At 37.1% G+C, this 72,089-nt stretch overlaps 4 protein-coding genes and 1 pseudogene across 4 annotated transcripts; 3 read left to right on the forward strand and 2 right to left on the reverse strand.

Moving 5' to 3' along the window:
* Positions 1-1,934: 1,934 nt before the first annotated feature.
* LOC134750327 (gustatory receptor for sugar taste 43a-like) lies at positions 1,935-9,937 on the forward strand (annotated as a pseudogene).
* A 138-nt stretch (positions 9,938-10,075) lies between these two features.
* Positions 10,076-15,547, reverse strand: LOC134749899 (aldo-keto reductase AKR2E4-like). The gene is made up of 6 exons (XM_063684902.1): positions 15,296-15,547; positions 14,414-14,587; positions 13,730-13,846; positions 13,091-13,258; positions 12,170-12,373; positions 10,076-11,698 (listed from the first exon to the last, which is right to left on the reverse strand). The coding sequence occupies exons 1-6, from the start codon at positions 15,368-15,370 to the stop codon at positions 11,519-11,521; spliced, it is 918 nt and encodes a 305-aa protein (XP_063540972.1). The 5' UTR covers positions 15,371-15,547; the 3' UTR covers positions 10,076-11,518.
* A 285-nt stretch (positions 15,548-15,832) lies between these two features.
* On the forward strand, positions 15,833-20,836 carry LOC134749844 (zinc finger protein 583-like). The gene is made up of 3 exons (XM_063684843.1): positions 15,833-16,238; positions 17,596-17,757; positions 19,906-20,836. Exons 1-3 carry the CDS (start codon positions 16,115-16,117, stop codon positions 20,781-20,783), a joined length of 1,164 nt encoding a protein of 387 aa, XP_063540913.1. The 5' UTR covers positions 15,833-16,114; the 3' UTR covers positions 20,784-20,836.
* Positions 20,837-26,201: 5,365 nt separating this feature from the next.
* On the reverse strand, positions 26,202-45,975 carry LOC134750328 (gustatory receptor for sugar taste 43a-like). The gene is made up of 12 exons (XM_063685491.1): positions 45,790-45,975; positions 45,526-45,744; positions 45,313-45,427; positions 39,084-39,166; positions 37,524-37,634; positions 36,440-36,587; positions 33,331-33,486; positions 29,476-29,622; positions 28,460-28,645; positions 27,934-28,043; positions 27,048-27,209; positions 26,202-26,687 (listed from the first exon to the last, which is right to left on the reverse strand). The coding sequence occupies exons 1-12, from the start codon at positions 45,973-45,975 to the stop codon at positions 26,625-26,627; spliced, it is 1,686 nt and encodes a 561-aa protein (XP_063541561.1). The 3' UTR covers positions 26,202-26,624.
* Positions 45,976-48,751: 2,776 nt separating this feature from the next.
* LOC134750186 (cytochrome P450 6B2-like) lies at positions 48,752-51,358 on the forward strand. Its single transcript, XM_063685313.1, has 2 exons — positions 48,752-50,175; positions 51,149-51,358. The coding sequence occupies exons 1-2, from the start codon at positions 48,792-48,794 to the stop codon at positions 51,334-51,336; spliced, it is 1,572 nt and encodes a 523-aa protein (XP_063541383.1). The 5' UTR covers positions 48,752-48,791; the 3' UTR covers positions 51,337-51,358.
* The last annotated feature ends 20,731 nt before the right edge of the window (positions 51,359-72,089 follow it).

A 72,089-nucleotide genomic window follows, 5' to 3' on the forward strand; every position in this document is an offset into this window, starting at 1 on the left:
GGCAATATTTTCTCTTTCCTCTTATAGGAATCGCAATAAGACTATCTTTCTCTATCAAAGAGTGTGAGTGCCCTTGGGTATAAACGATAAACGTGTGCGCGTATCCGACCCTACAACCGATCATAACTTTGTTAAATTCATTAAATTGTAATAGATAAAGTATTTTAAAGTATAGTGGACTGTATTGTATCTTAACCGTATTGTAACCGTGTTCTTTAAGTTTAATAAAATGTTTAACTTTAGTGCCGGTTTATTATTAGCTATTAGACTACACCCGCTATAGTTGTCTTTTTTTTGTTGCGGCATCCTATTGTTGATAATTTTAATGATAAACGTTTTATTTAATTTAATGATTGTAGTTTTAATTTTTATTGACATTTTGGAGGAAAAGACATATAAGTAAGTAAGGAAATTCTAAGGTCAAGCACCGACCAATCGATGTCGAAAACATCTTCTGAATCATTTATTTGTATTCACCGTTTATTGCGCATTTCAAGAGTTCAATTCGAACTTCATTCTGATATTTCATATTTCAGAATGGTGTCATTTTGTTATCATTCGCCCGAGCGTCTCGCTCGCGCCAATGTACGAACAAGTGAGAGAGAAATGCACGCGCTAGTGACAAAATGACATTTTCACCACACCAGCTGGTAAAGGCTCTCTTGATTGTTCAAAAATTTATATGAAAGATGCATTTTATTCACATGTGAGGCAGTGATCAAATGCAAATTTTGAGTTGCTCTTATGTTTGCTGGTAGAATTGACTTAATGATGATTTTGAATGATGAATATTTAATAACATTCATTTTGAATGGATTTGCTTTGATTTCGTTTGATATTTTACAATTCGTATTTTCTTTGTGTTGGTGTGGTGGAAAATGTTGTGTTTCATTCACTCGGTGGCAAAATTTGTTTCACCCTCGTGCCTTGAAACTTGTATCAATATTATTTGCACGAGAGGTTAAACAGGAACTTTGGCCCCTTGTAAAACAATAGTAGATTGTGAGCAAAATGACATATTTACGGCGAGGGAGTACAATTGAATCCTAAACGAAGCGAAGGATTCTAAAACAGAATCCCGAGAGTAGCGAGGGATTCTAAAGTAGAATCCTGAGCGTAGTGAGGGTTTCAAGTATGTAACGCCCAAGATGGAAATAATTTTGCTACCATGTGACACATATTGCTTTTCACATTGGTAGGACAAATATAATAAAAATAGGATAATTTTTATAAAGTTATATAGTCTTGGTCTCCTAGTCCCAGTCTACCCGGACACGCCTTCACTTCAACCGTTCTAATTTCTCGAGTACATGCATCTTTGAAGGACTAAGTATATATTACTTCAAAACTATTTGAATTTTTTTGATTTGTTTCCTAAGTTTGTTTTTCTGCGTGTCTATGACCGATATATATAGGTATAGTTAACCGAACCTATGTGAATCAAAACAACGAAAAATGATGCATAATTAAAACTATAATGTCAATAGTACAATCATCCACCAGGGATAAGATTCATTAATGTTACAATTCCGATGGACGGTACTAGCGATGCGCCGTTGCCAATGTTCCCAGCACCGGCAATATTCCCATGGGAAATAGAATCTTATGTTGCCAGTAACAAAATGATAAATTAGTTCAGTATTTTTATAAAACCACCTGATATACATATATAATATATGTCTGAACCTACTGCGAGGAGAAGTGAATACATATAATATGTTTCACAAAAATGCATGGGTAGCGTTGCTACATTAAGAATAAGGAAATATTGACAGCGACGATACATCACTTGTCGTTAGGCAGGTACTAAAATATTCCGTCAAAAGCTTAACCGTGTCAAGACAGCCTATTATTGTAGGCGCGGCGCGGTTCGTCATTTGTTTCCATTGCTTGAGTGTAAACAAACATGAAAATTTTCCGGAAATATAGGCACTATGGCTGGATGTGACAAGGAACATTACGGGGCGCTTTTTTTAACACTTCTGATAAAGCTAAGAAGCCGATATTAGCTTTTATAATATATGCCATGGTATGGGTATAATACAGATTTCTGCAGGTAGCAAGTATTTGGTTAAAAATCATCAAAAAAGTCCGAATGATGGACCACTAGTACACCCTGAGACGAAGATCGTCTTATAGAAAAGTTAATTTTTTTCTGGATGACATGGGTTTAGATGTAAAGCTTTGATTGGAAATAATAGACAAGATACTAAATTACAATTATAGTACACAATTGTATTTTTTTTCGTAGGTTATTACGTTTTTATAAGAATTTCCGCCAGGTAGTAATACTTACAACATTATTTAAGTAAAGGTTACAGTTAATTTTGAATCAATGTTAAGTAATGCAGAATTATAAAAAAAAGATCTTAATTGATCTAAAGTTATAGTTTTCCCCTAATTTTCATTTTCCTATTGACTGCTATTTTATTGCACACAACTGTACCTATTGCTGTTGAGCCCCAATTTAATTGATAAGAAAGGAAGTTAAAAAAAATTGGAGAAGCTCTCAGACATTCCAGGCAATATTACATAGGATATTAAGGAAAATTTATTTTTGAGAAAGGAAAACGCGGATCTCTGTACCATATATATTAGGAAGTTTCAGAAATATTTCAATGTGGCAATTTTGTAAACTTACCGACATCATATCAGTCCCAAATAAATAAGATAAACCAACTACATAAGGTAAGGTCGGGTAAGTCTATCACTGGGGAAAGACAAACATTTGAATGGAATCCTTATACTGTTTGTCTTGCCTCTAGGCTGACAGGAAAACTATTAGAAATGTGCAGTCAAGCGTGAGTCGGACTTAATTACTTGTATTTGATCCGACCCCTACGGGTTTTTTAGACGTTTCACTCACGTTTCACATAAAAAATACATTGTTTAAATTGTGTAATGTACGGAACCCTTGGAACGCGAGTCCGACTCGCACTTGGCCGGTTTTTCCTATGCGTTTTCTTTCTTGCCAGGGTGCACCCCCCTGCCGGCGCCCATGCCTCAAGCAAAATAAACTATGTTTGTCTTACCCCACCTTACCTACTCAATGAAGGTGTTCTTAAAAGCGTAGCTACCATATATTGCAAAGACGAGACATATCTAGGTTCCCTAATCCCGTAAAACTAGTACCGTTGGTATAAATCGGTAAGACAGACCGCTCGTCGTTGGCTATACTTGATCAGTGATCACGTATTTACGGTGATTTAGCTATTTAAATTAATATTATGAAAAATAATATTTCATGTAACGAATACGCTGTACAAATGAACCGTCTTAATTTATACCTAAATACTTGCTAGTACAGACTGTAGAGGTGCTATGAAATCCACGCAGTTTACGTATCATTCTCTAAAAATTAAAAAACGTAATAATTATGGTGAGTGCTATATACCTACATACAACATTTCTTTGGATTATACATAGATAACTAATGCTTTTCTTTGTTATTGTAAAGATAAATCCCATCAGTCATAAAATAAATGTAAAAATGGAAGCAGTTTAATATTATTCCACTAGAAAATTTATTGAGATCTTAATCTTAGGCTTAGGCTGACTTAGACCTCATGAACCGGTTTATTTTTTACTTCTGTTGACATGACTGAGTGTTTATAACATGAAAAATAGGAAATAAGCGTTTAAGTAGGTACCAAAGCTAAACCACCAAGCTATAGTTTTTGTTTATCTTTAATTTCAATAAGTGGAGGATGAAGGGTTGTACGCGGAAGGAGCGCTGGCGCTACTACTGCGGATATGCTGTTGGGCCAAAGTTGCGCCGCTGCGGGCGACTCGCGTGCGTACACACTGTGGCTGGCGCTTCGAAACATCCGCATCACTTGCGTCGCTGCAGGCCTTCGGAATGACATTACTCAGTTCGTATTAATTGCTGAGTTAATGTTTCAATTTGAGGTGTTTGGTATTATTTAAACTGGGTCTCGATGACACCCTTTTTTAAAAATAGATAATTTAAAAGAAGTCCAAAAGTATTGTGACAATAAGTACGTATTTACATTTTATTTTCTTGGCATTTTAATATATTAGCTCATTAAAAAAATCTGAACTCCCTATAGTTTTCCTTTACATTATATATTATTTCTTCAGACGCGGCAATTATAACTAGTATAATCCTAGACTTCTACCAAGAGCCAGAAAAGCGACTCCGAGTCGGCGCCGCTTTATTGAAGACGATCATTTGGCTCACTGAGATAGCGTTGGTTATGGGTATTGCCAGCCTCGCTGTATACACAGGACCCGCCCAAATGGAGTGCTTGAAGAGAGTACTGAAGCAGTTACAAAAGGTACAATAATTTTAGATATCCATTATTAATTCATAAATAGAAAAAAAAAAAATGTTATGGGGTTACTGGTTGTGATGTGCCGCTGGAAATTTCCCTTTCTCGGAAATATTCCCGTTGAGTAAATTACCGGGAAAATTACTTGTTTCATTTGGACATGGAATTGCAATGGATTGAGAGCGTTTGTGTCAAGGTAAAACCGTTTGTGTTAAGGTGTTCCTGTTTGTGGGAGTAACATTTGAATTTAAATTGAGTAGGTATCACAAGAAAAAACAGGGGCTACCTAATCTTACCAAGCGTTATAATATTCTAAATTTTCTTACACAATCTAACAATTTTAAGGCAGGCCATAAGTTTTCTAAACGTTTCCAGATCAAATCGGACCTGAATCTAAACAAACCATCCGCCAAAACTGAAAAAATAAAAAGTATCATAATGGTTATCTTGCTGATGTGGGTAGTCTTCATTATGATTATGGATGTTGTATTTTATTATCCACGAAGTTTAGAGGATGGCACGATTTGTAAGTATCATATGTACCTATTAAAAAAATCTTGCAAAATCCGAGGCATACCTGTAGTCCTGTACCTTACTTGCTATATATTGCCTATATAGCAATAAACAGGGAACGTGATTAAGTGAAAAAGAAAATTATGCCTAAATCGCGGGCCAGGTACAAACTTTCTTAATCATCTCTTCCCGGGCGATAATTGAATTATGTTGCTCTGCCAACATCAGCTCTTGACCTGTTCCTGGGTTGTAAAACATGTTTCATCTAAGGATTTAGAAATATTTTAGTCATTTCCTATCCGGTTGAGAATTTTTATATCATAAACTACCTAGAAGCTATCTTGAAGAAGGCATGAAAAGAAAAGTCAGTGGAATACGTCAGCTGGGCTTGGGGATAGATATTTTTATCTCTGCGCCTGATAGGTATATTTTTGTCACAGTCATCAAATTTTCGTCAGTGTAAGCTTACAATATATACAGAAACACTTGCAGCTATATTGTGCCTGCACCTGTCATTCTACGTCGCACACTTGTTGTGGTGGCTGGCGGTTACGCGCTGGGCTCTCACAGTGGAGGTCGTGCATGGTGCCGCTGCAGCTGTCAACCATCGCTTGCAATCGCTTCGTCTTGGTTAGTATAGATTATATTGTTAAAATAGTTTAGGTACCTTATGTAGTAACTAACATTGGCCCGCCACATCGTTAAAGGCCCTCTTCCTTTACTACTCATATCCTTCCACCCCCATTTTAACCCTTTAGGGAATGATTCTCCGGATAAAAACATAATCTAAACTACGAGTAAATTTATGCGATTGAGGCTTAAATAAGAATAAGATTAAATTTATTGAGAATAATTAAAATACAGTGGCATGCACAAAAGGGGGGTGTCCGGTAAATATTCAGACATCTAAGCATCCAGGTATAAAAACATACAAACATTAACATGTATAATATTAGTAGTATCTACGATTGGATACTAAACATCTACATCTTATCTACATATTATCTTCATTTTTCCAATTGGCTTTCCTAATCCTGGTTTATTGAATACAAACATGTAGATACCTACATGTTTTTAACTTGACGCTGACGCTGGAAGAGTTCCTGAGCAAGCCTCGCTCCATCAGCACTCTATTGCACTGCATTACGGGTCCAGCCTTGACAGTGGAGACTCATCTGGGTTTTATATTTAATACATAAAATATATTAGTATATAATAACCTAATTATTGCCTTCAACTTCAGTTAATGGCACCTATTCCATTCGTTAGAGGATAAATCCATCCAATTGTCTATATCTAGTTAACTAATATTTATTTGACCTAATAAATGAATGTTGTGCTTGGTGTAAGTAATTGAAATGTAAATTGAGCCTTGTGTTTAGCGCGATCCCTAAGGTAATTTTAGCGATACGATCACCTGTGTAACTAACCTCAGTAGGGAAATGGTGACATATATACATTACCAATAATTGTAACGTTTTCAATCAAAAGGTACCACATTGTCGCTTACCGTAATCTTGTTACCTGTCGTGATTGTTTCACCGGATGGTCTCACCGGAAGATCAGCGCTGGAAGTCGCCAGCAACATGCTGAGGTGAGACCATTTCGTGGCACTTTTTCTTTTTTATGTTTCCCTGTTTTGTATAATTTTCTATTTGTGTGTGCTAACGAATAAATTATTTTTATTCTATTTCTATTCTATTCATAAGGTTGAAAATTGCTTGTATCTTTATACGAAAAACCTGTCAGAGCGTCCTTATGACAAGCGACAATGTGGTACCTTTTGCTTGAAAACGACACAATTTATGAATACTCTTTAAAATGTAATCCTACAATATTGTTTAAGGCACAGAATCATATACCAATCGCTGTTTTACCTACCACCACAGGAATGGAAAACTTCAATTACCCAACGCAAGTAAAAACCCTGATTCGGCGTCTCGCTCTCTCACACGAGCGTATTGGCGACATCATAAGACAGATGAACGAAACCAACGGCTTAATGCTCATTATCATACTCATGACAACTTTCATGAAACTGGTTGTGACGCCATACTACATGTTGATATATGCACGTAAGTAGGTATTAGGGCGATAAACGATAACACACCTTACTTACTGCTCAAATGTCTTGTCTGGTTGCTCTTGGCATAGGCCTCTCCCATATTCCTCCACGAGTCCCTGTCCAGAGCCTGTCTTCTCGACAAGGTTCCAGCCACCTGCCTGAACTCGTCTTCCCATTTCATTTTTTGTCTTCCATCACTCCTTTTTCCGTCTCTTGGGTACCATGTTGTGATGTTTTTTGACCATTTTTCTCTTTTATCTCGGAGCATGTGCGCACTTATCGACACATATCTTTGTGATTTGCCCTAAAAGGACCGATTCTACTCGATACAAGCGGACTACGCTTTTCCTTCCTGGATTTCAAGTTTATGGAAAATATTTTACACAGCTTATTGTATATTGACCATACACTTTATTAGATTTTTGTTTTATTATAAAATGAAGGAGCAAAAACTAATTCCATGCTATTTTTTAAAGGAAGAATAAGATTGAAAAAAATAATAATTAAGGTTCTAATTCCAACAGTTGATAGCCAGTTTGTCTCCTCTATTGCCATATTAAGACCTTGATCACACTAACCGAGTACTCGGAAGAAGGTTGTAAGTTGCACATATTATGGCAGTGTCGACATTGGTGTCGTTCTCAAGTAAAAGCTACCACATTATCGCTTACCACAAGATCGCTCTGACAGGTTATTCGTATAGAGATGCAAGCAAATTTCACCCTTATGGTAAGCAACAATGTGGTACCTTTTAATTGAAAACGACATTTGGGACATTTATGTTATGATGATTTAAGTATTATGAATCTGCTCAAGATTCTTATCATTAAAAAAAATTAAGGACGACTCACTTCCGGGTCCGTACTGAGGCTTCCGATATCTTATGAGACTTCAACTAGGCCCGACGACTGTCGGAGTGATGGGCGCGTCTGGCGTGACTCATCCTTTTTATTCGGCTTCTTTTGTCCGACACTGTAGATATAAGCACTGTAAAATTTACATATAAGTACCATCGCCCACACTGTTAACTGTCCATGGGTTGACCTTATTACAAAGGCAAAAGGTCCAGCGATGGACAGTAAGGTTTGCTCCCGGTACTGGTAACTCAGTACCGGGAGCAAACCCTAATGGACAGTTAAAGAGTGTTTCTGTTTGTCATGTACATGGCCTATTTTCACAAAATTATAATGCCATATTTGTCGGCATAGTTGCTGACGAGAGAAACTTGGTGTTCGATGTGATGCTGTGCCTGAACTGGAGTCTCGCCATCAAGGCTATCCTGGTACTGACCATAGAGCCATGCCACAGAGTGCATTCACAGGTATGTATCATCATCATATCAGCCAGAGGCCGTCCACTGCTGGACATAGGCCTCCCCCAAAGAGTGCCACAATGACCGGTCTTGCGCCACCCACATCCAGCGGACTCCCGCGACCTTTACCAGGTCATCAGTTCACCTTGTGGGGGGCCTACCCACGCTGCGCCTTCCAATACGTGGTCGCCACTCGAGAACCTTTCCGCCCCAACGGCCATCGGTTCTACGTGCAGGTATGTATACTATAGGGTATTCCTCAGGCACCTGCCGCGATAGCGGAGGACGCTGGTTCGATTCCAGCCTTGGGACCTTGGATACTTTTTCTTAATATAAGACATTTATTTCAGTTTATAATTTATATATTATACTTAATAGTACCGAGTGTTGTTACTTGAAATAAAAACAAATTAAAATAGTTTCTAATACTTCTAATAGTATCAGCAACATGTTTGTTCAAATATTCTACTTTTTATATTCAGAGGGAGCGCACCGAGGTCCTACTGAGACAGCTAGCACACGTGGCTACAAGTAGCCAGCTATATAAGGAAGTGGAGCAGTTCACTAAGCTAGTTGTGCTGAACAAGCCCAGATTCACGCCGCTTGGAATCTATACCCTGGATCGGCCGCTTATGGGGATGGTATCTTTTTGTTTCTCTACTGATACAATACTTAACTAAATACTTTGCTGTGAGCTGTAGACCTCGCGAGTATAACTTCATCATCATCATCATCATCATCATGTCAGCCGATAGACGTCCACTGCTGGACATAGGCCTCCCCCAAGGCTCGCCACTCCGACCGATCCTGTGCCGCTCGCAACCACCGAATTCCCGCGACCTTCACCAGGTCGTCGCTCCATCTCGTTGGAGGCCTACCGGCAGTTCGTCTTCCGGTACGCGGACGCCACTCCAGAACCTTCCGGCCCCACCGGCCATCAGTTCTGCGAGCAATGTGCCCCGCCCACTGCCACTTAAGGTTTGCAATTCTGCGAGCTATGTCGGTGACCCTAGTTCTACTGCGGATATCATCATTTCTGACTCTATCACGCAGAGAAACCCTGAGCATAGCTCTCTCCATTGCCCTTTGCGTGACCTTGAGCCTTCTTATGAGGCCCATCGTTAGCGCCCACGTCTCAGATCAGTATGTCATCACTGGCAACACACACTGGTCAAAGACTTTTGACTTAAGAGTATAACTTAAATCGGAATAAATGTATAGCTTCGCCATTATGAAAATTTACCAAAAAATAAAACTATGAAAACGGATTATATCGCGTATATTGAATTTATAATACATCCCGACGTTTCGAACCCTTTACAGCGTTCGTGGTCAACGGGTGATAATCCGTTTTCATAGTTTTATTTCATGAGCAACTATCGCGGTAACCGAAGACAATATTAATTTACCAAAAAATTAATCGACAAAAAAAAACTATTTAATTATCTAACCTGCTCGTAAAATTTCATGAAGACATACGAAATTATTGTTGCCCAAGCTAAAACGGAGACCTTCGCTAAATAGTACATACTTATATATGTAGGTAACCGCCGGTAATCGCGACATTAAAAATAAATTTTAGTATTTTTGAAATTTCACCGATACCTCATAGATCATCATCATCATATTCATCTTGAATACAGGAGTTTTTATTTTTTATTTATTTCAGATGCTGAGCGGTATAACAACGTATTTAGTCATTGTCATACAGTTTCAAAAGCTTTCTCACAAACTTTAGAGACTAACAAGATTTTTGTATTACATGAGATAATTACAAAAAAAACTTCGTTTAATTTCCTTTTTTTACTATAAAAATAACATAGGCACATAAAGATGGCATCGTTAGTAAAATTATGCATAAATAGTTGTATATATTTCAATATTTATAAAGCAATTGCGGTAAAAATAGTGTATTACGATACAAGTGCGAAAAATAGGAAATTCGCACATGTATCGTACAACGTTTTACAGTACATATGGCCATTTAAATTTTCGACATAGTTGCGTAATGTGCTAATTATTGCACTAGTGCGGTAAAGTAGCAAAATATGTACTGTGAAATATTTTACAGTACATATGGTGCTACTTTCTCGCACTAGTGCGTAATAGAGCACTTTTCGTGCATATGTCGAAAGTTTAAAGGGCATTCGTACTGTAAAACGTTGTACGATACACGTGCGAATAGGTAATTCGCAACTCATGTCCATTTAAAACACTCCCTGCGGTAGTGTTTTAATTTATCGCCACTCGTTTCGAATTTCCTCTTTTCCGCACTTGTATCCTAAATAACTATATGAGTACCTATCTACGTATAGAATAGTGTAATTCGTGATGTTTCTTAAATACTACATGTAAAATTGTATATAGTTAAAACTAACTAAATTCTTCGCAATAGTGTTCTTAGAGAACAATTTACCTACATTCTACAGGTCTACATTGCACAGTCTAGAGGGCCTAGCCTCAGGACAATACATCGACAAACGCTAAACGAATAGAAAAACCGGCCAAGTGCGAGTCGGGACTTTTTTAAATTCTAGACCCAATAGTTTCGGAGAAAACGGGGGGGAGGGTGGGGTGGTCATTTTTGGCTCTTTTCTTAAATAACTTCTAAACTATTTATTTTTAAAATTACAATATACCTATATATATGAGATTCTCAAAATGAGCTCTTTTATTAATATGTAACAGGATATAGATTGAAAAACTTACTTAATTTTCTCATTTACCCCCCAAAAATGGCCCCCATGTTTAAAATTCATTTGTTTACCGTCTTTGGGTCACAAACTTACATATGTGTACCGAATTTCGAATTAATTGGTTCAGTACTTTTGGAGAAAATGGGCTGTGACAGACGGACAGACAGACAGACCGTTCCCTTTTTACTTTTTGAGGTACGGAACCCTAAAAAGTCGGGATGACATGATGCTACGAAAAATCACGCGATTATTTCCATACATAATTTTTGTTCGATTGTCGTCTTCTATCAACGATTGTCATCTTAGCTAGGCCCCCAGGGACCCCAGGGTCGTTGTATTATATAGCTAATCCTACTAAATTCAAGTGCATTTAAACAACTACTTACAACTAAATACAAGAAATGACAACCATGTCACCAGGCACCAGTCACAGGGCACCTGCAGTGTAGTTCTTTATGATGCTAAAAAAACGGAGTATATAAATTCGCAACTATTTCACCAGTCGCCTGAGATAAAAGTATAGTAAAACTATAGTAGATTCCCTAACAGCATTTATACGTCATTATGACGCCATAATGACGTCATTATGACGTCGCTGACGTCACTTTGCTACCTGGGTTTAAACTGTAGTTACTATAAATTAGAAAGGGTAATTCTTGAACTTAGCGAATCCCGTGGCAGGCACGCAGCGGTGGTTGATATTGTAAGAGTTGACTACGTCCATGTCGGCGGGGCTCAATTCAAAGTCGAAGATGTTCAGGTTTTCTGCTAGACGAGACTGCGTGAAAGATTTCGGGATAACGGGGATGCTGCGTTGGATCTAGAAATTATTTAAGATGATTGTGCATTTACGAACAGTATTAGGAGCATAATTAATGTTAATAAGAAGCATTAAATAGCATATATTCAAAGTTAATTTTCCTGTTTTGTTAACATTTTCCATATACGTTAGAGAATGCAAATTTATAATTTAAAAAAATGCTAACTAGGTCTCAATAGTAGGGCAACTCGATGCCCCAACTAGAGATGACACATTACAGGTTTTAAAGGTAAAACAAACATATGACGGGCCGTTACTGCTAGACAAGTAATATTTATATCATGGCCGAGTTTAAAAAACGGAAGTCCCAACGAAACACACGTCACCACCACGGCATATAGGGTGCATCAGCATTCTCTATTCCAGCATGCTCTATCATAAAAGGTCATATTATAGGTAACTAGTCCGGTTATAATTTCTGTCAAGTAGCTTATTATAATGGTCAAGTCTACATAGATGCTGTCAACTCACCAGATATCTAAGTACGACCTGTGCCCTGGTCTTCCCATGCTGTTCGGCGACACGGCCAAGTGCCGCATCCGTCTTTATAACATCCTTGTCTGCAAACTCTGGCCGAGCCTCCGATAGCAGCCCTAGCGCGGTGAACGCTACTGGGACTACGCCGTTGGCTTTGCAAAAGTCGACCAGATCGTGGTTAGTCAGCGTCGGGTTTATCTGAAATGTATCTTTCTTGTTTAAGGAGACTCGATTCAATGCAAATTAGCCTACTTAAACACGCTGCTGCGTCGCATCTGCTTTGTGATTGGTTGGCCAACAAAAACATTTTATTTTATGTTGTAGCAGAAACAATTGCTTCATAAGTCAGAAACGCGCATGTGACACCCTTCATATAGCAACATCCATACCCTACGAAAACCGCTTAGCGTTGCTTGTTAGTCTCCATAGGCTACGGTGGCCAAAATCGAAAAAAAAATGTTTAAAGTGGTTTTAAAATTGATTTTAGCACGGAGCAGGGCCTCATGAGTTACGAGGAGGTGTCGTTGACCAACCCGGGGGCGCCGGGTTTGTAAAATTGTACACCTTGACATTCACATAAGCTTTCTCTAACCCGGTTGACGTTAGGTTACCTCTATCTGGTTGATAAGATGCTTGAGTCTTGAATTGCGCGACCCGTATCAGAAGCTGTAGGTAGCTGATTGGCGTTGAAGTTAGAAACGCTGATGCCACGCGCTAAGCTAACACACACTACTCCAAGCTACCTCTAACCTGTCTGACGTCAGGTTACCTCTATCTGATTCACACGCGGCTTGATTGGCACAACCCGCGTATGAGTCGCTGTAGTTGATCGGCGCTGAACTTAGAAACGCCGATGCCACGCGCTAGGTAACACACATTACACACACCTCTCTAACCTGTCTGACGTTAGGTTACCTCTATCTGATTCACAAGAGGCTTTATCTGTGCAACCCGTATCACTCGCTGCAGCTGGTCGGCGTTGAAGTTAGATACACCGATGCCACGCGCTAATCCCCGACGCGCGGCTTCTTCCATTCCGCGCCAGGTTTCCAGGTAGTCGATACCCATGTCCTCTCCTGAAGCCTGGAGATACAATATTTTGATTTATAATAAAATAAAATAAATAAATAAAATAAGCCTTTATTGCTGTTTAACACAATAATAATATAAGTTTTGATTGGGTATCTTTACATTATATTTCTTTAATACTAAACTATATATGTATATATATTTCTTAACTAAGTGAATCGACAATCGGTTTTTGTCTCCCCCTTTTTACAGCTTGTCCTTTTAAATAGGCCTCCTCTAAAATCTCTAAATCTTTGCATTCTGTTCTGTCCTTTGTCAATCTGCTTTTTATTGATTTTCCATACACACTTTCATTCCTTTTTTCACCCCGTAAATTAAATGATAGAAGTATTGAAGAAATTATTGATTCCCTTTACAAACTTCTATCCTCTTTTTCCTTCCACTCTTAAGGGATGATTTAGGGAATAAAAACTGTTCTATAGCCTTCCCCATAATGAAACATAACTAAGCATTTAGTTTACTTACATTAACAGAGATGGGCCAGTGCACAAGATACAGGTCTACATAGTCCTGTTTCAGCCTCGCTAAGGACTTCTCCAGTGCCGAGATAACATCAGCCTCGGCGTGGCAATCATTCCACAACTGGAAAGCAGGGCCGTAGCCAAAGTTAAATTTAAGATAGGGCAGCTGTAATTACAGGTTGGGCGCAATACTTATATATAATATCAATGTCGATGGTATTTCTTAAGGTGCTGACCCATAATGCCCCCTCTAATTACACTTCTCAACCTTATTTTATAGGAGCACTGTCGACTTTCCTACTAGAAAAGGTGCCAATGATAAGTACTTTCCAGTGCTAACAGGATAGAAAGTAAAAGAAAATCTTACAGACTTTCCTGGAACAATGTAATGGCATTAAGTCTGCCTGTTGTACACATAAAAAGTGTACAAGAGGCAGACTTAATGCCATTATATTATTTTTGAAGTCCTACACAGAACTATTACAAATAGAACTATAGTTAATATTAGAAAAATAGAAGCATCAAGCAAGACAAAATGTCACACTGAAAATAAAATAATAGAGATAGGGTCATACATCTAGACTTGAATTAAGCTTCTCCAAATGCTAGGAAGCCATTCTTTTAAATTTACCTGTGCAAATCATAACTTCGCTTCCTAGCAACCCCAGAAAGACCGACTGATACTAACCTTGGTAGTGACAAACAGCTCCTGTCGAGTAACAAGTCCCTTGCTGATGGCATTCGCTATTCCCTGCCCAACCTCCTCCTCATTGTGGTAGCTGGAGGCGGTGTCTATGTGCCGGTACCCTGCCTCGATAGCCCACTCTACTGCTTGCCGGTACTGGCCTGGCTCTGCTTTACGCTGAAATTAATAAAGATTATGTATACGTCATATACTAAAGAAAAAGTGACTAAGCCCTCCAGTGGCGGAGGGTGGATTCGAAACGGCATCTTCAGCTCTTGTAGCTAACCCTATGGACCTCTAGGCCACCCCATCATGACAGGACCTGTCCCAATTTCTTTACTATAACCATGCCATATTTAGAAAGTATAGTAGTGTGACTACTTAAAAAACGTATGATTTGTTCCCAAAGTTGTATCAGCATCTTAATTTATTTCAAATTTGAACATATATTTTATACAAAGTAAATATGAAACATACATATAATAAATGATATATGTAATTTAATTAGCGGAATTTGGTTAGAAAGTTTATAAGCGCAAGTTATCAAACTAGGCCTGAATTACACTTGTAAGTCTTACTTACGTAAGTAGGGACAAAGCTATTTATTTATTTATTTATTTATAACGATATTCATATCTCATTCTGTAGTATAGCTGTGTCCCTACTTACGTAAGTAAAACTTACAAGTGTAATTCAGGCCTTATAATAAGCTGGGTTTATAAGCTTAAGGAAAATTATGAGAATATTTTATACATGCTCTAAGTACAAAGAAACCAGTCTCTCAATTAAATCGTAATAACAGTACCACAATGTACTTGCAAGTTATTGTATAAGAAATAATATTTAAAAAAGTTACAAGTTTTAAACAATTCAAAATTAACTTACCGCGTAAGTGCCAAGTCCGACAATCGGCATCGTCTGTCCATTTCCTAATTGAATTTTCGGCACTTCTACAACCATGGTGTAAATTGACTGAGTCAATTAACACAAATGAATTAATTGAAGCAATCCTGGCTTATCATTAACAAGGTTAAAAATGTGATACAGATAAGTTTTTATTGCTTGCAATGTATAAAATAAATTTATGATTTTAGCTTCGTATACAAAATAATAAGAATGGGTTCTTGCTACACTTGTGACTTGAGATTATCTCCATATAATTTTATCGAAGAAATTAATGAAAAGTTTAGTTCATTGTTATTTGTTGTGGAAACCGGAAAACTTTGAAATTTCTATTTCTTTTTTCATTTTGTATCACATGTCAAATTTTATAATTGAGACAAAGATAAAAACGCTGAGGAATGATTTTGGAAAACCGGTATCCGTCAATTTGCCTTGTCACTACCTCTATTACGACTTACGAGAGTTACCAGCGGGCCAGTGGTCCAATGTCAGCTGAGATGTCAAAGCTGTCAAATTATGTGTTATATATGTTATTTGTTATTGCTTATTGTTATCAATGTTATCCGTGTTGTCGATTTGTTTCGTTTCGTCTTCATAATCTTCGCAAACATTAAACAAAACTCAAAAGTCTCTACTTGGTGTAATAAGAATCCTCGCCATTTCATTATCTTCGGGAGACCGTATTTAAAGTATTTCGGACTCTAAATCAGCTCTGAATGTTATCGATCGCCATAGTTTCCGGTATAAAAAACCTAGTACTCTCATCTCCGTACTGAATTCATAAGGAAGGAAATCCCCAGTATGTCACTAGAAACAGTACTCTTAAAGGAGCCTGATTGCTGGGACGAAGACGAGGATCGAATGAACGCGAACATTGAGGTGAAGAACGAGACAACACAGACACAACTAGAAAGCAAGGAACAAGGTGCGTTTTGTGGTACCTATGTAACTAGTGCCACAGACAGCTCTTATAAAACACAGTTCTTAATGCTGCTTTGTTAATTATAAGATAAAAAACCGGCCAAATGCGAGTCGGACTCGCGCACGAAGGGTTCCGTACCATTCTATATAAAAAAGTATATGGCTATTACCCCTACATGTACCCAACACAGTTTTTGCTCGGCATGTTGGGCTTCAATTCGCTCGAGGTGCATAGGAGCAACACGCGGTTGATTACGTCCTGCAAGGTGCTCTGAAACTTAATTAACAGCAAGGAATGCACAACATCCTCAACCGCATCATTGTTCCGTCGAACAGATCTCACCGGCGCCCCTACCTGCAGCTTTCAAACAGCGCAGGCCCGCGTGCTACCGCGGCTCGCCGCCACTCACCCATGTGCGATATGATCAGCTCGTTGAACGGGTTTCTGAGTAACGATCTACAAGTAGATTTATTTACTGATTCCTGGTCTAAGCTAGCGTCCAGGTGCCTCGCTTACTGTGAGAATATGAACGAGTGAAAGAGCTGATGAATAATTTCTGCACTGTTACTTTTGTATAAGTGTGTTAATATTACGTAAATTGCAAGTGTAATTGGTGTAAACCGTTCTCGTAAATAAATAAAATAATAATTACGCAAAAACCGGCAAAAACATCATGTCAATCAAGTAACTCAAGCAAAATAAAAATTCTTTTAGATAAAAATACAAAAAAACTCATAAGGTCTTGACCCCTCTGAATAAAAACCCCATCAACAATTTTATAGATTTTATTTAAATTATTAGTAAATAAACTAGGCATTATTGTATGATTTGTGTATATAACTCATGAATTTTATGTAAAGACAATGCATTTTAAATATTGTTGTAAAAAAAAAAGAGATTTCACTGTAAATAAGGACTCGTCTACAAAAGACTCTTGGTCTATAACAAGTGCTTGGAAATGAACTTAAGTTTCAACTTATTTACTAGAATTTGAAAAACTAAGTCCAAGGATTCAAAGGACTAGAATGTTAACCAAAACTAGGCTACTCTAAACCTATTTTAGGGTTCTGAACCCAAAGGGTAATAACGGGACCCCTATTACTAAGACTTCGCTGTCCATCTGTCTGTCACCAGGCTGTATCTCATGAATAGTAATAGCTAAACAGTTGAAATTCTCACAGATGGTGTATTTCTGTTGCCGCTATAACAACAAATACTAAAACTACGGAACCCTCGGTGGGCACGTCCGACTCGCACTTGTCCAGTTTTTTTTAACCACTATTGCACAGTACATATAATATTGAATTAACCATTTAAACTTACAGTTCATATTTCAATTACATGTTCCTGTTCTTTACAGTGGAATATGAGATAGAAGCAGTATTTGTAAAGCAGGAGCCCGTTTGGGAAAACACAAAGGTTTTTAGCTATGATCAATCAGCCTCAAAGGTAGGGAAGGTTGAGGTGAAGACAGAGCTGTTGTGTGAAGAGCAGCAATCTGATTCCAAAGGACTTCCTCATGGTGAGTAATAAGGCAAAGGACTTCCCCATGGTGAGTAATAAGGCAAAGGACTTCGTCATGGTGAGTAATAAGGCAAAGGACTTCGTCATGGTGAGTAATAAGGCAAAGGACTTCCCCATGGTGAGTAATAAGGCAAAGGACTTCCTCATGGTGAGTAATAAGGCAAAGGACTTCCTCATGGTGAGTAATAAGGCAAAGGACTTCCTCATGGTGAGTAATAAGGCAAAGGACTTCCTCGTGGTGAGTAATAAGGCAAAGGACTTCCTCATGGTGAGTAATAAGGCAAAGGATTTCCCCATGGTGAGTAATAAGGCAAAGGACTTCCTCATGGTGAGTAATAAGGCAAAGGACCCGAGTATGTCCTTAAACTGCGTCCGGACCCGGATATGTCCTTAAACTACGTCCAAAAGAGAGGTATGGGCACTGTGAATGACATCTCGCTTTGTGTGGTAGGGCACAGGACAGCGGATGTCATTCCAGATCTAGAGCAGAGCCCAACTGGGGAAATACCTCCACCTTACAGAAAACTGCAGCCAAATAACACTATAGACCCTTCTCATGGTGTTGTGTTCCTGCTGGTAAGTAAGGTTGCCAGAGCTCAACGAGGGAGAGGAGTGTTACGGTCGGCAACGCGCGTGTAATATCTCCGGTGTTGCAGGCGTCCATAGGCTACGGTAACTGCTTACCATCAGGCGGGCCGTATGCTTGATTGCCACCGACGTGGTATAAAAAGGACTTCCTCATGGTGAGTAATAAGGCAAAGGACTTCCTCATGGTGAGTAATTGCTCGTGGTGAGTAATAAGGCAAAGGACTTCCTCATGGTGAGTAATAAGGCAAAGGACTTCCTCATGGTGAGTAATAAGGCAAAGGACTTCCTCATGGTGAGTAATAAGGCAAAGGACTTCCTCATGGTGAATAATAAGGTAAAGCATTTCCCCACGGTGAGTAATAAGGCAAAGGACTTCCTCATGGTGAGTAATAAGGCAAAGGACCCGGGTATGTCCTTAAACTACGTCCAAAAGAGAGGTATGGGCACTGTGAATGACATCTCGCTTTGTGTGGTAGGGCACAGGACAGCGGATGTCATTCCAGATCTAGAGCAGAGCCCAACTGGGGAAGTACCTCCACCTTACAGAAAACCGCAGCCAAATAACACTATAGACCCTACTCATGGTGTTGTGTTCCTGCCGGTAAGTAAGGTTGTCAGAGCTCAACGAGGGAGAGGAGTGTTACGGTCGGCAACGCGCGTGTAATATCTCCGGTGTTGCAGGCGTCCATAGGCTACGGTAACTGCTTACCATCAGGCGGGCCGTATGCTTGATTGCCACCGACGTGGTATAAAAGGGACTTCCTCATGGTGAGTAATAAGGCAAAGGACTTCCTCATGGTGAGTAATAAGGCAAAAGACTTGCTCGTGGTGATTAATATGGCAAAGGACTTTCTCATGGTGAGTAATAAGGCAAAGGACTTCCCCATGGTGAGTAATAAGGCAAAGGACTTCCTCATGGTGAGTAATAAGGCAAAGGACTTCCTCATGGTGAGTAATAAGGCAAAGGACTTCCTCATGGTGAGTAATAAGGCAAAGGACTTCCTCATGGTGAGTAATAAGGTGGACAGTTATTATAATAGCAGTTGCAATGATTGTAGAGTAGCAAGTGCTTGCTGTTAACGGGCAATATTCAGAACACTTTATTTCAGTATGGTGTTTTGTTCATGGCCGTTCAATCTACACCATTCGCATGCAGTTTCAAACTTTGTAATGTAATGTAATAAAAATTATATGTCATGAAAGATTGTTCTATACATTGTTCATAATAAATGGGGATGACTCCACCAGCTTCTAAAGTTTCGAATCCATCACACGCAGTAAGCTCTATCCCATCGGCATTTTGTCCTAAGTTTGCAAGTTTTTTTTTAATTCTTTAAATTCTTGATTTCATAGTTATTAAGTTTTGGGAGCATGTCCAATCACACAAAAAAGTCTAGAACATTTAAATCCAAAGAACTTGGGGGCCATTCATTTTTGGCAAAATATTCCAAAGATGTAAATAAGTATTAATACTTAATTGAAGACTCCTATTTCCCAAAATCTCTACTGATAATATAACTTATGAAATCAATTTTAATAATATGCATTTTGGTTTCAGTCGCATTGGAGAGAGACAAAACGAATGCCATCAAGCAGCCGATCGCCCCATCCTTGTCTACAGGACATGAGCAACCCAAGAAACAGAAGTTGCCACAAATAAAAAATGCACCACAAACAAAGAAACCTTATTCCTGCAATATATGTCATAGAGAGTTTACACTATTAAGTACTTTAAGGACGCATCAACGAACACATACTGGGGAGAAGCCGTACTCCTGCATAGTATGCAAAAAAAAGTTTACGCAAATGACTTCTATGAAACGACATGAACTCATCCATAGCGGAGACAAGCCACAAGTTTGTGAAATATGCAACAGGCAGTTCACGCAATTGAGTCATTTAATTCGTCATAAACGAATCCACACTGGAGAAAAACCATATTCTTGTGATATTTGTCATAAAAGATTTACAGAATCTGGCACTTTGAATAAACATAAATTAACTCACACTGGAGAAAAGCCCCATTCTTGTAAAATATGTAATAAGGTATTCACGCAATTGGCAAATTTAAAGACGCATGAAAAAACACATACAGATATAAAAGATTATTCGTGCGAGATATGTCATAAAAAGTTTAGGGTAATTAATCATTTACGGGTTCATATGGTAATCCATACAGGAAAAAAAGAATACTCATGTGATATATGTGAAAAGAAATTTGCTAGGTCGGCATATTTAAAGGAACATCAAAAATTTCACACGAAGGTTGATCTGTACAAATGTGACATATGTGGGAAAAACTATTCGCAAATGGGCACGTTGAATAGACATAAAAAAAATCATCAAGGTAAGAAACCATTCGCGTGCGATATATGTAGCAGGCGGTACACTGAAAAAACTACATTATTGAAACATAAGTTAAATACCCACCTCTAACCAGGTAGCAGATGCATCTTTAAAATAATGGCGGAGTGTCTTAATAATTCTTTACCCAACAATTTTACAGATGAAGGTTTATTTTTGAGAAGATGTCAATCAGTTAAAATAAATTAATATTTATTAATATTACTTACTGATGTTTTATTTAATTGAAATCATTGTAATACTTTCTCTTCTACATAAATGACACTTCTACAGAACCGAAGTTTGACAGCGATTCAGGGACGAATCATGTTGTCCCTTTCTAATGTATGGCACTATCCCTTTCGGTTATTTAGAGTTGTCAAGTTTACGCGCTGCCAACGTCATGCAACGCCACATACTACATAAGTAGACTATCTTAAGTCATTATATTATCTTATCTGTGGTTGTGACGCAAAGGAACGTCAAGTTTTATTGCTTGTTGCAACGTACAACGGACTTCCGGTTCGAGCGCCATCTTGATAGTTAGCATCGTGATTAATTACTTTGTTTTTTGCTTATTAATATTGTTTAAAGTGTAATATCGATAGCTTATTATACAGTAAACTAATGTGGTAGTGTGCAGTGAATGGAGAATTAATTTTGAAGCGCGTTTAACCACCATCTTGGAGTCAACGGCCGGTAGTCCACGTGCTTCTTGTAAAGTCTAGCTATTGATTTACAAGAGCTAACAAATCACCGTACACTGTCTTGTACAACCGTACAATTTTTGTCGTTTGTAAACCTCTCAATACCTTGATACTGGCGAAATAGTCCCACTGGGCTGAAGCCATAATTTTAAAAGAAGAAGAAGAACGTACAACGATAGTACAACGCTCGCTGAGCCGTACGGAGCCGACAGCGCCCCAAAAGGTCCAGCGTCAAGAGCAGAAATGATCAAGGCCTTACAGGAATTATAGTAAAAGACAAACAATTGTATTTCATTAGATTTTCATGTATTTAAATGTTTTTCATATCTAGGTACAGCTTTATTTATAGGTACTTATAAAATAACATAAATAAAAAAGTCTTTAATTTCTCATACATAGTTACAAAAAAGAATACACATTCGATAAAATAAATAATAAAAATAATGTATGAGAACCCATTTTTATAGGGTATAGGCCTCCAAGATTTTCTAGAGCTCTCTGTCTGAAGTAGGGCTCGCGGTCGAATCCGTGTTTCGTTTACACGTTTCGAATACCCGTTTCCGAATAATACGTAAACGGTTTTCTGGCCCGTTCCACACGTTTAATTAAGAAACGTGTAGTTAAGACCCGTGTACACGGATAAACGGGTATTCGAAGATACGTATCTTATTTATCCGTGGCTCCGGGACACGTCCTTGACGATAGTAGCGAAGGAACGAACGCCAGCTACAAATGAATAGACAAAAGATTCATGACGAGTTTCTGTCATATTTAACCTTATTCCGTGGGTCATAGAGTCGAAATTCAATAAACGGTTTAGAAACTCCTTTCTTGAGCATGTAGTTTTTGCTTGCAATAGGTATTAAGAGTATTCACGCTTCTTATCAAAGTATAGTATTTTATATAGCACTTTAAATAGCTACTTTTTTTTACGTTGCGGGTTAGCAATATAATATAAAAACCTGCTAGTACCTATTTAAAAAAAATATTAGAACCATCGAGTTCAGTATGTAGGCAGGAAGTCAAACTAATGTTCAAAATTGGCATTAAGTAAGTATTTATAAAAAAATACAATTTTAACTTGCTTCTTTATTTTAAGTTTAATTTAAGAACATGATATGAAATTGTATTTCTTGTCATATAATGTAGGTAAACCTTATAAAACAAAGTCCCCCGCCGGGTCCGTATGTCTGTCTGTATGTTCGCGATAATCAGACCTCACCTATGAATGAAGTTTTTCTTTGGGAATGTTTATGTGTAAATTTTGTTAAGGTTTTGTTTAAATTGGTAGAAATATGACGATGTTTGCTAATGAAGTTAGAAAAAATCACGCTGGCTTAATCGAAAACGCTGCCCAATCTATTTGATATCAATGTATGGTGGACTTGTCTCTCTTTCATTGGTCTACAAAAAAGTGCGCGATGGCTGTCTGTCTATATTTTAAGAATAATTAACCCATTATTAACTTTTAAAAAAACCGGACAAGTGCGAGTCGGACTCGCCCACCGAAGGTTCCGTACAAATACATCTGTAAAAATTTCAACTGTCTAGCTATCACGGTTCATGAGATACAGCCTAGTGAGTGGTGACAGATAAATGGACATTGAACTCTTAGTATGATTAGGCTTCCGAAGTCAATACTTGTTACAGAATGTATTTTATTATGCTTGACTCTCCATGCGAAGCCGGGGCGGGTCGCTTTAGTTATTAATAAACACTTTAAATCAACTTGATAAAATTGCACCTTCTCAATAAATTCTAATTGTTTTTACTTTAGGTACCTCTTACCTCAGTAAAACGCTTTTTAGTGCGGTGCAGCTACAAAACAATTGAAAACATTTTCTTGTGCAGATGTTTTGACCTTATTACAACGACATAAAGCTTGTAATTGGCGGTGACACTTGTGATAATAGTTTGGGAACCTACATGTTTTCGACGATGACAAACAAAAGGATATTGGAAAACAATGGATGGATGGACCACCGGTCGGCAACGTGCGCATTTAAGTTTATTACCTGAACGCTAGTGCGAAAGTGACCAAAGTGAATTATGAATGATTACCAATTTAAAGATCTATCTTAATGTAATTAGCAATATTATCGCAAGTTATCCAAGGTAGTATGGGTTTTTATGGTTCTTGGGTAAAATTACTCGATAATCCCGCTTCTGTGTACCTACTAATAACTTTTTTGCGCCGTTGGCAGGTTTGTTGTTTTCGCAAAGCAGTAATAGATCCGAGATAAAAATAACCACGAAATAATTAAACTGTTATTTTTAATTAATATTGTATTCTGTCTGCACACCTATTATTAACGAAAATACTATACCATTATGTAATTATAAAAAGAAACTATGATCGATATCAAATTTTTGTAATTAGCTTAGAAGCAATCGGTTTTATTAAATGATATAAATAGTTTAAAATAAAAATTATGTATACCTACTATTAAACATAGGAAGATTAGGAAGATGGCTCAGTACCTATGTTTTATCAATACGGTTAAAAACAATTTAAAAAAAAAAGTAATTGTGCGGTTTTATGAAACCACGATGCAAGTGAAACTTTTTTCGGATTGTAGGCATTTAACTAAAAAAAATCGGAAATTAATTCGATTTACGGTATTAAAATCGCGGTTTTAATCTTAACTTAATAAATTGGGGCGATAGAATAAAAGCTTCACTTTAAAAATCGTACGACAAACGAATTCATCTGAAGTCAACATAATAATAGTGGACCTTGTTACCATTGTACATTGGCTCAAACTGGTTTGGAGTATTTGAACCCGTTCGGAACGGTCTTAAGTACCCGTGTAAACGGAGATACGTGTCTGAGATACGTTTCTTGGGAACGTTCCTTCGAAACGTTTTCGAATCCCGGCGGTTCCGTGTAAACCGGGTTCTTAGTACCGCCGGGCTTAACTCTTTTCGTTCTGGTGGTTATCTGCAATAACCACTTTTTATCGACCGATTATTTAGTAACAGACCCATCTATGGTCAAAGTATCGTATTACGTGGTCAACAAGAAGGCCTAAGTTAGATAACAATGTCATTCGCAGTTCGCTCGACGGCTGTTTGTGGAACTAAATTTTTATTCGAAAACCGCCGTTTACGGAAATGTGAAAGTGTGATTTTGCTGGTAAGTAAAAAATTATAAATAATCTTTTTTTTGCTGTGTTTTGTGATACGTATTATGAAATATACTTATTCATTTATTTTAAGTGAAAAATATTTACATTTAGATTTATAACTTTTGGTAGAAGTGGACTTAGTAAAAGTGGTTAACAGCGATAACCACCGTGGCACAATTGTTTTTTGTTACTCGATTTTTTTTTGTAAAAAAATAGTTTCACATATAATGAAAAGTGTTAAATATTCAGGTTTTAAAAGGTACCTTTAGGTAAAAGCTGACTTATTCAAGGTGGTTAACAGCGATGACCACCGTGACACAAATATTTAGGTAATAAAAAAGGTTTAGGTAATAATATACTTCAAAACGGTCATAAATATAATAATTATTTCTGTTTTAGATAATGTATAGAAAAAGATTGACCGATCGAGATATCGAAAACGCTTTAATATATGAAGTTATACCTTCAGACAATGATAGTTTTGCCGGTTGAGATGAGTTAATGCCAGCAGCGGGAGAGCAAACAGCAGTTCTAGGAAATGCAACACTAACTCGCCGACTTATGCATCTATAATAAAACACAAATTCTTTGTACCACCTTCTATAAGGCATGCAGTAGCCAATCATCTACCAATAAGAGGCACATCGCGACGATGCAGCGTATGCAGCACAAAAGCCAAACCTGTCCGCACTGTGTGGAGCTGCAAAATATGCAAAGTACCACTTTGCTACTGTAAAGAGGGAAATGCGTGCTTTAATTCACATCGTGATGTGAATTAAAGCACGCATAAGACCGTGGTCTTATGTATTAATTGATTTTGTTTTGTATATAATACAATATTTTTGCAAATAGGACTGTATACTTGTATCACGGTGGTTACACCTACTAACCACCCTATAAAACACCCCCTTCAAACAGAAAATGAAAAAAAGTCATGGATTTTCATATTATTAACCCAAATCAATAAATAAATGCAAAAAATAAGTTTTTATTATAATAAACAAAAATCTGTGACACAAAGAGTTAAGAACACGGGTATTCGTATCGGCGTGTAACACGGATACCGGGAGCCCTAGTCTGAAGCTGTCGTTATCCAGTTTGGGCCAGCGACGGCGTTAGGTCGTCTAACCAGCGCGTGCGCGGCTTGACTCTGCCGCGCCGCGCTTTCCTGTAGGTCCGGGCTTTGGGTGGGTTTGTCCAATCTGACAGTTGGATTTAAAGCCTGAGCAGTAATATATTGATCATTGTCAAGATGGCGCTGTTCATTCTCATGTATACGGTGACAGCTCAGTATAGTATGAAATAATTAGTTCCATTAAAATTCCGCAACATGGCGCGTGATCATATATTCCTGGTCAGGCTTTACCCGAGTTTGAACTTTGAAGTGACTGACTCATATAGGTAATACTGATTCAATATGTTCTTAATTTAATTGACACAACATTTCATTTCATACATTGTTAGCTTTATTAATAGTAACTGCATGCGTAAAGCACAGTCACGTCTGAAAATAGCGATACGGACAAAGTGCCAAAAATATGTATACACTAACTTCGTCGTGTACATTTGGTACTTTGTCCGTATCTGGAGGCACGGCAGTGTCCCCGCCAAGTCGGGCAAAACAAACGGGCACGGCGGTACCATCCTTTTCTCGAAACTATTTAGGCCATTTTCAACGTTCTGTAATTTTGTGATGGCTATCGATATTTTCAGACGTGACTGTACATAGTATTGTGGCCGGTAATTTGACAGCCGACGTAGATGGCGCTGTACGGCGGGTTGTACAATTTTAGTGCTTGACAATTTTTCACCTACCGCATAATATAATTTTTTGTATATGCAATATAACATTTTACATATTTTCTTACTTACCTACTCATATTTTATGTTTTGAAATAATGACTGCATATTAGGAACTTCAACGAAAAAATCAATGTACCTAAGTAGATATTTTATGACTAGATTAGCATACTATATACTCTAATATAAGCTTTTTAATATGTACACTACTGTATGTATTTTAGTAGGTTATCCTAGACTGACTAGATTAATATGATTTATTTATTTATAAGTTAACTATACCTACGGGTCAGTTCATTTTAACTGTCATATCTTTGGAACTGTATTAAAATGACCAAATACGTAGTCACTGCGCCGATTACCTGCAACAAAAATGGAGACATTAAAAACTGAAACATAATATATAATGTGCGTCTTTAGAGAATCAAAATATTTTAGGACAAAAGGATCAAATATTTTAAATAATTTTAGTGTTGAGATTTTTATTTATTTAAATTTAATTCAGTATAAACATTCTAGTGACGGTCTTGTGTATGCGTGACAAGACCGACATGAATTGAAAATGGGAAAGAGGAAGAAAAGGAGGCTTATGGAAGCGGGTGGTCTAACGTGGCATTTAACGCCTTGAATATCTTGTCATCGACAACACCGGACAGACGGTGTTCGCATCTACGTAAAAGAAGTCCCAACTAAGAAGGAAGGAAAAGCTACAAGAGTCTTACAGAAGCGACCAGCGGGCGGTCCAGCGTGGCCATCCCCAGCGGGGAGTAGGTGACGGAGCGCAGCAAGAGCTGCCGGGAGAACAGCTCCAGCCGCGAGGGAAGCGCGCCGCCCGACGGCGCGTATGTCATCAGCTGGCAGACCAGCTGCTCGGTTCTTTTGCCCTAAAATAGAAGTTATTATTATTATTTTATTATTTATTGATAATAACGATACAGTTATCATAACAGTTGCCCAATGCGATAGTGTAGCAAAATGTAAACTAGAGACATAATAAAATATTTATAAAACTATTTCTAAGTATAACATAACACAAACAAAGTGACTTTGATGAAGTAATTCTCATAACAATGGAACACATCAACCCGGGTAGCAACTTGATTGAGCGTACGCAAGGCTTTCGTCCTTGGAAATTTAATAAACTTCTGCAACTTCATAGCGATCTTAAGAAGTCAGGAAGTTAAACTAACACGTTTGCTGTCCATGTTGTCCAACTGGACACAAAAAACTAAGTTTAAAATTATGCATACATATACCCGCAAAATATTGAAATTAATGACAAAGAGGATCTAATTATCTCTGCTCTACCAGTGACTTTGTAGCATGTGTTTAGTTTATCTTTGATCTAAGTTTGACGTTTTGTTTACGATTGAACGGATTAAACTATTAATAGTTGGCGTAGTCAGTGGGATTCTAAATTGTAATGTCCGCTGTTCTATTCCAATATTACAAACCGGTAATCTGTTAAAGCTCCGCACCAGCTTTTGTGAATCTCCGGCTTTCATATGAATGCCCTGTCGATATTTTCCAGTATGGTGTTATCTTAAGCATCGGTACCTACTATTGGTAGCCATTTATCATTAGATGGGCGAAGGTATAAAAAGTTACCTCAATAACGGTGTAGTGACATGGTTCCACCACGACGAACATGCGCAGCATGTGCGTGACGCACCACAGAAACTGCAGCACCAAGAAGTGGATTCGATTCGTAGATACAACTGAAAGCAAAAAAAATGAACATATTCTTGTTTCTAAGGAATTTTCGTATAAGATTTCGTGCAAAATTGTTTGGTGTTTACGAGACTAACGTAAGCGTTTGAGGACTTTTCACCAATAAGACTCATGCTGCCCACAGAACTTTAAAAAATGTTCGCACTGTACGATAACATGGGCCGATGAGAAAGCTAGGCTCATAAATGGTTAAGCAAGACTCCGAGAGAAATGAAGACGAAAAATGAAGAAGAAGGAAATGAGACGCCAGCTCGATTATTAAAGTTTGTATTAGTTTTAGAAATAGTATTTATGATATACTATTACTTGTTCTGTGGTATACATAACATTGTCTTGCACAAAAGCAACATACGTGTCCTCACTAGAGTCCGCAGATTGATCATAAGGCTGAAAACGGACTCACTGATCTCCATGATAAGGAAGTACGGCGTGACAATAAGATGCAGCAGCGTAGACAGCAGTATAACTATGAGCGGAAGCCCATAGCTCCTGTCGATTTTCTGCACCACTTCACATAAGGAGCCGTGGAGCGCTGCGAGCCGACGGATGGCCTCGCACGGGGGTACGATCAGACGGGGCTCGCCGTTTACTGGGAAGAATAAAATAAATATACATAAATGGGGTAGTACCTGTTGTTGAAGGAAAGAAGGAGTCAAAAGTACTACAACAGTCGGAATTTTGATATATTTCTCTAGGGTTAAGCTAGATTCAGTGGCAATCCGTTTGCTTTACGAATACAGAGACCATAATGACAAGGTGACAAATTAAAAACCGCACGATCGCCAAACCACCACCTTCCGTCGCAAGTTTCGCTCAGAGCTCTTTCTTTTGTTCCTTTATAATCCTTTATAATTTCCTTTGCATAGAGGGGTGCTGGTGCCTACACTTATGTATGGTAGCGAAAGTTGGGTTTGGCAGAAGAGGCATCAAAGCCAAGTCAATGCAGTGGAAATGAGAGCGTTGAGAAGTGTATGTGGGGTGAGATTACAAGATAGAATTAGGAACAGTGTGATAAGGGAAAAGTGTGGACTGAGCGAAGATGTAGTGACAAAAATTGAGAAAGGTATGTTGAGATGGTTTGGACACGTGGAAAGAATGAGTGAAAGGAGGCTAACAAAGAGAGTATATAAGGGAGAGGTAGAAACGGGAGTTGGAAGGGGCAGACCTCGGCGGACTTTCTCTGATCAGATCGGGGAAATCCTGAAGAAAGGCCAGGTCAAGAGCACCCTAAACCGGCGAGCGTGTATGAGGAATGTTATGAAAGTGAAGGAAGCGAAAGAGGTATGTCAGGATCGTAGCAAGTGGAAATCCGTGGTCTCTGCCTACCCCTCCGGGAAATAGGCGTGATTGTATGTATGTATGTATGTATAATTTCCTGGACTTACACCCCCGCTTAAGTTGGAGCCGAAATCTACGCACCGTTTTTCCTAATGATGACGGGGTGGTCGCCCGCGCCGGGCAGCGAGTCGACCAGCAAGCTGACGTTGCTGGCGGAGCGGCGCGCGTCGGCCGGAGCGACGCGGATCGCGAACATATTGAAGGGTGTTGGTTGTTCCAATTTTTCCACTAGAAAATAAAGGGAAGGTGCTGTACTGAGGAAATATTAGGTAGGATATGAAATAGTACATTTTACAACTAGTGTGAAAAGACATTTCACACGTGTTGTAAACGACGTTTTTTAATACAATTGCGAAAAAATAATAAATTAATATATCATTAGTAGAATCATACCACCAAACCAAACCAAAACCAAAAGTACCTATACCTATACAGCTAAGATACGCGAGCTGCCGCAGCCCGCGATACCTTCATACTCGTGCGCGCCCCGGCCGCGGCCGCCGCGGGCCCGGCGCGGGTTGGTCAACGACACCTCCTCATAACTCATGAGGCCCTGATACCTGCTCCGCGCTAAATTCAATTTTAACTGCGTTTCGAAAGTATAGTTTGGAACTAAAAAGTAAAAAGCACTAGTTCGAGAAATTGAGCTTCTCACACGCTACGCAGCCACAAAAAGTACCACTTTTTGAGCAACTGTATTAAAAAATTAATTTAATTATTTACCCAAAATTTTTATTCCCCTACAGCTTTTGTTCCATTCGCGTTTTTGCCCATTCTGCTTTTTAACCAGGCGTTTATGTTTTCAGTAGTTAATTTAATCACACGCGTATGTCTCAGTCGCTTTTTTCCCCAAAGAGTAATATTTCCGAGAACATTTCCATCACTACTTAACTAGACGGAGCCCCGCGAAGCGATTTCTGGGCGGTTTGCCCTTCGGGCATCTGAAGCTACCTAACGAACCTAACCTACCTATCTGTCGACTTAGTGTGACTATCGTGAAAACATTTATCTGCGGGGAAAAAAGCGACTGGGATTTACGCGTGTGATTAAATTAACTACTGAAAAATAAACGCCTGGTTGAAAAGCAGAATGGGGAAAAACGCGAATAGAACAAAAGCTATTGGGGAAAAAAAATACTGGGTAGCTAATCTAACAAGTCAATTTTAGGTTTATTTCCTGTCTGTCACGTCTTTTTCTAGAAGAGCAGAGAGATGGAAGCGACTATTTATGTCTCATATTATAATGCAAACGTCAAATATTTCAAACTTATTTTTCAAACAGCTTGGGTATGGTAACAGCTGTCATCTCCATACAATGTATAACCTTAAAACGTAAAATTGTATTCAGAAGACATCTGGGGCCCTATTCGAGATGCACAACTGTCAGTTTCGGCTTCAACATCAGTTCAACAGTGGAATGAATCATTTGTTCATCAACTGTGGAAAGTATCATTTGGTTGTACACCAAAACTCATTCATTGAAAAAATTATGCAACAAAAATCAACTTTGTTTTCTTACTACTATACGGTTTAAAATGGCTCTGAACTCTGCGTGGTTCGGTTTGGTTTCGTTGTCACCTAACTGTGGATTGCTAATGTCAAATTTACCTATTTGACAACACACGATTTCTTCCATTCAACTGAAGTTCAACACGAAACGTCACTTAACGCATGTCGAATACCGCTCCTGTTCCTGTACCCAAGCTGTTTAAAAAATACTATAATTGGACTCATTTTAACTGTTTACAACACGTGAAAGAAGGTTATCTACACTCGAGAGCAACTAAGTTTCTGTACAGTCGCCATCAGATATATCGGAACGGCCAAGGTGCTCACAAATATCTGAACACGGCTCTCTATTGTCAAGGCAATAGAGTGCGTGTTCAGATATTGTGAACACCTTGGTCGCTCCGATATATCTGATGGCGACTGTACAAAGTGCCTATTTACTTTGTTAACTGCACGTGCAGTTACCAAGTACTTAGCTGATAATTGATACTATGATTGCAGTACTGCAATCATTATAATAGTTATAAAAATTATACTTAATTAGTGACGTAAAAGTATTTAAATTGCCTTAGCGCCACTTGCACCATCCACTAACCCGGGGTTAACCGGTTAAACCGTTAACCCAGTGTCAAATGTACTGGTAACCATGGCAGCTCCAGGTTTAACATGTTAACCTGGGTTCATGAATGGTGCAAGTGGTTTTTAGTTTTCTAAACTGGATTTGTACTTCAGTCGTGATCAAAAACAATTGTTTCAGTAGGGGATGCTCAAACTATCAATAAGTGGATAAATTATTATCCATTATTAGAGTTGAGTTCTGATATTGGTAGCCTTGTTTGTTCGAGATTATTAACGAATTTTCATGATTCCTAGCCTCCATGCCATACATTCAGGAACGGTATAGGAACTAGGGTACAAAAGTCAAGGTGTTACGACTCACAGATATGGCGACGTTTCTAGAGTTTTCCTCCCAAGTGCTATGTCAAGTATGGCACTTCTATGGGATATGTATATATAGGTATACAAAAAAAAAAATATTTTAAACTAATGTTTACAAACATAGGGTGTCGAATCCTCCTTTTAAGTTAAAAAACTTGTGTTAGGAGGTATTCGCTCTTTCATACAGTTATATTCAGCGCTAAAAACAAATACAATATAATCTTAAATACTATTCTTAACTAATTATATGTAATTAATAGCTAATTGGCAATGCTAATTAGTTATTAAGATTTAGATTTTTTTGTTTTTTAATCTAGTTCTAGAGTTTTTTTTTACTACATAATTAGCTATAGCATAGAGTAACTTATAACTTAGAGCGGTACTGTCATAGTAAATTTTGTAACCACAGTAAATTCACTGCCATCTGTCGAAACACTTTAAAACTAAAAATGAAGATTTATAAAAATACGATAAAATGTATTTAAATATGGATAAATGATTTTTTTTATTTGCATTAATTATTTTTATAATTTTGACCCATGTTCCTTCACTGATATGCGTTAAAATTGTTAAATAACAAACGAAACCGTCAGCGCCCTCTATACGAGAGTAGGCCAAAGGTAGTGGCGCCATCTGATCGAGAATCAAATTTTCGTGATTTTCGAGGCCCGTTTTTCCCTTAGACTGTATCCATCTATTACGGAGTAATATCTATCTTTGGCTATAGCAAGATACTTATTTTACTTATTTTATAAAAGTGAGCTAAAAAATAACATAACAAAAAACCAATGTCTATGTATGGAAATACACGTACAATACTTATTCGAGCCGCACGTAAACGTATATTTACCTACATACACATACCTACTCAAGTGATTTACCTATCCTATCCTATCTATTCTATGAGTGATTCAGTTTCATCATAGGTTTTACTTTTTAACCAGGTTGACAAAAGTGCTTTGCACTCTCCATAACTTTTTGTGTAAATGTACAAAAGGCGAACTTAATGCCATGAGGCATTACGTCAACGCCAATAGAAATCAAGAGGTTCCTTGCTCGGCATGGCGAGGTATCTAGCCGTGAGCGCGATAGCGTCACAGACAGCGCTGTGTTGCATTGCACGCTATCTACATATGTCCATTTTCGCTTGACCAATGATAGGGTGGCTAAAACTAAGTGCATTCCCGTTGCCAGGGAGGTTTTGGGATTATACAACTTTTACTATGGGACCAACTACGAAATCGCGAAAAAAAATTTACCCTCCCATAGAAAATGGACCTGCCAAAATGTATGAAACGGGCATATAAAAAGTGGCTCAGTATAATACCAAAACATTCTCAAAACTTCCCTGGCAACGGGAATGCACTTATTATTTAGCCGCCGCGTATAATATCATTGTGCCGGAAACTTTCTGTCTTGCAACAAATAGCATATACTTTCCTGTGTTTCTCTCCTCACAAAGTGTTAAGTAAAGTGTCATGATAATTACGCGGTATGGCGACGTGTCGCGCCGTAAGCGCGATGGCGTCGTTGACTGCGCGGAACCTGGTGCGCACGGATAGCGCGGTGAACGCAAACTGTAGCTCCAGCACCATTACCACGAACCACAGCAGGTAGAAGGCGATGTAGTTCGTCACTATGTCCCCTAAGAAAAGAATTAACATTTTTAAATTCGTTAGAATACTCCAGTCCTAATAGCCTGCGGTATCTCCGTATCGTTACGACCTTCAAACAAAGAGCGTACGAGCTCATCTTATAGGCCGGTAACGAAGTCACAACTCCGGTGTTGCGGGTGTCCATGGGCGACGGTAATCACTCACCATCAGGCGATTCGTCTGCTCGTTTGCCTCGTAAAAAATGGACTACCTACGTATAATTTTATCAAAAACACAGTATATGCTTCCGTCCATTTCCGACGGTGTAAGATCAACCTGAGAGGGGTTTCACATTGTCCGATCCCATATCGGATGTCGGATGACCTTAGGAAAAAACAGCCACTAGAAAATGCTCTATGGCATCAATCCTTTTATTTTTGCATTAATAGGGTTGTTTCCGGAGGGATGAAAGTCATGTGACGAGAAAGGTATTAAGAATGAATGTGGAGGGAAGTACGAGGAGCGGAAAACCGAGAAAAAGGTGGATGGACTGTGTAAAAGATGATATGAAACTAACGCAAGTGAATGATGAGATGACGGGTGACAGAGATGTATGGAAGAAAAAGACATGCTGCGCCGACCCCAAGTGAATGGGACAAGGGCAAGCGAATGATGAATAGGGTTGTTTCCACATGTTGAATTTTATAACTAGATCTAGCTAAATAGATAGAAAATGAGCAAATTATTACAATAAATTGGAAACTTAAAAATATATGGGAATAATAAAAAATACAAGGCTAATAAGGGTTTTGTGTTATACAAGGATAAATTAAGTAGGTACATGAATAAATATAACACTTTAAACTCTCGCGTTTTGTACACATAATTAATGTAATTAACGGGCAAAAAAACCCCGGAAATGTTGGAAATAAGGTAAAATAATGAAATAATGTATTACATGCATGTCATACGCAACCTTTTAAAGTAGTCAATTCAAACCTATAACATTCATTGGTTTGAAAAACATAATTGAAAACTACGAGTATACATATAAAGCGTTTGTACGATAAGTGGTATTTCAAGAAGATAATTATAGATGCACACTTGACGTATGCTGCTTTATCATGGTACCTATTATATACATTATACTATATACGTGTTTATCTACTTAAACCATAAATTAAATAATTGATCGTTACTTACAATGGCTGCTAGCCGAGACTCTGCTCGGTTATCTTAATGACACAGACATGTATACAATTGACTACTTAAAGCACTAACTTCCCACGGTAATGACCATATTTATTGGAGACATTTTGAATATTTATTGTATTTTTAGTCAACTTTGTCAGAGGCGCGAGGGCGAATCTCCCAGAGCTATGAATATTTTTTCTTAAATTAAATTAAATATTATAGGACATTATTACACAGATTGACTAAGTCCCACGGTAAGCTCAAGGAGGCTTGTGTTATGGGTACTCAGACAACGATTTATATAATATACCGGGTGTTTCCTGTAACAGGAGCAATAAATTAAGCTGGAGGCTGTACTCCTCAAACTGACCAACATTTGTTCAGCAACTTTTTAAAATTATGAAATTAAATACTTAAATACATAGAAAACACCCATGACTCAGGGACAAATATCTGTGCTCATCACACAAATAAATGCCTTTACCGGGATTCGAACCCAGGACCATCGGCTTCACAGGCTGGTTCACTACCCACTAGGCCAGACTGGTCGTCAAACCGTTCCAGTCCGGTCGGTTTCTTCATAATTATCAATTCAAAAATTGCGATTTCGTTGTTGCAAATAGCTGAAAAAGTATTTAGAAATAATTTCATACAATTGTCATCACAGATATATCGGACAGGCCGAGGTGCTCAAATATATCTGAACACGTCTAGCGCCTTGATAATAGAGTTGTGTCCAGATATTTGTGAGCACGTTGGTCGCTCCGAAATATCCGATACCTTTTCCCCTCACTAGCTCGGAAAGTTGTCTTTTATCCTTCAAAACAAGCGGGGAAAAACGCGTTTTATCCACTAGTGGGGAAAGTAATTTGACCTTGGACGGAGCGTGTTTAAGTAGCTTGACAGATAACAAAACGTAAAACGCTCATGATAATGGTTCGTTCGATATTAAATATCATAAATGGTTGGTTTGAGAATCTAATAAAAAATACCAAATTTAGCTTTATTTAATGATTTTAAGTCATAAACCTTAAAATTCCATAAGAAACGTTTGTTTTTTTATAATGATGTTAAATATAATTCTGAACGCACAAGTTAAGTCGATGCAATTTCAAAACGCATCGTTGACATTTTTATACGTCATAAATGTCAACATTGTCAACAAGTTTTTTACTTAAAAACTTTTCTCACCTACTCGTGTAAAAATACATAACTTCCAGAGTTTTCTGTTAAAATATCGTAAAAAAATGAGTGATTCCAGTGATGAAGATGATCTAACGCCTGTGGATGTTGCACTTTCCTCGCTATAGTGAGGGGAAAAGTTTTGTGTTACACACGGGTGTAAATGTATTTTACTTCTCGTGTGTTTAAACACTCGCTACGCTCAGGATTCTATTTTAGAACCACTCGCTTCGTTCGTGGTTCAACTATAGAATCCTTTCGCTTGCTCGTGTTTCAATTCCACACTCGCGGGTAAAATACAACTCTGCACCCTTGTATAACAAATAACTATTTCTATTTGTATGCCTTTATTTTGTAAAATGGACATTAATTATATAAAAAATATTTTTATTTTTCAAGAATTTTTGTCACCCTATTCAGTCAGAAAAGTCTGCAGAGATTTTGACAGCATACGCAGTGCAGGTGTTATTTTAAACGTCAAACTTCTAAAAAATTATGACGTATAAATAACACTGGCACTGCGTGTGCTGTCAAAATCTCTGCAGACTATTATTGGTCCTACTACGATTGTATGTGAGCGGCTCCGTTTCGTGTGACTCTTAAGATGACATAACAACTGTAACTTACATTCTCTGTTAAACTTCTTGGCCTGCAGCACATAAAAGCAGAAGTCGTCTGCGATAAGCACGGTAAAGAAGATGAGGATCGCTAGCAGAATCGCGCAGAGTTTACGCTCATTGGCGAGGGAATATTGGGCTCCTATGCTGTTGTCCACCTACAATCAACAAGTAACTGTCAAAAAATTATTTTTCACCTCAGCAGCTCGAACAAGCCTACTTTCGTCACTGGAGTGAGGAAAGTACGACTTTCCTCACTCCAGGGAGTGAAGAAAGTGCGACTTTCCTCACTCCAGGGAGTGAAACAAAGTAGCTTTTTAATTTAGTGAAGGCCAGTAACTGCCACTTAATACTTTTATTACAATTTATTTTATTTTATTTTTCTCTGTATTATTCTGTGTAATTCGAAATACATTTTAACCTTTGATATGTTCTCACCACTGAGGTGAAAAATTATGTGTGCAACACGAGAGCAAAGTTATTTTACATCTCGTGTTTTTGAGTCCCTCGCTACGCTCAAGAATCTTTCGCTTTCTCGGGACTCAAAATAAACACTCGCAAGAAAAACCAACTTTCCTCTCTTGTTGCACAAATAACTATTGTGACACACACTTGTATTGCTAAACTGTACTCATTTGCATGTCTATCAAGATAGAGTACTTCTTCAGACCTCTCTAATGAGCATAGCCTCGATGTGTTTTTGTTTTTAAAGTAGTTCCATTTCCTACCACCCGACTGCATCATCAGATCAGTTCCATGTTACTCCAATGTTGCTCCAATAAATTATTAGAGTTAAACCAAGAAAAGTCTACAGAGATTTTGACAGCACACCCAGTGCCAGTGTTATTTATACGTCATAATTTCATAGAAGTTTGACGTTTAAAATAACACCTGCACTGCGTGTGCTGTCAAAATCTCTGCAGAATTTTCTTGGTTTAACTCTACAGAGATATACAAAGTGTCCAATCCAAATGAGGCTGTGGAATATTACACAAGGGTATTGAACGTTTAAAAGAATATCAAAAACTTAATGGTTAATATGGTTCATATTTTCTGGCAGAGGTACCAGGGCATCAGAAGCGTAAGTAGCTCACCGACGCGACGTTGTCCATAAACTTGAGCATGTCCCGCATCCTCCTCGGGGCGCCGTACACACCGGCGCCCGCGGTCATTACCACCACCAACACGTCGCATGTCGATACGACCTGCGGCATAAATATAGCTTCTAAAGGTTACATTTGGATTATGATTGCTGCAGGCTTACTGCTCCCCCAGTGTTGCGGTGGCGGGAAATAGCAGATATCACTTTCAATTTCATTGTTTACCTTGTGCAGTGTTGCAAATTTAAGAAATCGGTTTCCAACTCTTATTAATTATCTTAGGTAAAAAAAACCGAGCAAGTGCGAGTCGGACTCGCGCATGAAGGGTTCCGTACCATTACGCAAAAAACGGCAAAAAATCACGTTTGTTGTATGGGAGCCCCACTTAAATATTTATTTTATTCTGTTTTTAGTATTTGTTGTTATACGGCAACAGAAATACATCATCTGTGAAAATTTCAACTGTCTAGCTATCACGGTTCATGAGATAGACAGACAGACAGCGGAGTCTTAGTAATAGGGTCCCGTTTTTACCCTTTGGGTACGGAACCCTAATAAAGTGTCGGTTGATGGTGCCTCTACGTTATGTAAATTTCATGTTGACGTGTAAAAGTGCCCTTGTGGCCTATTATGGTAAGTCATTATCCGCGTCAATGCTGCAGCAGTAAACGACGACTGTCATCCGAATGTCACCTTAGCCCCTCGAGCGGCAAAGCAATATTTTAAATTTTCGCGCCGTGCGGTGCGCAGCCGCAATGCGGCGTGTTTTCCATATTAAAAATGGCGGCCCGCCGCACGCGCGGTTGTCAGAGAGTGTCCCATTTGAGGTAGCTTGCCGCCCGAGGGGTTAAACAAAAGCAGCATTCTGAACATGTTTATGGAGCGCGACGATGCTCAACCGTTGGCAGAGACTGCATGCAGTCGCCGTCTATTTTCATTAGTTTCTTATGTCTCTTTTTATGTCGTACTAACTAGTAATAAAAAACGACATTCGATCCCATTTTATTACAAGCTTTTATTTAACTTGTAAAATACCTATGTAAGTAAGTATGTAATATGTTTGTAACATGTTTGTAAGGGTCAAATCTTTGCAAGTTAAATTTGACCCACTTCCCGGTTTCCGATGAAGCTGAAAATTTGCATACATATGTAAATCGGGTGACAATGCAATATTATGGTACTATCGAGCTTATCTGATGATGAAGACAGGGGGTGGCCATAGGAACTCTGTGATAAAACAATTAACGCAACCTAATTGTGTTTGGGGTTTTTAGAATTGTCTCGAGTACAGTAAGTACAGTCAGCGATAAAAGCTTGTACTAAAAATGAAATTTTTGCCAAAAACTTATTGAACATCCTAACAGGTACCTACCTACTACCTACTACTAGATAACGTGACTGACAGTGATATTATTGAAAGCCAAAATCGTCAAATAAGTTGAATAATACATAGGATATGTGGATAACTGCGACCATCACATCAATACTAACTATACTCATAGAATTAAATAAACTTTCCCGATTAAAATTCGATCATGTAAGTATATGACTGACCTGCGACATCCGTGACGACATCCGCACAGACAGCTCTACCCCGACGTTGATTTCTGTCGCGAGCCCGAAGATTGTGCAAATTACTGAAATTGCATACTAAATTATATATCGGTAAGGTTAGGTGGGGTAAGAGAAATACTTGTTGGGAAAATAAAAAGTTAGAGATACTTAAAGATATCTCTAGAGAGCTCAACGAGGGAGAGGAGTGTTAGGATCGGCAACGCGCATTTAACTCCTCTGGAGTTGCAGGCGTACATAGGCTACGCTATGGAGACTGCTTAACATCAGGCGGGCCGTATGCTTGTTTCACCGACGTAGTATAAAAAAAGATATGAATTAAAAAATTAAATGATAATACTAAAAATAAAACATAAAAAATATTGCATAAATAAAATTAACTTAAAAGTACTAACGTAGAAGGACTTTCCTCATACGGTTTCTCTTGTCCCGAGCAAAATAAACTATGTTTCTCTTACCCCACCTGACCTTTATATAAGTTTTTAAATCTAACTTACCTAGTTGTATATATGATTGATTCACAAAATTTATTTTTTATATATAAATTGGGGCACTACCTGTATGTATCTTTCTATGAAACTTATGGCAAACCTGCATAGTGCCGCCACCGCGCGCACTGGCCGGTTGTAAAAAAAAACTAAGCCATTCGCCCGTCTTTTGTTTTTTTTTTCTCATCAATTTTCTCTTGGAATTTTATTGCAAATAGCACAATTGTTTTATGTAATGTGATTCAATGCTTATGATTTGTGTTAAAAGTTAATATTTATACGAGGACTGCGTCGAATGCAGGTAAAATTTGTATATATGTATAGTATTAAGTTTCTGTTTATGTATAAATTAAACCTAATGACCTATGAATAACCTAAATGAGGCTTGGGTTAGGTTCTGACCCGTAATCTAAGAACGCACGATTGCTGCACCCCTTTATTTAGGTTTAAAACTGAAGACGCATGATTGAAGCTACTTATTTTCTGGATATTCGCTCCTGAAGTTTTAGCCTGCTTGCGCCTGGTGAGCCCGAGTAGCCCGCAGTAGCACCCGCTGCCGGAATTCATCGTTCGGCTCAACGAAGATTGGAATTCGGAAAGGTTAAGGCCAGTGACGATATCTTATTGGTTTCGACTTGCGTACTGACAGAAATTAGTGTAATTTATTGTATATATTTTTACTATTATATTAAGAGTTTTGAATGATTCACGGTTAGTTTCACTAAAAAATCACGTAACAGGTAATCACGGTCTATATCCCGGTCAATATAAGAACTATTATATTGTTTTACTATGAGAACCCAGTTTTCATTTTCTACCGCTCTCGTTATCCGGCTACAAACTAAAAGGTATTTTTCAAAGCAACTGCATTTTTTTTATTTTTATTTATTGAATAAGGAAGCAAATAACAGTTTTTTAGATCATTACAAGACCCATCGTAGGCAAAACCTTATGGAGGTTTGTGTGCCGATGGGGAGTTCGAGAATAACATAAAGAAAAACAATATTATATCCTATATCTTATCATAAATATGATTCTTAGTATACATAGCTTGTGTCGTTAGTTTTTAATAAGTGCATTTTAACGACATTTTTTATATGTTTACCATTTAAATATTTAGCACAAACAACTTCTGGCAGATCATTCAATATTTTAGGTTTTCATTCAATCATGCATTTAGATTTTAGGTACACATATCGTGTTATTGCAGTGGACGACCAAGATAAAGAGTAAAAGCACCTAAATGAGTTAAATTATTATCTAACATTTGCTTAATGAATGAAAGGGACAGATACAGATACTGTACTCGTAAGTACCTCAAAGCTAACCACAATAACACCGTAATGGTGTTGTGTTGGCTTACCGATTTTCTTGTAATTATACCCTTCTTTTCTAATTATCTCTCCTATTAGATAATCGCATGCACCCGGAAAGATGGGCCAAAATGGTTACTGAGTGGGACCCACGGAGCACCATAGACGGTGCAGGCCGGGGTTCAGGCAGACCAAAAAGGAGATGGCGGGACGACTTGGACGCATTCTACCCCAAATGGTGGGAAAATGGCGATGACAGGGTCGAGTGGAGAAAACGAGGGGAGGCCTTTGCCCAGCAGTGGGACACCAAAATAGGCTAATAAAAAAAAAAAAAAAAAAAAAAATTAGATACACCCACGGCGTATGTAATCTCAGAAATGTAATTATAATCCCAGAAAGCTAAGGAATGAATTTTGATTATGATTTTGAAGCGCTCATGCAAAGATAATATTAGATCGCAATATAAATATAATTGGTACTTCCGAGAGTTAGCACTTTAATTTATATATTAAGCACATTCATATCCGCTATTAATGTCTTTAATCATCTGCCTAATGAGATAAAAAGCCTCGAAGGAAATACTTTTAAAAGATGCTTAAAAAACTTTTTAATAGACAGAGTCTTCTATAACCTAAAAGAATTTGATAACTCTGTAAACCTAAATGTATATTAAAATTTAGTTTAAGATTACTTAGTTTAAGATAAAATAAATTGTATGTATATGAAAAGGGTAAAACTGTTGATACCCATAAAAAAATTAGGTACCTAGCTATACTTCTTGTACTTACACAGTTTGAACAATAAATGTTTCTGATTTCTGATATTTCTCATATAAACACAATTTAAAATCTTCTCTTATTTTTTGGTTATACAATCTAAAACTAGCAGATAACAAGACATGAGACTAGCCGAAGGTGGTTAATTAGCAAAAACACAGCAAATCGCTCATCATTAAAAAAAACCGGCCAAGTGCGAGTCGGACTCGCGCACCGAGGGTTCCGTACTTTTTAGTATTTGTTGTTATAGCGGCAACAGAAATACATCATCTGTTAAAATTTCAACTGTCCAGCTATCACAGTTCATGAGATACAGCCTGGTGACAGACGGACAGACGGACAGCGGAGTCTTATTAACCTTATATGATCTGTGGCATAACATTAGGTGCAATAATTTATAAGCTGGAGTTAAGAACAAACTCAGCTTTAATTTATAAATTTAAGTTATTATTTAACTCTAAATAAGCGTTCCTTTTTATATGAAAGATGAAAGATGTCAATCTTTTTTTTTTATTGATGAAAAAACACGAAATGAAATCGTGAGTTTAGATTCGTTAGAAATGTCTTGTCTTGTCTTGTTTGAGTTGTCTGTTAAAAATAAAAAAGAGTCGGCGACAAAAGTTTGTACCATTTTTTGTGACGAAAAAAACCTTATTTATCAATAGTGATGAAGTCAGTATATCATTTATCATTTATCATTTATTTATTGTATTGTCATGTACATAATAGGTGTTACATAATATAAAGTCAGATCATGACACCCTGTAAGGGCACACAATAGTAATATTATTCTAGGCTAATTACATTTACTTATTAGTAATCAATTTAAATTAAAATAAAATAAATGACCGCAAACCTTAAAACGAAATCTAAGAATATATCGTCAAAAATAATTATATTGGTAAATGATTAATTGAATTGATTTGTCAGTTTATTATTAATAGTTATTATTTCAATTTATTGATGTCGTATAATAATAAGTAGCCTAATGGTAGAAAAAAAATGTCAAATTGCAATGTAAAATCCTAATTTCATCAGTGTCTTATTCATAACATTACTACATACTTAGCTAAAATAATAATATAATGTATTACTGGAATTTATTATGCGCATTACATTGCTGTGAATAGTGTGAATAGAGGCAGACCGACGATTTTTATTTGTTATGTTTCTTCGATATCATCAATAAATTCTTGAAGGCTATAGTAGTTTTTATTTATTAGAAATTGTTTGAGTTTATCTATGAATTTTTTTTCAGATGTTTCGTTCTTTATTTTATCTGAGAGCTTGTTATAGATCTTAATAGCCATCATGTTTGGGCTTGCTTGGTACAATTTTAAATTAATTTTTGTTGTAATTGCCAAATTATTTTTGTATCTCGCGGGGTATCGTCGTGGTTGTTCATAGACTTTTGTGAATAAGTGGGGATATTTCCGAACGAATTTGCATATTTCGAGAATATAGATTGATGTTAAGGTCAGTAGTTTGTGGTTTACAAAGAGCGGCTTACAACTCTCTGGGCTTTTGATGTTGCCTAGAATACGTAAGCATTTTTTTTGAAGGATGAATAAATCTTCAATATTTGTAGCATCACCCCAATGTATAATACCGTATTTTAACCACGAGAAGGCATATGCGTAATAAGCATTGAGAGCTGTTCTTAGGTCGGTGCATTTCTTTAATTCTCTTAAGGCGTATATGAATTTTGACAGTTTGTTTTTAATTTTTGTCACATGTGCCTTCCAATTCAGATGCGAGTCGATGTCTATTCCGAGGAGCGTGAAAGTATCGACACACTCGATTTGGGTTCCCATAAATGAATATTCTATTTTCAAGGGGTCTTTTTGTCGGGGCCTAAATTGCATTATCTTTGTTTTTGTGAAGTTTATTTCTAGGTTGTGTTGTTTTAGCCACTGTGTGAGTTTTGTGAGTATGTTATTTAGGTTTAGGCATAGGTTTTCATTGTCATTACAAGAAGTAATAATAGAGATGTCATCTGCAAACATTACACACGCTTCATTTAGGATTTTAGGCAGGTCATTGATGTATATCAAGAATAATAGACACGAGAGGGCGCCACCTTGTGGTATTGAGCTTATCATTGGCAGTGAGTCGGATTTAATTTTATGAATATTTCCGGATATTTTGTCAATATGTTGAATTTCGACGTATTGTACGCGGTTTTGCAGATACGATGAGAACCATTTGTGTGCCTCGCCTCTGACACCTATTCCATATAATTTGTCCAAGAGTATGTGATATTGTACCCTATCGTAGGCTTTGGACATATCGAGTAGAATACCTATTGCGTATCTTTTATTGTTTAGTATGTTTGATATTTCCTGCATGTATTTGTATGTAGCTAAGATGGTGGATCTATTTTTTCTGAAGCCATTTTGGGATTCGTGAAAAATGTTATATTTCTCGCAAAATGAGTATAATCGATCACACATTGCCATGTCAAATATTTTTGCTGATGTTGGTAGGAGTGAAATAGGGCGGTAGTTATTTGTCTCCGTTTTGTCACCCTTTTTAAAGATGGGTTTGATAATTGACGTTTTTAAAATATCTGGGTAGGTTCCTTCCGAAAAAGATTGGTTAATAAGAATGTAGTATGGTATTGTTAGCTCATTAGCACATTTCCTAATAAGTGCAGGCGGTAACTCGTCGTTGCCGTAACTATATTTATTTTTTAAAGGTTTTATTATTTTGTTGACCTCTCTCGGTTCAGCTGGTCTTAGAAAGAATGAGTTGGCCACCGGACCACCGGGTCAAGAACAGGTAATCCGCGCGGGGGGACTCCCCCGGCGGGGGCGCCGACCGATGCAAAAAATGCATTGAAGTGGTTTGCTACCTGATAAGAGTCCGTCGTCGTAAGATTATTGTGGATCGTTAGCTCAATATTATGTTTGGTCGGTTTATTGTTTTTATTAGTGCGTTCTTTTATAACATTCCACATACATTTTGTTACATTTTCTGCTTTATTTATATCCCTTATGTAAGCATGTTTTTTTGATTGCCTTATGATACGTTTTAAAACTTTATTGTACATTTGGTAATGTTTAATTAGAATAGGATCTTTTGAGTATCTAACTAGTATTTGTAATAGCCTTTTATTTTTGCACGAGGTTTTAATGCCCTTTGTAAGCCATTTTTTCCTAACTTTAGTTTTAATTCGAATTTCTGTAACTGGTATGCAAGTATCGAGAATGTTTCTTAAAGTGGTGTCGAATATTTTGTAGTTTAATTGTATGTTTTTGTTTTCTTTGAGGAGAGTTGTCCATTCTATATTTTGTAACTGTAGTTTGAATTTGTTTATATTCGTGTCATTAAATATCCTTTTTTTTACTATTAAATCTGGATTGGTGTATATAGAAATAGAAACATATATTGCAAAAAGGTTGGCGAAACCTGAAATGTTTACTTGACAGTTACATAAGTGACTTTCACACTTTTGACAGTGACGTATCTGTCGTAGTTTTTTTTTGCCTTGAATTCCAGTTTGAGTATAGTATAGCAATTCTCGACTTATAAAACGTGCGTGACGCGTGACCGGTTAAAATTTTCGTTCAATTTTATCGGTACCTGCATTTTTTTCGTGGTCGGAGCTTAAATGTTTTAAAGACTAGCTTACCTAATATTGTGACTAATATGTAACTATATATACACATAGCGCTAGATATAGTGACTGTGAAGCCGTTGGACTGCGTCTCGAACTTAAGCGGCGCTAGACCGAAGAAACTGGATATCTGGAACAAACATCCACATATAAATTAGTAGCCTTAGGTACCACGATTGCCTTACCGCCGGTACCGCCCTTATCCTTCGCTGACTGAACATCCCTTACTCTAAGAATGAAGGCGTGTGCCCCTCCAACCACGCAATGTGTCGACACCTCTGGCTTGGTATTCTCTCCCGGCGTTGCTGCCACCGCCCCATGCTTTGCTGACTGAACATCCTTTACTCTAACAATGAAGGCGTGTGCCCCTCCAACCACGCAATGTGTCGACACCTCTGGCTTGGTGTTCTCTCCCGGCGTTGCTGCCACCGCCCCATCCTTTGCTGACTAAACATCCCTTACTCTAAGAATGAAGGCGTGTGCCCCTCCAACCACGCAATGTGTCGACACCTCTGGCTTGGTGTTCTCTCCCGGCGTTGCTGCTACCGCCCCATCCTTTGCTGACTGAACATCCTTTACCCTTAGAATGAAGGCGTGTGCCCCTTGCCCCTCCAACCACGCAATGTGTCGACACCTCTTGCTTGGTGTTCTCTCCCGGCGTTGCTGCCACCGCCCCATCCTTTGCTGACTAAACTCCCCTTACCCTAAGAATGAAGGCATGTGCCCCTCCAACCACGCAATGTGTCGACGCCTCTGGCTTGGTGTTTTCTCCAGGCGTTGCTGCCACTGAGCCATCCTTTCCAGATGATTCTACACCTAAAACAAAAGTTTTCATCAGATTTGTACTCGCTAGGTTCACGACTTGCAATCATTTAGTGGGATTTCTACGGTTAATCTTATGGAGGAAAATTAGTTCCAACGGTTGCTACTAGCATTAATGTGCGACATTCCATAAGATTACGTGTGCTTGTGACAATCAGTGGCACTTTTCCCTCCATCGGCTTAGCACCTTACCGATACGGCAAGCGTAGACTTTTTCCTGACATTTTGACGCGGTAGGTATTTCATAGTGATTGTGGTTGGTAGGTAATACCTATTACTGATATCGTATCTACATTACCTTTTTATGATTCTACAATCTACATGTTACTTTCGAATAGCGCACCTTATTTAAGAGGGGGCTAACGCAAAATTTTGATTTGGCGTTAGCTTAATATTGAATTTTTACACGTTTTAATCAAGGGAAAATGGCGTGAAAAAATTGTCACGGAGACTAGACTACATTTTCAAGGGCAGACGCCAACCAAAACCCTAAAAGGTTAAAGTTGGTTTAATAGGAAAAAATCACGAATGCATGTCTAATTTTAATTAATTTTAAATTGAAATAAAACTATGAAATTGCAGTGTGATATACAGCAGAAAGAATATACCTATTATATTCTTTTGGGAAAATGTCTAGTCTCTATCTGCTACTTTTCAAACTTTGGGATGAAAAAAATACAAAAAACCTTTCGAACAAAAAGATTTATGCACAAACTTATTGGTTTAAGAAGCAAAACGCAACGATATCAATACAAAAGTGTTCAATATTTTAACCTACTTACATCCCCAATTATCCTATAAATGTTAATACATTTTTAATGATCAATAATTATTACTACCTAATAATACGCTTCAAAATAATATATGATTATATTACTTAATCTCTACATAGAAAAAAATATATAAATAAATGATTATGTATAAACGTAACGGTAAATATTTGATACGTGAAAGGTAATAAATAACCGGAAATGCCGCCATTTTCTGAAACGGCAGTAGTTTTACGAACCCATAAATACGGAAGGCATTAAGTTTTATCTTGTGATTCCATGAAAAGTTCTGGGATAACGTGGATATTCAGTTTTACTATGTCCTATATAGATACTTATATCATTATTGCAAGTTAAAAATATTTTTTGAGAAAAAAAGCTGAATTCAATGGGGGTGCCAGTGAAAGATTATTGCTGATGGTGCACTCTTAGATTCCAGATAATGAAATGAAAAAGATAGCATCTTTTGAGGGAGAGAGAGAGAAAATTTATTTAACATCACAAAACATTATTAAACATAAAATATGTACTTAGTAGTTTACATACTAATGTACCTAGCTAGGTACATTACTTCTTAACTAAATTAATTGACATTGGCATTAAAGACAGCGTGATGTTAAAAAGGAGTCTCGACTCAGCATAATGTTGCAGTAATTTTACTGCAACTACTTTTGCCTAATTATGTAGAAAAGGAGGTATCACCACCCATCCACCCACTTTTCTAGTAGCATTTTTGTTTCTGTGAGGAACGCAGTTCTAACCAATTCCACTTTACTAGTAGGTAGTATTTCGTTTCTGTAAGGGTCGCAGTTCTAACCTAACATGTCCCACTTTTCTGATAGTAGTTCGGTTTTGTGAGGATCTTAGTTCAAAACTTCAAACCTAACCTAACCCACTTTTCTAGTTGCATTTCCGAGTCCGGGTCCGGATCTGGGTTCGGGTCCGGGTCCTGGGCCGGGTCCGGGTCTTAGTCTGGGTCCAGGTTCAGGTTCAGGTCCAGGACCATGTCCAGATCCGAGTCCGGGTCCTTGTCCTGGTCCAAGTTTGGGTCCGAGTCCGGGTCCGGGACCGGGGTTGGTTCCAGGTCCAAATTTAGTTCCGGTCCGTAACGAAGGGGACAAATAGCCAAACGTGATCTATGTGTTGTTAAAGAGTTCAATTCTGATCATCATCAGCAGTTCCACTTCATCAAATGTCACTTTTTTAAATGTATTATGCTGGATTTGTTGATGAAAATACAAAAGTCACTATAATATGTATGCCTTTCACATTTGAGGAGTTCCCTCGATTCCTCATGGATTCCATTATCAGAACTCGAGCTTGACAAAAATGTGTCTTGAAAACCTAACTTGCTTAACAAACATAACGAAGAGGACAAATCGCCAAACGTGAACTATGCGTCATTGAAGAGTTCCATTCTGATCATCATCAGTAGTTCCACTTCAACAAATGTCACTTTTTGAAATGTAAATGCTTGATTTATTGATCAAAATACTTAAATCACTATATGTATGCCTAACATTTGAAGAGTTCCCTCGATTCCTCATGGATCCCGATCTGTATGTATATACTTACAATCAAGAAAATAATTGTCATGATCAGTCCAGAAATGACGGCGATATGTAGTACAACCGAATTTGATAACCTCCTCCTTTTGTGATTTGGAAGTCGGTTAAAAAATAAAGTTAAATGCCAAACAAACTATAAAACCCTTATAACTATCTACGCAATATGCAAAGAATCATCAAAAATAAGTACTCCTTGTTATGTTCGTTTAATAACATATACTTATTTATGCCAAGTGTTGGTCGCCCTAATAGCTCTATACATCAGTAAGTACGTTCGGTATATAAAACACTTGCATATCAAAGCACAACATTTAAGTCTGGCAGCTCCGACGACATGATCGTTTTAGTCCTCATATCGGCCACCGTCGTGGCCCTCTCAATGCTATACTTCATAGCCAATAGAAAATTAAATTACTGGGAGAAAAGAGGAGTACCCTTCGAGAAACCGGTACCTTTATTCGGAAATTTTGCGGGATACATTTTATTAAAGGCGTACTGGGGCAAATCAGTCCAAAAATTATGCAAAAAGTTTCAAAAAGAACCGTATTTCGGAGTTTACTATGGTACGGAGCCCGCTTTAGTAGTACAAGACCCCGAGCTGATCAAGCTCATCACAACTAAAGATTTCTACTACTTCAGCAGCCGAGAGATATCCAACTACACACATTTAGAAACCCTAACCCAAAACCTGTTCTTCACTCAAGGCAACCGATGGAAGGTCCTTCGACAGAATTTGACGCCGCTCTTCTCGTCGTCCAAGATGAAGAACATGTTTCACTTAGTTGAAAAGTGTTCAAACACGTTCGGAACTCTGCTTGACGAAGAAATCAAAAAGTCTCCAGACCTTGATGTCAGAGCGATATCAGTGCGGTTTGCTATGGACAGTATCACTTCCTGCGCCTTTGGAGTCGACAGCAATGTTATGGGAAAAAATTCTGATAACAATCCTTTCAAGATCATGGGTGACCTGATCTTCGAGCTGTCAAACTACCGAGGATTCAAGATTGTAGCACGCGCTATTTGGCCTTATGTGTTTTATGGTTTAGGTTTCAAGACATTCCCTGCCGAACTAGACACATTCTTCAACAAACTTCTCTCCGATGTATTCAAAGACCGAAACTACAAGCCTTCCGCAAGGAACGACTTTGTTGATCTCATGCTAAACTTAAAAGAAAATAAGTACTTGTCTGGAGATAGTATGAGTAATGTAAGGTCGGAGTCCGAAAAAAAACAGCGGATAAACTTGGAAGTGACCGATGAGTTGCTGATTGCTCAATGCATAGTATTTTTCGCCGCTGGTTTTGAAACTAGCGCATCTGTCATGTGCTTTACCTTGTACGAATTAGCTAAAAATCCTGAAAAACAACCAAGATTGTTCGAGGAGGTGGATGCATATTTGAAGAAATCTGGGGGTAAAGTTACTTATGAGTGCCTGACGGAGTTGCCGTATCTGGAAGCGTGTGTGAACGAAGCGATGAGGCTGTACCCGGTACTAGGAGTGCTGGCTCGCGAGGTCGTGGAACCCTACACCCTGCCTTCAGGCCTGGTGCTGGAGAAGGGGATGCGCATTCATCTGCCCGTGTACCACTTGCATCATAATGAAGACCTGTTCCCGGAGCCTGAGAAATACCGACCAGAAAGGTTCATGGGTGAAGAGAAAAGGAATATTGTTCCCTATTCGTACATGCCTTTTGGAGAGGGACCTAGAATCTGTATCGGTAAGTTTAATTTCTTTTGTCTCTAATTTTAACTCTAGTGTACGAGTAACAAGTTCAGTCGTCAAAATGTATTATAAGGTATTACATTAAGAGCCTTTTTAGGCACCTTCACTTTGCACAAAATTATTCGTTTAACACATTTTTCTATCCCTTGTGTCATATATCGTCTTCTACTGTGTTACAATAATCTAAGTCGGAACTGAACGAATAAAAAAATGGGTTTTATTATTTTGTGAGAGAATTATTCCTACATGGCACTTAAAGATGAGATGTTATTATATTTATTATTTTATTAGTGACTAAATGACCAACAATAAGCTACCTACTAAATAAAAATATATCCGCATTAAACCAACTTGTCGGTACCTACTCATATGATTATTTTTAAGTACCTACTACAGTGTAAAAATAATTAAACAATCACCAAAAACACAATTTATTATTAAACTTTTTCCATTCCTGATTTTTTTGCTAATTTTAACAGCAACAATCTTAAATTAGATAAAGCTATCATCTATGTCAGATTTGTAGTTATACAAAGAGCTTCTTGAGTCCTAAACAAATTTAAACAGATTTAAAAGCAGAAACATTAAATATTGATTACAATGACAATTAGCAATGTGCCAAAAATAATTTTCAAAAATTGCAGTTCCCATGGAATAAAAATGTTCTCGGTATCTATGACACTTGAAATATACGCCAATGAGTGACGTGAATGTTTAGCGAAACAGAACTTGTCAATACAGTTAAGAACATTGAGCAAATCCCTAATCTGAACGGGAATTTTATATGTGGAAAATTGCATGAGAATTTTCTAATGAAACTTTCCAGAAATTTTGGAAATTTAAAAAATGTTCTATAACTTGCACATTGCTAATCACAATGTTCATAAGATTTAATTTCGATATTCGTTTAAGGCGAAGGGCTTCCGACAAGCTCGGAAAGCCGAAATCACAAACGCTTTCTTTTTCAGGAATGCGTTTTGCCCGTATGCAAACGATGGCAGGCATGGTGACCCTGCTGAAGAAGTATAGCCTGCATTTAGCGCCAGGCATGCCACGCGACGTGGACTTCGAACCTAGAACCTTCGTCACGCAGGCGAAGGACCCCATTAGACTCACGCTCACTCCACGCCCCGGCCCGGAGAGGATGTTTTCCTAATCCTTAATAATAAATTTATACACAGTGGCTAAAAAATAAGTGCATTCCCGTTGCCACGGAGGTTTTGGGATTATACTGAGCAACTTTTACTATGGGATCAACCCCGAAATCGCGAAATAAAATTTGGCTGTTTCATACATTTTGGTTGGTCCATTTTCTATGACAGGGTAATTTTTTTTACGCGATTTCGTGGTTGGTCCCATAGTAAAAGTTGCTCAGTATAATCCCAAAACCTCCTCGGCAATGGGAATGCACATTTTTTTGCCCCCCTGTATAAGGTGCAGCGGGACAATTTCGACTGGTAAGTTATAAAGTGCAACTTTGACGGCCGAAAACTACTATTTACAGTACGTTTACTGGCAATTGATTGCCTTCATACTGTAGATTAATTATCTTGGGTTTATTTTTTCACACTCACATCCAAAAAATGTTGAGTGTATACTTTAAAATGAGTATTTTATATAAAAAGGCAAAAATAGTTGTAATAATCCCGTCGAGGGGCAATTACAACTATTGATAATAAGTTTCTTTACAGTGGACTTGCACAGCTAAACCTGAGCTCCTGTGGTTAGTCATGGCGTAAGGGATCTCTATTGAACCCGTTTATTTATGTAGCTAGTTGTTTTGCTAGTACGTTTGTTTTTGCAAAAAAAGACAAGTAAGACAACAGACTAAGGGTCGGTTGTACCAAACCGTCTGTCACCGTTTTACCGTTCGCTAAATTTTATCGTATGGAAAGTTTCATAGTTCTCTGCTGCTTGACGTTAATCAGTCTGTTAATTGTGGTCGGTGCAACTGGCCCTTAAGCGGGGTAATTTCAACTGGTCTCCATAGTAAGTAGTGATGGGACTCGTGTCTATTAGAATCAATCGATAATGTGTCTACAGGTTCATACATCTTTTTTTAATGTATTTTATTTATTTATTTGAATCCATAATAAAAATAAATATAGACTACAGTCTATAACATACATGTTACAAAAATATAATATTTAAAATTTAATTACTTACGCTTACATTTGGTATGTACTTCCTTCCCAAAAAACTAAAATATCAACATTTATTGGTATTTTAATTCCATACATTTAGCTGATAAAATAACAAATGATCTTTCATTTTGGCGAATATACCTATTAAAATTATGTTTAAAAAAATATAATACATACATCGATTGTCAAGTCTTTACACCATGGTGGGTGCCGTCTCTGCGCACGTCTCATGACATGTCAGGGGCCGCATCGCACACTCTCGGTGTAGGTACCACTTACACTTGATTAAGTCTCTACGTGTTCGTTTCAGCTCCGCCCGCGATTCCAAAATTTCTGGGACACCATCGTCCCATTTACGGGAAAGATATAAATTTCCCATATTATTTTGAACTCTATTCTTTTGCGATAATGTTCAAAACTAATAAAAACATTTGAGTAAGGTAGCCAGGAAATACTTGTTATGATCCCAGCACCTCCATCAATGTTTTCCATGTTCAATGATTCGCAAACTTATTCATTACAATCATCTTTATTCACGAGGCCCCGCGAAAATTCTCATTTTTAGGGTTCCGTACCCAAAGGGTAAAAACGGGACCCTATTACTAAGACTCCGTCTGTCCGTCTGTCTGTCTGTCACCAGGCTGTATCTCATGAACCGTGATAGCCAGACAGTTGAAATTTTCACAGATGTATTTCTGTTGCCGCTAACAACAAATACTAAAAAGTACGGAACCCTCGGTGTGCGAGTCCGACTCGCACTTGGCCGGTTTTTTATTTATTTCTGTTATAAAGGTATGCATTTAGAGCATTACAATTTTATTATCTTAGCCCTAAGGATAAGTTGATTTAGGATTTTATAATAATAATAATAAAATCATTTAATCCAGATAACATTGATCCATAATTAAAACATACAAAACATTTGCAAAAAGTAAATAAATAAGATTAAGTATAAAAGATAGATCCATTAAAATTAAATTGACTAAGCATTTGATAATTGAATGATAAAATATAAAAGATCTTGACAATTAATTGATGGGTAATAATAAAATTAATTGATTATTAAAAAGAAAAAAAAAATTTAAACTATAAAATTGAAATTAAGATATATTATGCACAGTCAAATTTAGTTAAAATGTCAAAACTTAAAACTAAAAAAAAGTTTTAGTTTAGAGGGTGACGCGTGTGTATAAAACTCGTGGCCGTTACAGACAACGCAACGGAGCCACGCTGTTTTCTCGCTAATATTATAACATTAAGTTTTTATGACATACAACTTAATTCGTTAGTTTATAAAACGTTTATAAATGAATTATGCTAATAAATGAATTACTAATTGGTAAGTGTTTTTATTACTTATTTTATTTTAGCCACTCATATTCTCATACAAAATAAATAAAATAATCATAGTGATATAGTTTTGATTTCAATTAATTTATGAAAATCGATTGCGGCTGAATAGGAATGATATATTGCTTTTTTTACATTTAAGGCGACTGACAAAACGCGTTGACTTTGGAAATATATTGAACACGTTACATGCGAAATTATTTTATCGACATGGAGTAAACGTTTTTAAAATCTAAAAAAATCTATCTTTACATAAAAGATATTATATTTATGTATACAGTGGTACTAGTAATCTAAATTAATAACTAGCTTAATTAAATCTAAAATAGGCCCTTGAGGCATTGTACCAAGGATGCTGGCGGCATTTCCTCGCTGTATCGCAATGCTGATACGTTGTGCGAGGAAGCCGCCAGCTCTTCGGTAACTAGTTAGGTCATCCAGACGCTTCGCGATTTCTGCAAGCAACTTATGCGCGCTGGGACCGCTTACTGGGGAACTATGTTCATTTCTGTGAAATTGTCCTTACAATTGGTTCATGTACTTATTAGTTGTTGTTTACGAGCAATATTTCCATAATTGAATGTTCTAAATACTATATAGATGTTATCTTTATGATTTATTGAGTTATTTCTGGAACGCTAAGCGTCAGGAAACTTGCAAAACATTTTATTTTATATATAAGCGTCAAGAAACTTGCAAAACATTTTGATATAAAGGGCGTCGCCAAGAGAACAAAATTTCTAACTAAATGTATGCCCCCCCCCCCAACCCCAGCCCATCAGCTGGCGACATCCTTGTTTTGATAATAATAATAATTCGAATAACAACAATTTGCATAAGTTTTTATAGAATGTCCAAAGTAGTTAACTATGTGTCAGTTAAGAAGACTTAAACACATGGTCAACTTAGTAAACAGCACGTAACGAGATAATTTGAATATCATTATATCATCACAAATATAATTAAGTTCTTTGCAAAATTGTAGCTCTCACGCCATCATAATATGTAAGTACTTACAATTATTAAACCGAATGTCATGTAATTGCAATTTTATTACAATGTAGCTTTTAGTCTCGCTCATGCTAAGAAAAGTGCTACAATTATGAATTCGCAGAAACATATCCTTATACGGGTATACCTACATTCAACTTTAGGGCTACCAACAACTTTTTTTTATGTAAACTGAAATAAATCTCATATACGAAGGAAAAAATGACCAGCCTCCAGTGTCCAGAGCTAGAATCGAACCAGCGTACCCCGTTTACCGGACAGGTGCCTGAACCGCTCGGCTATCCGGCCACGGTGGCATGGGTCGAAATTTCCAAGTATATGACATGACAATTCCCGAAGGCTTGTGGCGCCCCCTGGCCATCTCTAAGGTAGAACAGTATGGTTCGACCTTCTAACTGAATCAACTCAGGTGATTACGGGCTAGCGATGAGAGATGGCGCTGCCATTAATACTCTAAGAACAAATTAAATTATTTTCTATGAAAATATTTTAATTTGTTGTTTTTCAAGTAGACACACTACTATTTAAACTATAAACTGAAATAAATTTAATAGTAGTGTGTCTACTTGAAAAACCACAAATTAAAATATTTTCATAGAAAATAATTTAATTTGTTCTTAGAGTTTTTTTATGTATTGTAATGTATGAATCAGAATGCTGGGTGACGAAAGTGATGGATGAAAAAAAGTGCACGCAGCGGAAATGAGAATGTTGAGATATGTGTGGTGACGAGAAAGGATCGGATTAAAAATGAGTATAATATAAGGGGAAGTTTGAAAGTAGCACCGGTATCGTGACGTTAGCGTGGTATGGGCATGTAATGAGGGATGAATACCATCTAGCCAAAATAATGTTAGGGATGAATGTTCATGGACCGAGAGCGGATGGTAGACCCAAAAAACGATGGATGGATTGTGTGAAAGAGGATATAAGGATACACTTACAACCCCTCTGGTGTTGCGGGTGTCCATGGGCGGCGGTAATCGCTTACCATCAGGTGATCCGTCTGCTCGTTTGCCTCCTATTTCATAAAAAAAAAAAATAAGAAAGAAAGGAGTGAGTGCTGAAGTAACGAAAGATAGAGGAGAATGGGAGAGAAAAACATATTGTGCCGACCTAACATAACGTGGGATAAGGACAGGAAGAAGAAGATATGTTTAATAGCACCATCTTAAATAAGGACATTGCACGTGCCCTCGTCCAGGGACCGGCCCGCTATCCCTTATCGGGGTTTTATAAGGGTATTGCATAAGGCTTAACTCACCATACCTTTTGCCAGACGAAACCCTTTGTTTTGGTTTTAAAACCCCTTATATAAAGCTACCACATTTGAGTAATCGGTAGCCCAAATACCCTTAAAAAACCCTTATCATCCGCTCACCAACACCTTGCATATTGCTTATAAGGGTTAGCCTTATAAAGGGCTTCCCTTTTAGCATATAAGCGTGCTAATTTAAGTCGTCTACCTTGTTCATAAAGCACACATTACTTCGAATCCGAGCGATCGTCGGCGGCGACGGCGGCGTTCTTTGACTAGGCACGTATTTTCTTTCCTTTTCATACACTACCTTAGATATATACTAATCCTGTCTCTTTCACGCAAAGGGTAGCTTTTCGGTAAGGGTTAGTCAAAGGTAAGGGTATGAATAGGCTTGCAGTTCAAAAGGGAAAGTCTTTCAATGTGTTAGCCGTGTTTAAGTGTCACCCATTGAAAGGGTTTTATCGCGGAAAGGGTTGTCCGGTCCCTGCCCTCGTCATCTTCTGTTGCACTCCCCTATTAGACCTGTACCGCTGGCTATATTTTGACCCCTAGGTTATAAAAATATTAAAGTCAATTCTGTTTTCGCTTATGAATACTTTGTTAAGATGTAAATCTTACATTTTGTTTTGTGTCATATATATAATTTGCTTTTCTAGTAATTTGTTATTTTGTGGTAATTATTTTTTATTTTGAATTATCTTGGAGAAAAAAATATTCGAGAGAACACATGTAACTGTGTTGCATTTAGGATAGTGTTTTTAGTGTGAAAACATAGTTTGTGTCAATTACGTCCACTGCAATCTGATACTATGTCATAATATTCTAAATGACACAAAAAAAAATTAGAGTTAAAAAAAATTACTTAGGTCGAATTTAGTCGTTTAAATAGGTCCATTAAATGATTTTGTGTCTTATTAAGGCATAGCTTCATAAGATATTTGATGATTTTGTTGTAACAGGCTGTCACCGTTACAAAAGAATATTAAAGATATTAGAGTTCACATCTTATTAATTTGAAATGCAAGATAAATAAGATGTATGAATTTGTGTCACTTCCATCCACTGCATAAACAAATATTACAAAAATATTATTTGCGTTCAAACGAAGCTAGCGGGCGGTCTGAATGGGCAACGGAGGCCGTGCAGGGTGGGGCCGCGGCGTGACCTTGCCGTACGCAACGCATGTTTACTTCGCCTGTGCGCCAAATTAACGCAACTTATTCAAAGAAGTTACGCAAACAACACAACAACAAGCAACAAGCAAGCAAAGAATGCGTCGAATTATCTTTTACCTATTTAAAACTCATAGATATTGTACAATGTCACCATTATGCAAAAGAACTGTAAGTACATGTTTGATTTGCGAGCGAGCTGGCAACATTGCGCAGGGAAATCTTAAAAATATCGCGTTTACGTGAACGCCACATACATTTGTGACAGTGATAGGGAAAAGGTACCACTAAAGTAAAATTTGGTTATTAATACCGTGACTTTCTTTCATTCTTTGATAAAAAAAATTGCTATTTATGCAACAAGTGCGGAAGTCATCTTTACGCACGTGTATCATACAATGTTTTACTATCCATTGCGCGAGTAAATAAAAAAACATGTCATGGCAAATAAGTTTAATTATTAAAAGGAGTGTTTTAAATCGACACGAGTTGCGAATTACTTATTCGCACGTGTATCGTACGTTTTACAGTACATATGGCCCTTTAAACTTTCGACATATGCACGGTAAGTGCTCTTTTCCGCACTAGTGCGAGAAAGTAGCACCATATGTACTGTAAAAAAAAATTGAAAACAATAAGCACTAGTGCTGAAAAGCAGTACTTTCCGCACGATATGGCTCCGTAGGAAACGCACTTTTCGAGCACATGCATTGTAAAAAAATATATAGGACTGTATCTCCTAAACCATGCATCGTAGCGCAAAAATAATAAAATTTTCGTTCCCCTTTATGTAACCCAAAAGTAATACATGAAAAATACAATGAAAAAAAAAAGAAACAAAATCTTTATAGGGCTGTATTAGCTGTATCTCCTATATCGTGCATCGTAGCGCAAAAATAATCAAATTTTCGCTCCCCTTAAGAAACCCTTAATTAAAACTTTAAAAAAAAACAGGAAAAAACTTTATAGAGCTATTATAGCTATATATATAGATATAATATCTCCTAAACCGTGCGTGGTGGCGCAAAAATAATAAAAATTTCGTTCCCCTTTATGAAGCCCCAAAGCAATATACTAAAAACACAAAGAAAAAAAAGAAAAAAAATAACAAAAAAACTTTATAGGGCTGTATCTCCTACACCGTGCATCGTAGCGCAAAAATAATTAAAAAAATCCCTTTAAGAAACCCCTAATTAAGATTGAAAAACGCAAAAAAGAAAAAGAGGAAAAAAAATCATTTTAGGGCTGTATCTCCTAAACCGTGCGTTGTAGCGCAAAAATAATAAAATTTTCGTTCCCCTTTACGGAACCCCAAAGTAATATACAAAAAACACAATGAAAAAAAAAAACAAAAAAAACTTTATAGGGCTGTATCTCCTAAACCGTCGTAGCGCAAAAATAATCAAATTTTCGTTCCCCTTTGTGGAACCCCAAACTAATATACAAAAAACACAATGAAAAAAAAAACAAAAAAAAAATCTTTATAGGGCTGCATCTCCTAAATCGTGCATCGTAGCGCAAAAATAATCAATTTTTCGTTCCCCTTTAAGGATCCCTTAATTAATACTTAAAAAAAAACAAAAAAAAAAAACAGGAAAAAATCTTTATAGAGCTATATCTCCTAAACCGTGCATCGTAGCACAAAAATAATCAAATTTTCGTTCCCCTTTAAGAAACCCTTAGTTAAAACTTAAAAAAAAAACCAGGAAAAAAACTTTATAGAGCTATTATAGCTATATATATAGATATAATATCTCCTAAACCGTGCGTGGTGGCGCAAAAATAATAAAATTTTCGTTCCCCTTTATGCAACCCATAATTTATATTTAAAAAAAAACGCAAAATTAAAAAAAAAAAACATTATAGGGCTGTATCTCTTAAACCATGCGTCGTAGCGCAAAAATAATTTAAAAAACCCCTTTAAGAAACCCGTAATTAATACTTAAAAAAAAAAAACAAAAAAAAAACCAGGAAAAAAAACTTTATAGAGCTGTATCTCCTAAACCGTGCGTGGTACCGCAAAAACAATAAAATTTTCGTTCCCCTTTATGCAACCCATAATTTATATTTAAAAAAAACGCAAAATTTTAAAAAAAAATCTTTATAGGGCTGTATCTCCTAAACCATGTGTCATAGCAGAAAAATAATAAAATTTTCGTTCCCCTTTATGAAAGCCCAAAGTAATATACAAAAAACACAATGTAAAAAAGAAAAAAAGAAAAAAAACAATAAAAAAATCTTTATAGGGCTTTATCTCCTAAACCATGCGTCGTAGCGCAAAAACAATAAAATTTTCGTTCCCCTTTATGCAACTCATAATTTATATTTAAAAAAACGCAAAATTTAAAAAAAAAAATCTTTATAGGGCTGTATCTCCTAAACCATGCGTCGTAGCGCAAAAATAATAAAATTTTCGTTCCCCTTTATGCAACCCATAATTTATATTTAAAAAAAAACGCAAAATTTAAAAAAAAAATCATTATAGGGCTGTATCTCTTAAACCATGCGTCGTAGCGCAAAAATAATTTAAAAAAACCCCTTTAAGAAACCCGTAATTAATACTTAAAAAAAAAACAAAAAAAAAACCAGGAAAAAAAACTTTATAGAGCTGTATCTCCTAAACCGTGCGTGGTACCGCAAAAACAATAAAATTTTCGTTCCCCTTTATGCAACCCATAATTTATATTTAAAAAAAAAACGCAAAATTTAAAAAAAAAAATCTTTATAGGGCTGTATCTCCTAAACCATGCGTCGTAACGCAAAAATAATAAAATTTTCGTTCCCCTTTATGCAACCCATAATTTATATTTAAAAAAAAAACGCAAAATTTAAAAAAAAAATCATTGCTGCTATGGCTGTATCTCTTAAACCATGCGTCGTAGCGCAAAAATAATTTAAAAAACCCCTTTAAGAAACCCGTAATTAATACTTAAAAAAAAACAAAAAAAACCAGGAAAAAAAACTTTATAGAGCTGTATCTCCTAAACCGTGCGTGGTACCGCAAAAACAATAAAATTTTCGTTCCCCTTTATGCAACCCATAATTTATATTTAAAAAAACGCAAAATTTAAAAAAAAAATCTTTATAGGGCTGTATCTCCTAAACCATGTGTCATAGCAGAAAAATAATAAAATTTTCGTTCCCCTTTATGAAAGCCCAAAGTAATATACAAAAAACACAATGTAAAAAAGAAAAAAAGAAAAAAAAACAATAAAAAAATCTTTATAGGGCTTTATCTCCTAAACCATGCGTCGTAGCGCAAAAATAATAAAATTTTCGTTCCCCTTTATGCAACCCATAATTTATATTTAAAAAAAAAACGCAAAATTAAAAAAAAAATCATTATAGGGCTGTATCTCTTAAACCATGCGTCGTAGCGCAAAAATAATTTAAAAAACCCCTTTAAGAAACCCGTAATTAATACTTAAAAAAAAAACAAAAAAAAACAGGAAAAAAAACTTTATAGAGCTGTATCTCCTAAACCGTGCGTGGTACCGCAAAAACAATAAAATTTTCGTTCCCCTTTATGCAACTCATAATTTATATTTAAAAAAACGCAAAATTTAAAAAAAAAATCTTTATAGGGCTGTATCTCCTAAACCATGCGTCGTAGCGCAAAAATAATAAAATTTTCGTTCCCCTTTATGAAGCCCCAAAATAATATACAAAAACACAAGAAAAAGAAAGAAAAAAATAATAACAAAAAAACTTTATAGGGCTGTATCTCCTAAACCGTGCGTCGTAGCGCAAAAATAATCAACTTTTCGGTCCCCTTTATGTAACCATTAATTTATACAAAAAAAAACGCAAAAAAAAAAGTTTTTTTTTATAGGGCTTGATCTCCTAAACCATGCGTCGTAGCGCAAAAATAATTAAATTTTCGTTCCCCTTTATGAAACCCCAAAGTAATATACAAAAAACACAATGTAAAAAAGAAAAAACAATAAAAAAAACTTTATAGGGCTGTATCTCCTAAACCGTGCGTCGTAGCGCAAAAATAATCAAATTTTCTTTCCTCTTTATTCAACCCTTAATTTATATTTAAAAAAAAACGATTTCACTAAACTGCTGTAACTCGGAAACTTAGAATCCACAAAGGGGACTTTACTAAATTATGACACATATTAAAGCCTGACCAGTAATATATGATCATTGTCAAGAGGGCGCTGTTCATTCTCATGTATAGGGTGACAGTTCAGTATAGTATGAAAAAATATTGTATTTAATGAACATCATCATCAATGTAATTAATGTTGCTTGCCACGCTTAAACATAACAAAAATCACAATAAATTGCGTCTTATAATAAACTTAAAAAGTCTACTAAAAATCGAAACAAAAGTAATTTTTAAGTCGCTGATGTGACATTCTCAATCAATAGGTAGGTACCACTTTGTCGTTTACCATAAAGACGAAATTTGATTATATCTTTATACAAATAACCTGTCAGAGAAAGTGGTACCTTTTGATTAGGAACGTCACAAATGTTGGTCAGTATGAGGAGTGCAGCCTACAGTTTATTTTTAATTATATTTATATACCTACTACGGTAAGATTGATAAGACAATGTAATTATGCCTCCGAATGAAATAAATACACTGTATCGCAAAACTAAGTGGCGAGACAGCTCATAATGCCATCTCTTGGTTGGTCTTAACTTAACAAGGGTAAAGGAGATAGTATTAAGATCTCAGTCGCCAGCTGATATTGCGGCAAGTATAATAAGCACCCCACCCGCGTAGGTACCCTTCCCCGCGCACGCCCTTCTTGCTCAATTGAGTTTTATTTTGCCAGATAGTAAAAAAACCGTGGATCAAAATGACCCAAATTATGAATGATGTCTCAATGTGGTATTATAATATTATAGACGTAAACTTAATAATATGAATTTTTTTTGTGGCAGATACAGGGTGTTAATTAGAAAAAATTTTTTTTTAAATAAAAGCGGTGGATGAATTTGACACAGATTTGTTTGAATAACATATAACAATGTTCTGTAAAGTACAACACTTCACTTACCGACTCTAATATTGTTTTAGGCGTTTTAGGATCAATATTAGGTATTTATTAAATGCCATTATACCCGTGGATGAAAATGACACAAAATGCGTGTGTACGTCGGAAGCCACTTTGCCTTTACAGGGAAACAAAAAATTTCGTCTCGAATATTTTTTTTACAGAATGCTGATTGAAAAAAGAAATACCTAAATTTCTACCTAAGCAAATACCTAGGATGACACAAAATATTATTTTTAGGTTTAGTATATGGTCTGGAAACTATATATAAAAAATAAGCAACATTAATATTCTTATAACCTCAGAAGTTATTGGTACAGGTCTATATCCATTACAAGATCCATCATTCCATACTAACTTTAATTGCGCTCTTTACTACTTCGCAAACTAATACGATCATAGGGAACTCTCTGGATAACTATCTCAACTAGCATGATTAAGCGACTGATATGTAATAAACGTATAATGAATTGACATACATCCCGACGTTTCGATCCCTTTAGAGCATCTTCCTCGCGTTATCTTGGCATTTTGCCACGGCTCATGGGAGCCTGAAGTCCGCTTGACAACTAATCCTAAGAATTGACGTAGGCACTAGTTTTTACGAAAGCGACTGCCATCTGACCTTCCAACACAGAGGGGGAACTCGGCCTTGTTAGGATTAGTCCGGTTTCCTCACGATGTTTTCCTTCACCGAAAAGCGACTGGTAAATATCAAATGATATTTCGTACACAAGTTCCGAAACTCATTGGTACGAGTTCGCGGTAACCGAAGACGACAGTAATATAATATGGATAGCATGAAAGGAACGTCCACTGTTGATAAAGTGACGTTTGTTACATTTTATTTCGTTACGTTTAACACGATGATTAAAGTATTTGTTTCAGAACACCTATTCAAAAAAAGGCTTTTTCATATCACCAATTCGAAAAAGGGCTTTTTCTTCCCTGCTAGGAGGGATCAAAGTGACAGTTTTCTTCTCTGCTCGGAGGGATCAAAGTAACACTTTTCTGTTCTAGGACACTATTTTTACATAATTTGCGTATTTTTTTTTTAGCTTAAATAATATTTTTAACATTATAATTACCTCATAGGTGATGTGAAAAGCAATATGTGTCACATGGTAGCAAAATTATTTCCATCTTGGGCGTAAAACATTTGAATCCCTTACTACGCTCAGGATTCTACTTAATTAGAATCCCTCGCTACTCTCGGGATTCTATTATAGAATCCTTCGCTTCGTTTAGGATTCAATTGTACGCCCTCGCCGTAAATATGTCATTTTGCTCCCTTCCCTGCTAGGAGAGATCAAAGGGGCACTTTCCTGTTGTAGAACACTATTTTTTATGCATACTATTTTTTACGCCAAAAAATTTGAGGCGATAGAATAAAAGTTTCACATTAAATGTTTTTGGCAAAAAATTCATTTTTGGTACAAGCTTAGCGCTGACTGTACTTTTCTTTCCACATGTAACTAATACTCATTGACACAATTCTAAAAACCCTAAACACAATTAGGTTTCGTTGTTTTTCACAGAGTTCCTATGGGCACCTCCTGTCTCCATCATCAGATCAGCTCGATGGTACCATAATATTGCAATGTCACCCGACTTACATATGTATGCAAATTTTTAGCTTCATTGGAAGTCAGGAACTGGGTCAAATTTAACTTGCAAGATTTGACCCGTAGGTTCATACATACATACGAGCACATATAATATACATAAGGTACATTGCAAGTTAATAAAAAACTCACCGTCAACGCAAGCTCCTGATGACGCTCCTCGGTACGGAGTGAAACATGTCGAGCGTTTTTCGACTTAAAATACGTGAGTGACCCGTTATTAATATGTTTAATAAAAAACTTGTAAAAACAAGAACAACAACAAGTCATTACCTACGAAAACATCGATGTGTTTTTAACTAGTCATCAAACTTGTTTACGTTTGCGACAAAGTACTTATAAGTACTATCATAATGTCTTTCCACTATAGAAAAACACGATTAAGCTATTTTTCGGAACATGGCACTATTATCGTTATAATATGTGTACTAGGCAAACATACGTTTGCTAAGGGTGACTGAGGCGAAAATGTAACAGCGTCACAACCCCAAATTTCATTTTATTGTTTACTCGATAAATCCCCTAATAACTTAATTAGGGGTTAACATGTCAAGTGGCATCTTATTATGAAAATCAGAGTCTACCTTCATCTAAAATCTCGGTACCCGCTTGTACTCCGTACTTGTTCTTATTCATATTCTTAAAATCGGCTTTTTACTTCTTACCTATGTTTTGAATTAAAAATAACATTTTCATAGATAAAAAATTTGCTGTAACAAAACAGTTTATCTTAATGTTGACCATTATTTACGGATTTTGAAGGCATCATAGAGGGTTAATGATATGTGTGTAGATAAACAAATTAAAAGTGCAGTTTTCTAATAAAAATTAAATCGAAGTTTATAAGAGAGTACCGGCAAAACATACTTTAATACGTAGGTACCAATATGTAATTATGTATCTTTAACACACTCTGCCAGCGCGCTACCCTTGTAGCCGATAATACGGTTTTTCCTCTGTGTACCGAAAAGCGCCTTCGAACAGAGAACTCGCTTATTAGCGGGGCGCTGGCCGTAAATATTAGCACAATCAGATTAAGTCTAACCTCGAAATCCTTCCAAAGTTATGAAATTTGGTATGTATGTTAATTAAAGGTCTCTTTTTCATGACCACACTATTTGACATTTGGAGCCCTCGAGTTACTGTCACTATTGTTTAAACCCCATTTAAGACCTAAAATCTATTTTTGCAGTTACATTTTTAAGTCCTAAACATTTTTCCTCAATTTATTTTAGTAAACTTGTATTGCATAGCACTCGTGTACCAATTATGGATCTACTGATGTCTATTTTATTGAAATTCACTCAATAGTTTAGGCGCTAGAAGTAATAATATGATTTACTATTCGGCGTCCTCTCAAGGCGGCTGTATTGATTTTTCTTTAATAAAACAAGTGTAAGCAGGTTGTGAAGGGCAAGAGGAATCTACTGATCACGATATTTCATTTTAAAAAATCCGTCCAGTATCCTGACCTACAGGGTGTACTGATTTTCAGTATTTAAACCCATAACCCTACTTTCTGTTTAAGTCACAGTCGAGTAAAATGTTGATATTGGGGTAGAAAGTGTACAAATGTATAGACAAAAGTGGAATTCATATTCCTCCAAGTTTCATATTAAGAGAATATCCCCTGAAAGGGTATAAGCGCTAAATCTGGATTCAGCTATTATTTTCTATAACAAGATGTATTTTTTCCGCAAAGATATCGAGGACTGTTTTGTGTAGAATTTAATAAGCTTTAATGTTGCCTTACACCATATTTTCATAGAGAACGTATATTTAGAGTAAAACGCAAATTTCTCCAGGATGGTACAAATGTCAAATAGTGTGGACATGAAAAAGATACCTTTAATTAACATACATACCAAATTTCATAACTTTGGAAGGATTTGGAGGTTAGACTTAATCCGATTGTGCTATATGTAAATCACTCTGAAATGAATATTAAGAAAGTTTAGTCCTGACAACTAAGCAACACTTACCTTTACAACGTGCGTACAAAGGCGATATTTTCCACACGTTTTTAGAAATAGACATCTTATATGACGTCCACATCATTTCCATTAATAGGCAAAACTATTATATCGTTTTAGAAAATATAATTCACTGACACATTTCCCACGAAGCAAAACCTAGGTATCTGAACTATTTCAAACTACAAAAAAAATTGCTTCGTAATAGTACATTACGATACAAAAGAAAGTAAGGTGTAAAGTAGCAACTTTACCGCACTAGTGCGATAATTTGCACATTATTATATTCAAGTAATTTATTTAAGAATAAAAATTCCATATACAATTACATTTAAAATAAAATAACTAATCAACTATGCAACTATGTCGAAAATTTAAAGGGCCATATGTTCTGTAAAACGTTGTACGATACATGTGCGAATAGGTAATTCGCAACTCGTGTCGATTCAAAACACTCCCTTCGGTCGTGTTTTAATTTATCGCCACTCGTTTCGAATTTCCTATTTTTCGCACGTGTATCGTAATGTACTATGATGTATTTCTGTTGCCGCTATAACAACAAATACTAAAAAGTACGGAACCCTCGGTGGGGGAGTCCGACTCGCACTTGGCCGGTTTTATTTAGCGTAAAATGTCATCATTTTACGGTTTAGACTCACTTGTTTTAGTCACTCGCGCGACATGTTTCGGAGAGCCTAGGTCTCCTTTCTCAAACATGTCGCGCGAGTGACTAAAACAAGTGAGTCTAAACCGTAAAATGATTTTATATTAGTATGTCTCACAACAGTTTAAATTCGAGTAAAATGTCATGTCACGTAAAATGTTTGCATAAATTTTTTGGAAGTTAGTATATTAATGGACAAAAATATATTATTGAAATAATATATTTTTTCCGTATTTTTATTGATTTATAAATATTAACATTGGTAATTTAGCGAAACACTTTTATCAATTGTTATAGGACATTCCTACACAGATTGACTGAGTTTCACAGTAAGCTCAAGGCTTGTGTTGTGGGCACTCAGACAACTATATAACTCATATAACGATGTAGCAGGGCATAATGTTTGACACCGGTCTGTTACTTAAATACTAAATTATCGGAACAGAAGACATTAAGTAAAAGGTAAATTCGGTGTTCAAAATGGTACGTGGTTCCGCATTAATCGCCTATTGTATTGTAGGTACCTTCCTTTCACTATTTATTCTATTTAATACTGTGTTCTGTTAGCATTAGAAAAATAAAACCTTTGTTTTATTTACCCTTTTCCTAATGCTAACAAAACAAACACAAACAATCTTTTACCTACACCCTTTGGTAAATGGTAAGTAAAAGGGTAAACAATTTTACCATGTCTTTTTACTGAAATACGCTTTAAGGCCGTTCCATCGGTTTGCCGCTGTCTTTGTCACATTTCGCAAGAAAGAACGGGAAAGAACATACGCGCCAAGTGTCAATTTTGATCGAATTTTGTCGGTGTTTATTTATTTTAAAAACGTTACCTAACAATATCGAAATTCTAAAGCTATGAAATTACTATTTATGTTAAGATTGTTTTTTCTTCTTTTTTTCTTTATAGTATCACATAATAAATAACCGAGTAAAGTTGGATTAAAAGTCCGAGTTAGAGGTTACTTTGGGAATTAATTGTATCGAGCGAAGTGTCATAATTCATGTATCGGAAGCTATGTTGTTAAAGATAATATATTCAAGAACTACATATATTTTTTCCACGTCTACGAATATCAACGCCTCTTAGACAAACAGGATCATATAAGGAGATTTTTCGCCTTCTGGCTCAGGGAACCGCCTTAAAAATAGTAATGAATGCAATTATACACACGCTTAAACTTCGGTAGTTGGTTAAGTGATCGGACCGGTGTTACGAAAGGTCGCAAGTTCGAGTCTTGCCCGAAGCGGTAAATTTTTTAATTTTTCCTATAATAAGGTATATTGAAGGAAAATGTTAAAATGTAAAAGTGATTGTTTACTTTTTATATTAAAGCTTAGAGTTGGTACCTATGTGACGAGAAAACTGGGAATAGATAGATAGATAGAATACTCTTTATTGGCAGTAAAAAGATACAAAAGAAAAGAAACAATTGATTAAATGTAGAGGCAGGCAACAGGCGGTCTTATCGCTAAAGAGCGATCTCTTCCAGACAACGACGAATCACGATTAACTAAGAGGAAGAGTACCTACAGTCCCACACAGATTTAACTTTCGGGATTTTTTATTAATATTATATTGTACTAGCGACCCGCCCTGGCTTCGCACGGGTATATTGTATATTCCAACCAATTTGCACAAAAGCTTTACAAATTATAAACCTAAATCTTCCTCAAGAATCATTATATTGATAGGTGAAAGCCGCATGAAAATCAGTTCACTAGTTTTTTTTCTATTAGTTAAAGACTTTCTTTTATCACATTTGACCACTATCTCATCTGATGGTAAGAACTTAAGTGCCGATGCGGTCTAGGATGCAGCATTCACTTTCGATTTGAAAAGATCCATTTTTTGAGTTTATCGCAAATATGCAGACAGACGCTGCGGGGATTTTGTTTTATACATATAAGGTAATTTGGTAATTTTAGATAAAAATGGTTTTTACGAACTGCCAATAGATCTTCGTGCATTAGTTCCTCCCTAATAGGACAGTTTGTACAGCAAAAATAACAACACAGAGCTCATTAGTGACCTCATAAATCAATCAACTCCGCCCGGCCCGGACGGCTTGATGCTGGTTCCGTGGGCCAAAGGCCGCTGACGTGGGATGCTACCTGCGTGAGTACATTTGCACTTACTCACCTAGCACCCGCCAAGAGGCTTGCAGGCGCGGCCGCTGAAAATGCCGCGAGGCTCAAGCACTCAAAACACCCCAATCTGGAACCAGCGTACGACTTTGTTCCGGTCGCGGTGGAACCGGCTGGGCCGTGGGGTTTGGAACCGAAAAAGTTAGTAAGAGACTTGGGGCGGCGTTTACGTGATAGAGGTTGCGATTCCCGGTCAGGCTTCTACTTAGTCCAACTAATATCGCTTGTCATCCAGCGCGGCAATGCTGAAGGAAAATTTGGCACGTTTGGAGAGGGTGGGGGTCGGAATGGGGTTTAATAGTAGGTAATGAAGTTAATTTCTAGTTAGTTTTAGTGTTTTTGTTTAAAATTCGTTTGGCTTTATTATACGGGTTTGTTTTTAATATTTGATATATTTTTTTAATTGTGTAATTTTTAATTGAATAAACAACCAACTTAATCAATCATGTAAAATATACATGTTACTTAGGTCTTACCAAACGAGAAAAATGAAAACAACGCTACGAATATGATAATGTTATGATTCAAAAAAAAACAGATTACGTCGCGTAAAAGGAAAATCTTCGTCTTTATTTTATCTTTGACAAAATTTACATGCTTAATTTTTCTTTGTACACAAGCATTTTTTTTTCAACTGGAGTCGGACCAAGCTAACTCTGGCTAAATTTTGGAAGAATACCGTGGTGGCTGGGTGGTCTAGTGGCCAGGACGTTAGCCGCGAGTAAGCTGAAGCTGAAGCGGTTCGATTCCCGCCTCGGCCACCGGTGGGCTTAGTCCAAAAACACAATATTGCTATCAAGCAGTTAGGTGTATAGAAATGTATTTTAACATAAAGCAAATACAAATTGGTCTACATGAAATTGCCGAGTAGCTACGGATTAAAAGCAATTAGTTGATATCAGGACATGCCTGGCTTATCAGTTTCCATCGAGATTAGGTAAGGTTTCGGCTATTTTAAGTCCATTATATTGTTTACTGTACCTAATGGAAAACAGACACCGAATCATCCTATCGCTCAAATCTGGAGCAGCCTGTCTGGAAAATATCATTCATTTTCTCCGGAATTATAATAACGCTAGTTGCTAGTTGTCCTCCAGTGGTAGTACTTTCTTATCTTTTAGTCCCTTTTTAACGGAACGACAGCAATCATGTGACATTTAAGAAAAAAACGGTTTAAGAAAAATCACTGAATTCATTCATAATTTCTCCATGCAATTTCGCAGCTCACTGTACATGTGACACAGGTATATACGATGTCACCAATCACCTATTGAAAACGAAGTGTCGGACGCCTAGGGCCGGCCCGGATCATTCTAGCGTAAAGGATGACTCACGTTAGACCGGGCCGTGTCCGGGCCGGAGCTTCCGGCGCTTACTTTTCTATGACATGCAAGGTGATCACGTGATGCTTTCCATAGAAAACGAAGCGCCGGAAGCTCCGGCCCGGACACGGCCCGGTCTAACGTGAGTCATCCTTAAGTCATCCTTATAATATAAAGTGATCGGATGATCACAGGGAAATTTAAGAGGACAGAAGGACAGCGAACCGGAGGGCCGTAGTTCCGAGAGCTGTATTATGTGGTCCGATCAAATGATTACACGATTTACCTAAAACATATTTCAGTCGCCATCAGATATATCGGAGCGGCCAGGGTGTTTACAAATATCTGCCTCTGTTATCAAGACATTAAATAAAATAAATAAATTCATTTATTAAGGACCAACTTGGATCAATTTGTGTTAGTGACAGTTTTATCTTAAGGCTAATGTTAGTATATACATAATTATTTACTGACTAGCTAACTATATAAAATTCTAGTTTCTAAAATAAATAAGTAAGCAGATTTTCTCAAAAACCACTTTAAAGAAAATCTGCCCACCTACCCATTCCTGCGCACATGAATCATGCAGCAGTTATTTATATACAGGCTATCAACCCTGTCCGCAATCATGGTCAGGATGCTGTTGGAGCTGGCCCGTACTCTGCGCACCAGGGATGTGGCTCGTTTGCGCATCGTGGTGTAGAAGTAGTCTACCCGCGCTTCCGCGAACATCCCTGACGCGCTACAGAATCTGGCCAGCCCCATCAGCACCCTGTACGCGTTGTTATATTGAACGCGCAGAGCGTTGTACCGTTTGTCCGCCCACAGGCTGCTTGTGTAGAAACTAGTACAGTAGGCTCTGAACAAACAGATTTTGACTTCCTTAGAGCACTGAGCAAACCTGCGGGCTATCATATTCGCTCTGACGGACAACGCTCTGCGCTCGCGCTCTATATCGGCATCATCCTTAAGGTCAGCGTTCACCAAATGTCCTAGGTATTTAAATTGGTTAACGATGTTTAGCGGTTGCCCATTCAATTTAACCGATGGAAACGCTGGCGGGCATTTACCCTTCACCTTAAAAATAACGCATTCGCTCTTGCTGACGTTGTAAACCAACCCATGGCTCGCCGCGTATCGTTCACAGATAGAGATAAGTTTGACGAGCCCACACGCCGAGGCGCTGAGCAGCACCATGTCGTCGGCGTAGCTTAAGTTATTGACGCACATTAGAGCGCATCACACTGATTTAAACTTTCACGATTTTTACTCATTATTATTCACAACGACGCAAAACGCAAAACCTAGTGCGCAAAACGTTCAAGTTAATAAACAACACCAAGTGCGGGTAGTTCGAAAAACTCGCGCGCCTAGAAGATGTTGATGTCAACTTTAGCCAGTCTTCGCCGAGACCACGGAGACAACGCCGTCCTCGAAACGTCGGAGGTAAATTTAAAACTTATGTTACGCGATTAAGTCCCGTCGTTGTGAATAATAATTAGAGCGCATGTTATTTTTGAGCACCTTGCCGCTCCGATATATCTGACGGCGACTGTAGGCGCATTATTTTCTTTAAGGGGATCCCATGCCCCAATGACCTTCGATTTGAAATATTTGAATCCCTTAGTTTTCTAATGTTTTTTGCAGCTTATCATATTAACAGCAACGGATTTTAGCAATATAGTATCCCATATTTACTTCAAAGTAAACAATAACAATTTTAGGCCAAAAAACTGGTTTTCTGGCCATAACTTTTGTGTTAATTAGTTTAAAATTAAAACCTTAGACAAATTTTTAGAGACGTCTAAGACGAACCCAAATATGTAGATTTCGTATAAGTAAGATCTTTCACAGCAATCGAGATACGAAAAAAGTGTTTTTTTAGACAATGTTTAAAACAATCATAAATAAATAAGTATTCATTTTTTTCACAATCCGGTAGACAAAAATGGAGATAAAAGATTGAAGAACCGATAGCCGCTTGTCTTATAATTCTATATGTAGTGCAAAAGTAGGAGATACGATTCAAAACTTGTTAAAAATCGATGAAAACCTCAGGTGGCCCCTTAAGCAATCTTTAGAAATCTATTGTCGCTGAAAACCGATGTTTTCTTTACAAATCCCACGACACACAAACATGACAAGTTGACGTGTGTTTACAATAACTACTCACGAATGGCTCGATCCATATAAAACAAATCGGCATGTTTGTTTGTAT

The sequence above is a fragment of the Cydia strobilella genome, chromosome 19 (assembly GCF_947568885.1).
Source record: "Cydia strobilella chromosome 19, ilCydStro3.1, whole genome shotgun sequence".
Taxonomy (NCBI): domain Eukaryota; kingdom Metazoa; phylum Arthropoda; class Insecta; order Lepidoptera; family Tortricidae; genus Cydia; species Cydia strobilella.

Coding starts and splice junctions, on each gene's coding strand:
- LOC134749899 (XM_063684902.1), bottom strand. CDS start 15,370: ATGGTTGTAGAAGTGCCGAAAATTCAATTAGGAAATGGACAGACGATG. Junction 12,374..13,090: donor CTCTTGTGAATCAGATAGAG/GTAACCTAACGT, acceptor GATACATTTCAG/ATAAACCCGACGCTGACTAA. Junction 11,699..12,169: donor AGGTCGTACTTAGATATCTG/GTGAGTTGACAG, acceptor AATAATTTCTAG/ATCCAACGCAGCATCCCCGT.
- LOC134749844 (XM_063684843.1), top strand. CDS start 16,115: ATGTCACTAGAAACAGTACTCTTAAAGGAGCCTGATTGCTGGGACGAA. Junction 16,239..17,595: donor ACTAGAAAGCAAGGAACAAG/GTGCGTTTTGTG, acceptor TGTTCTTTACAG/TGGAATATGAGATAGAAGCA. Junction 17,758..19,905: donor TTCCAAAGGACTTCCTCATG/GTGAGTAATAAG, acceptor TTTTGGTTTCAG/TCGCATTGGAGAGAGACAAA.
- LOC134750328 (XM_063685491.1), bottom strand. CDS start 45,975: ATGGGGCGGTGGCAGCAACGCCGGGAGAGAACACCAAGCAAGAGGTGT. Junction 45,745..45,789: donor AGGTGTCGACACATTGCGTG/GTTGGAGGGGCA, acceptor AGGGATGTTTAG/TCAGCAAAGGATGGGGCGGT. Junction 39,167..45,312: donor CATATTAGTCACAATATTAG/GTAAGCTAGTCT, acceptor ATGCAATTTCAG/TAATTTGCACAATCTTCGGG.
- LOC134750186 (XM_063685313.1), top strand. CDS start 48,792: ATGATCGTTTTAGTCCTCATATCGGCCACCGTCGTGGCCCTCTCAATG. Junction 50,176..51,148: donor GGGACCTAGAATCTGTATCG/GTAAGTTTAATT, acceptor TTTCTTTTTCAG/GAATGCGTTTTGCCCGTATG.